This window comes from Hydra vulgaris, chromosome 06, assembly GCF_038396675.1.
Source record: "Hydra vulgaris chromosome 06, alternate assembly HydraT2T_AEP".
NCBI lineage: Eukaryota > Metazoa > Cnidaria > Hydrozoa > Anthoathecata > Hydridae > Hydra > Hydra vulgaris.
This window is the reverse complement of record NC_088925.1, coordinates 44,491,096-44,563,184: the sequence shown is the minus strand read 5'-3', so window position 1 is coordinate 44,563,184 and position 72,089 is coordinate 44,491,096. Positions and strand designations below refer to the sequence as shown.

Genomic DNA, 72,089 nt, shown 5'->3' with positions numbered 1-72,089 from the left:
GAAATATAAATGAGTCATAAACTGATGTATTTATTGCGCATATATAATTTTAGTAATATTTTAACAATAATAATAACAATGTTTAATGGTAACGATTAACATTAGATTATTTAAAAGCATAACATTTCTAGATTTCTTTCTATTTTCAAATAACATTAACATAAAATATCCGGTATATAAAAGCCAGATAAAGTTATCATCCGGCCAGATATCAGATGCCAAATAATATTCCTTTTTCCGGTCCGGATATACAACCCGGATATCCGGCCGAATAGCTTATCCGAGACCAGGAAAAAAATATTACAAGAAGTTACTTGGTACGGGCATTTTTTGCAAGATTAAACAAGCACCTTCTCAAACTGGAACCAAATAACGTACAGTTTAGAAATTTTCAGAGTGTGATGATATTGACCGCTTCAATGTCATCAAACTCCAAAATGACAATTTTGTTGTTAATGTGTTTTAATATGCTGAAATAAAGTTAATAATAATAGTACTATAAATAAAACTAAATGTCGTTTCTGTAACATGATCTTATCTATATCATACCTATAGCATTGCCATCGTTTCTGTAGCGCTCCAATCTTGAAGGGTAAAGTATTGTTTTACAACTTTAATTTTTAAGAATGCGCTGAATTCTGTTTTTTGCTGAATATCATATCAATCATTCGGGGATAATATTTTGAAGAACCACCGAATGGTTTGGCGAGCGAGCTATTGCTTATTTTAAATAGAAAAATTAGTTTTTAAATTCGATTTGAAAGCCATAAACATTTAATGTATTTTTCGAAAAAGAGAGAACCAATAAAATTTGTTTGAAATAATAGAAAGAAAAGTCAAAATGTCTATTGTTTTATTTTAATTAATAACTGTTCGTGGTTTAAATATTTATATTTAAGTTAAAAAATCTCATAGTACTAAACACTTTCCAATTTATTTCTATAAACCACAAATACCTAACTAAATACTCAATTAACAACTTTGTCATACCTAAAAATTTATTAAAAAAAGCTGACTTCTCATTATCTTGCCTAGGCCACGATTGCTGAACTCGATTCCATAAACATTTAATCTGCTTTTCGAAAAGGAGAGAACCAATAAAATTTTGTAATATAAAGACTTTAATTTTTAATTAAGTTCTTTATATTACTTGTTATTATTATTATTAAACTACTACGTCATAATCATACTACTACGTCATAGTCATAATCACATGTATGTTATGATTATGCTTTAACTTCCATTCTAGATTTTAAACATGCAAAAAAAATACACATTCGATTTTGATTATAAACAATTACCAACTTACTTTAAAAAAATTTATTTAACGTTAGTTATTTAATATCTAATATATTGACGCTATATCTTTTTATTTCTTTTTTCAGTATGTATTTTTCTTCAATATGTAGGGGAGAGTTTCAAAACTTATTCTCTTTGTGGATGATCCTAATATTTTCTTTGATGGTATCAACTTAAAGTTCTTTTTTTTTTCTGTCAACACTGAAATCTCAACGATTGACTTAAAGCGAATACACTTTTCTTAAACAATGAACGAAGTACATTTTGTTCAAAAAAACCCTCAAAATTTGATATCTTACCCTTTAAACTTTCGGATTTATTTATAAACAGTATTAAAATAAAAACAGTCCAATTAATGAAAATTTTAGGCTTATTGTTTGATGAACATTTAAATTGGAAAACTCATATTAAGTTAATAGAAAATAAAATCTCTTCAATTTTGTTCAAAATATATTCAAAATTCAAATATTATTCAAAAGGTACCTCACCTATTTTATAATATGTGGCTAAAAAGTTCAAATTTTTCATTTATCCGTATCTATTAGTTATTGTAATGTAGCTTGGCCAAGTAATCAGCCGTCTTCATAATAAAAAATTTATAGCAAATAAAAGCAAGTGACTCGGTTAATTTTTAATGCAAGCATATATGCAGCCATCAACAGATTGCAATTGTCAGATTTTAAAGAATATATTTTATTTTTTTACAAGTACATTGTAAAATTATTTAACTATATATACAAAATACAATTACAAGACTGGCTGATAGAGACAAAAATGATAGATACTATTACAAACTGGCTGATAGAGACACTAGCTTAGATAATTAGATAGATAAAAACAGAAAATGTCTACATCACTGAAAACATATGGATCGTACGGGAAAATACCAGCTGCTTTAAAACCATATTGAATATCTTGGGAAGTAATAATTTGCATTGCATAAGCTAATCCTAAATTTTCAGAAATGTCATATATTGCTATATTTAAATGTGCCTTTAACAACGATTCACAGGCTGAACTGTAAAATCTCTTTAATGGCCCAAATACTGATTTGTCAAGTGGTTGGAGTTGCCAATGTTAAGAACAACACAATACTTTCTCTAGCTTTATCCATCAATTCAATCGATATATGACTTTAGTGGTTGCTCATTATTAAAGGTAATGGGTGCTCCTTGCTAGGATGTCCATACTCCATAAAATAATCAAACTATTTCAAACTAGGATTCCCTATTCAGCAGAAGTTACTTATCCTACTTGTTTTACTTCTTTTCTACATTTGTGCGATTAAAACTATTTGTTCGACTGAGGCTGGTAACTTCTGGCATACGAATAAATAATTTTGTACATTTAAGTCCGTAATGCATATCAGATGCTTGACGAAGATAAATTAAAAATTCATCTTCTTGTGCATTAGAAAAAATATATTTATGTTGTTCATCAAAATTTAAACTATTGTAAGAAGTTTCTTTGTCAACTTTTTTTTCTTATGTAAACTTGATTTTGAAATTTTATACTCTTGCGCAGCTGCTCGTGGTGATCAGCTCCCAGATTCAACAGTCATCACAGCGGCTTTTATTATATAAGCATCAGGTTTTTACAAGTTTATCACTTGTTTGCACTTTCTTGGCATCTGAAAAAATGTTACACATATTATACTTCATGATTAAAAAATTATGCTTTTTATAATTGCATTAATCAAAATCCAGATTATTATAAAATTAAACAGTACCACAATGAAACTTATAATGAGATTAAATTTAAAAAGGGCTATAGTGAAGACCTAAACAAAAATAGTTTAAACTGAATTTAAATTATGCTAAAAAATATTTGTCAATAAAACATCACATGAATATTTAATAATAATAATGTCTTCAAAATCCAGGAAAGTTATTAGATTTTTACATATTCACACTAAAAAACCTTCTAAAACTCAAAAACCACAATAATTTAAAGTAGTTATTATAAACTTATCGCAGATTTTGCGTTATTAAATTTTCTGTTGAGATATTGCCATGCCCCATTTCACCCCGTTCTCCTCTATGGATTACAAAGTTATGTCATTATGGATTACAAAGTTATGCTAATACGCTAACTCTTTAATAAATACCACTTTTAAAAATAACATTTATATTCAATATTAATAAATCAAAGAATCCTATCAAAATCAAAAAAATATATGTTTTAGTTTAAACATTTTGTTAGCTGATATAGACTGGACATAAATTCTTTTGGAGTTGTATGAAAGTACTACACACGTAATAGATCGTGTATGTTTTTTTGTAAAAATTACTCACAAATTTGTATATAAAAAACTCACTGAATCTTGAGTGAATAGTTTATCCTGCCTGTTTGCAGCAAATTCAAAATAGTATAAGCAGTTTGGTACTCTTTGTTTTGATTTCTAAAGTAATAAAAATATCATGAAAATCATCTATCGCTTTTTCAAAATTCATATTGAGTATCTTGCTAAAACACGAGTCAGCCACAGTATCAAATGCATCAAAGGCATCACAAAATCCCCTAAGATCTTTAAGAAGAGCATCTCCAAGCTTATTTGTTAGTCTTATCAATCTCTTACACTGGTATCCTTCAAACTCTCCACGGTGAAGTTTTTGTCTGACAAGGGAATTCCATCTAGTAATAATAATCTATAGCAGGTGTTGCATATTCTAGTCGCAAAGAATGGATTACCAATCTTATAGTTAAGTAAAACCAATCTTTTTATGAGCAACAATGTTGTTACTGAAAGTGTTCTGTCTGCTTTTTGATAAACATCAGTATCTATGACGAGCATCAAAGTGTGTTACTGCAAAATTAGGCATTATATGCCTAATTTTGCAAATGTGATGTATTATATATTATATTATATATCACATTTAATGTTATCTATTAAACGTTTAGCTAGATTAAGAATCATACTTATATAATACATTTATATTACATTTAGTTATATATTATATATGATTATGTAACACACAATTACAAGTTTTTATATATTGTGAAGCTATACATTGGAACGCATAAAAATCTGCGTTTTGCGTTTGCGGTCCAAAATGAAAACTCACACACAAACTCATACGCATTTGATACAGTTTATTGCGTTTACTTAGGTAAACGTAAACGCAATTTACGCAAATAACTGCGTTTACGCATGCATTTAAGATGCAACTTACGCATATAAAATACGTTTATAAACGTAACTCAAATACAACTTACGCATACAAATGCGCTTGCGAACTTGACACAAACGCGACTTACCTGATCTATTTTAAAAAATGCATTTTTTCAAGAAAACGCAAATTATTAAGTAATTACTTCTTTTTTTTAATCTAAAGATATGATGAAACTTTTTATTTAAATCGTTGTGTTGTTATTAAAATTATTGTTATTATTGAAATTATTGCATTATATATTTATTTTTATACTTTATTTATTCATTTTATTTTCATACTTTTCAAGTTTAAAAGATGAATTATTTTTATATTATAAGTTCACATTTCACTATCTAAGTCATCGTCGTCCGAAAAATCGTTTAAACTTTAAAGAAGTTTTAGGTTTACTTTTAACAATGAGCGACTGATAATCAGATCAGCATTCATGTTGACTCGACTCTTTTCACATACAAAACCAAAATTACTAAAATATCTCTCTATAAAAGCTGCTGTTGATGGAATATTTAGTAAGATGACAAATAGCTTTCGTAACATTGGCATTTTAGAATTTTCGATCTAAAAATCATAATAAGGATACACAGATATAGCAAGTCATTTTTCTTCGATTTGCTTAAAAAAATAAAGTTTTTCTTTTTTGATTTCAAGTAAATAAAGTTGTAAAATAGGCTGCCGAGCTTCAGGGCAATAGTTATCATCTAGCATAAATCCGCTGAGCGAATCAGTATGATGATCATTTTAACTCAATCGTTCTTTTGTTTGTATAAGTTCATACCCATCATTTGGTTTGTGTAAGCTCATATATGCGATTCTGAAGCACTTCGATAATTATTATTTGGCGTAATGAATTTCTAGACTTTGTATAGCTTTTCTGTTGTTCCTAAACAATTTTGGGTTGTAATACAAACTTTAATATAATAAATACAAACTTTAATATAATAAATTAATATATAAAAGTAGTTAAATTTATAAATTAGGTTTTGAAAAACTATTTTTTAAACTAAATTAAAAATTTAAATAATATAACTTAAATAATATAACTTAATTACTAAATACCTTTCACAATCAGTTCTAAAGATCCGCAATTTAAGCTTTGAGATATTCAACAGTGATGCTACTTTATAAATTCCTGAGTGAAGTTCGTACTGAAACTTTAATTTATTGAAGAAATTAACAAGTTAGCCAATTCTTTTCCATTTCCTTGTAATTCCATTCTACTCCATTTTTTAATCTTAAAAGTCAATCAGGCAAAACATCAGCAATCGATGAAAGGTTCTTTTGTACAACTAAGTTGAACTGATATACGGGAAGAAGGATTTGTAGGTATAGTTGAATCTTATTTAATTCGATTGGACATTGATTTTCCGGACCGAATACATTTCTTTTATAAGCATTTTGAAAACTCTGTAACATTAGGAAAGCAGCTGACCAACGAACTCCATCACAACTTGTTTGTGATTAGCTTTATTTTTTATGTGGTATTGAACGCTGTTTATAGATTGATTTGTGCTTCTTGCTTACTTTGAAAGCGTTGCAAGTAAACGACACATATTTTTGTTTCTTAATAGCTATTCGGCATCTAGCACGTTTCGCATTTTATTTGATTTTTTTAGTGTGTTGTACGAGTCTTGTTGTCTGCATAGTAGATTTCGTCTTTTTTGTAAGATTTACAGATCTTGTTCTCTTTGAAATTGTTTATCCAGATTTAGATGCAGTCAAACTTTGAGATAAGGTTGTAATTGTAATTGTCGTGATTCCAACATTTCTTCTTCGTGGCGGTTTTTTGGACTAGGCTTTATGGTATCCTAATAGTAGAACTTACTCTTGCAAGATTGATGAGCCATATTGATTAGATATTTATGAAACGATTAAGTAAAACTTGGTTTGTTTTCTAAACTAATTTTTTTTTATACTATGTATGTATATGCAGTATGTCCTTACATCATAAGAAAATGCCTAATGGAACTACCTTATACTATAAGGAAATGCCATTAGACATATCACTTTAAACAAATTATTACGTAATTTAATATGCTTTTTAGGTCATTTTATGACGAATTTAAAAAATAATTATCGATTAAATTTGTTAAACATTGAGTTTAAATTGAGTGAATATAGTCAGATTTTTATAATAGTTGAAATGAGCTTACTAATTAAAGGTATTAAGTTAAACTTTTTTCTAAAAATAGTTTTGGTTAAAGGGATAGTACCGTATACAACTGAGTGTTATTGTGTTAAATTTGTGAGCGGAAGTAAGTTTTTCCTTTGTTTTAAGCATTTTTTAAAGTGTGCGTGTGCGCTGACCAATCACATTATGTTTTTGTGGTTGATTGCTCGTTTTCATCTATCCTTTTTATAAGTAAAATGTTCGCTTAAAAAAGTCAACGCTCAATCAAACTTTATGCATAAAGTGCGTTCACTGCTCCTTAAATTAATTTTTAAACCGTTAAAATATGAGTTCGTTCTCAAGTTACGTGAGGCAATAAATTTGTGACATTTGGAGGAAGTGGTGGGAAATTTGTGACGTCACAGCTGATTTGATCAAGTTCCTAAACTATTTATAGCTCTAAATTATGGCAGGCTTAATTTTACGTATTTATTGTTGAAGTAGTGGCATTGGATTGCATTGCAAGTTTTTGAAAAAATAAACAAATAAATAATTAACGGATAAAAAAAAAAAAGAAAACATAGAAAATTTTTTAAAAGCGGAAAAAAAACACGGAAAGACAAATGAACAATTTTAATTAAAATGTAGGGTATTGTTGGAATGATGCCCATCTTCCTTAAAAGACTTTAATGCGCATAACAAATAATTTTCCTATTTAAATGTTTTTTTTTTAATCTCAACGTTTACTTATAAGAGAAACATTGAATAAAAAACTACCTTGTTATTTGTTATAAATTAAAAAAACGAAAAAACATACATTGGTATAATTATACAGAGGAATTAATTGCCCATGGCTACAAAAAAAAAAATATAATCTCAAAAAAAACAAAAAACAAAACCCTTTTATGTGTCGGGTAAAACCCTGTAAATATTTAATTTTAATATCTATGTTTTGTTTCAAAAGAAATAAACTTACCTAAAAGTTTTTAAAACTAAATAATCACAGGACTTTTCACACCACGCATAAAAGGGCATTTCCCTTCACCCAAAACTAGTTAATTGCAAATAAACTAGTTTTATTGATTGAGCTTTAGAATTTTTATACATTGAATATTGTGGAATAAATTACCCACAAAACAAACATTTCTTTATCATAATCACACAAATAATACAACTGATTTTTTTTTAATTTTTAGTGGAGCAAGATGTTCATAAAGTCAAGTCCTTTGTACATTTGTGAGACAGAGGTCGACTAATATTGTTTAATTCTTTAAATACTATTGTTTTAAATATTTATGTATAAAGTTTTAACTTTTCTTGTAATTTACTAACAAAATCCTTTAAAAAGTTATTACTTGATTAAAACCAAAACAGTAGTATATGAAAGGAATTAAACAATATTAATTAACCTAGTTCTCACAAATGCCCAGGGGACTTGACCTTATTGACATCTTGCCTCCCCCCTCCCCATATCCTAAACTTGAAAAAATAAAAAAGTAAAAGAAGAGAATGAAAACAATTGTTAAAAAAAAATGAAATGAAAAAATTAAACTGCAAAGTGCGAATAACGAGGGGAGATATGACTGGATCAAAGTATGTAATTTTAGTACCTATCGTACATATATATGCAATATATATACGATCTTTCGTACATATATCGCATATATATTATATATATATATATATATATATATATATATATATATATATATATATATATATATATATATATATATATATATATATATATATATATATATATATATATATATATATATTATTTAATTTAAAAATGAAAAAACCGCTATTAATTGACGGGACATGTTTTTCAAATTTTGTAAAATACTTTTTTCTGTAAACTATAATCATACTTTGCTAGAAAAACTTAATTTGGGCGTGTGCACTTTTTTAAAACATAAACACACTTATTTAGTTGATATTTATACATTCTAACTTAAGAACAACAAGTGATAATTGAGTTTCACTTATGTTTTTGATATTTTTTCTTTTCTTTAAACGATTATTTACTTTTGCGAAAAGACTGAAACTATAGATTTTTTTATTCATAGTTTGATTATTTAATAATAACTTCGTAATAAATTGGAGCAATATTATGAAACTCCGTAAAAAGTTTCCATAGAGTTCCGCATCGAGATATAAAGAATCGCAAACAAAAATAAAGAAACTTTCTCTGTAGAGAAGTTTATTTGCTTCACCACAGCAACAATGGACATCTCTTTAAACAGACTTAAGTTCAATAAAATTACTTTTTTATTTAAATTTTTATTTGATATTTTAAGAATAACAAATAGTGATATATTTAAAATTTAACTCATTTGTGTTAATAAAAATTTGTACCGTAGCTACCAGCTATGGTACAGATAAATTAAATTTGAAATAATAATAATATTTAGAAAAATGTATGACTTTTTCAAAACTTGCATTTTTTTGCATGTTTGGCTGATTTGCCAAAGTTTGGTCCCAGACTTTCGGTTTAAATTTTTAGACGCACTTTACTTATTTGTATGTTCTTTATTTTTACATTTATGCCCATATTTTACGTCGTCATTAGTTGGATAATGTTTCTATTTGTCAATGTGGTAGTTACCATAGCTACCTTTTTTTTTTAGTGTTTTATGTTAAAGGTTTAAAGCCTGCTTAACTCAGAGCAATAACTAATTTCTGGTGTTGGTTGCTTGTTTGGTCTTGCTATCTCTTTGTTTAATCAGTTCAAGCATTAGAAACTGCGGTTAGTCAAACTGCTAATCCAGTGCATTTGCGCTAACAAATAAAAACTGTTGTAGGACAAGCCAAATTAAAAATCAAATTTAAAAGTTGTGCATACTTAGAGAAAGGATTTTTTTTCTTGAAACAGAGAATAAGAAACCAGTAGACATGTAAAAAATAAAAATATTGCTAAAACTATTGCAGAGCAAAACAATAGCAAGCAGATCATAATAATTGCAAGCAGTAACATAAAAAGTTTATAAATTATAAAAATTATAAAACGACAAAAAAGTGCAGTTGGATGATAATTATAATGTTGAATTTAAAACCGATTTAAGTATTAAATCATTAAATCTAATTTCCAAAGAATTAATATGTAACACTTTAATTGGTAATTTATTATATATGTATGAAACGCGCTTGCCTGAATAAACAAAAAAGTTAAACTCTAAAAACTGGATTTGGGGATTCATACTTGATCTTGCGACAAATAAATGAATTGATACGTAAGAAGATGCTCAAGCCAATCATGCACTATTGAAATCTTTGCAAGTCAAATGATGATTGCGGCTGAAAAGATTGATTCTTATGATGATTTTTTTTTGTTTAACAGTTTTAGGTACTTTAATAATGTTTTTAATTAATAAAGAACACGACTCAATCAATAGTTCCTAACACCCAATGCAAAAAGCTATACAATTGCCTTTCTTATGCCGTTTCTGCTTATTTGCCCATATTCGTAAGAAAAGGCTCCTTATGTTTTCTTGAAGGTACACGGAAAAAACACAAATAAAGACGTCTTTCGTACGCAATATGACACTTTTAAAATCATGATATTTTGCAGCCGATGGACTAAGCCTTTCTGAGAGCTACCACAGAGTTAAGAAATCTAAACTACCAGTTTTTGCCGAGAAAAGTGAATCCTACATTAATGTTGTTGGTTGCAGGGTGATAATGATCCGATCTTGTTGTGCTTTTTGAATTTAAAAAAAAAAATCTTGTATTTGTTTGTATTGTTATTATTTTTTATATTTATGTTGTTATTGTTATTGTATGTATTGTTATTGTTTGTATTGTTATTTTCCATATTTAAACAAATCTAAAACAAATTTCAAATTGGAACGCATAACTAATACGGTAACACTGAATCTCCTAATATTAAATAGTTTATCTTTCAATCTAGGTCTACAAACATTTTGTTACATTAAAGATTTTAGCTGTTTTATTTTTATTTAACAAGCGCTTGACTTCAAACAGATATAGTTTATGTGCAGTTTAACAGTTTTAAGCAGTTTTTTCTAATACAATTTATACAAATCATTTAATTGATAATATTAACATAATTTATTAATATTATTTTATAGAGCATTTTATTTTGTGTAACACACACAAGAATTTTAAACTTAGTATAAAAGAGATCTTTGCCAACTATAAAATGATAACACTTTTGATCCTTAAAATTAAAATTCAGGTCATCATCATCAAAATTAATCAGGTCAGGTCAGACGAACATATCATAATCACACTACTAATTGTAACATGTAATTTGTACAGCCTGATGTCAGATCATGTTCAGAATTATCACAACTACCTTGCTACTGATACCATGAAATCCAGTACTACCAGCCTCATGTCATGTTGCCTTGTAAGATTTGCTTTTATAGGCAAATGCTAGGTAAAAAAAACTCTGACTTAAAATTAACCATTTTAATTGGAGTTTTTGATTAAGTAAAGGCTAGAAATCGTGTCTCAAAAAACGTTCTCACTATGGACATATATTAACTATAGCCAGTGTCTTCTAGAAAGCCTCATTTAACCTGTGTTACAATGTTTTCTGCCTAAGATGACGAATACTAGATCTTCCTGATTCTATTCATAGATTTTTTTTCGTACGTTCTTTACAGTGGCTATGCAACTCTTTCTATTATCATTATTAGGTTTCCATCTCTTCATCAAAATCTACAAATCTTTTATTCGTCCCTAAATAAAATACTGATGACATATTTGGGGTGGTTCTGGAAGTTAGCTGTGTCAAACATCAAATGCTTGATCCACACCAAATTTTTTGTTTTCTACCTTTAATGTTCTTATTTTTTCCCGAATAATTTGTTCTTTGCGAAAGATTTTATGAAATGCTAATGCAGATTGAAAAGGTTTCTTATCTTCAATGCTCCTCTGATATTGATGCATCTGGGTGTTTACATGTATTTCTGTTTCAACCACGTAAACTTTGGAACAATTGCATTTTGTAATATATCTTCTAGGGTGACTTTTACAAGATAGTTTTGGTTTTTTTTTTAATGTTAAAAAAGATCTTAAATCTGGGTTTGATTTAAATTTTGGTCTGTATCCTGCATTTGGTTTATATTTTTTGAAGTTTTGGTTAAAGACCTGGTTCTAATGATAAAGACACTACAGGAGAATTATTGCACTCTGATCATCTAAGTAAAAACAATGTTTTCTACCATTGGCACAATGGTAGAAATAGTTATTACAGTTTTTAACATCAAACAAGCAAAATAAATTCCAAGATTAAGACTTTAAATCAACAACATCCTGCTTTACGATATACAATCGAAGTCTTTCTTTATTACGATATATCATCGCAATAAAGACCTAAACCATTAACATTTATTAATTTACTTAACAAATCTAAAATATATAATTCACTAATTACACAATTTTCTGCTCAATCATAACTGCCGATTGTTATGTCAAAAGTAATCATTTTTCTTTTCCCACTATTTTTTATAAATAAAGTAAGGTCTTCTGAATGTTTAATTATACGAATTAACTCTTCTGGAAAAACTGTTTGGATTTAATCAAATTCAATTTTTATTATCTATAATATCTGCAGTTATTGAGAAGTAAAAGTTCATGTCAAAAATCAATGTTAAATTGAAAATATACACGCTTTTTTTTCGATTACTAAGAACCAATTTATAACATCAGCAGCATTTTTCTACTGTTGTAAATTTAATTTATTTTAAAGAATATTATTAATTTTATCCAATTTAATTATGCCCAATCTCACTTTTTTCAGGAAACCAATAACCTACCAGGAAGTTTGTTTTAAAAATTTTGTTTATGAACATTAAGTGTTACAAAAACTTGATCAGGGGGCAGCTAATTCATTTCTGATTTCAAGTTTTGCTTTTTAAACAATACTTTGGGTCTCTAAACTATTTTATTTTTTAAGAATTAGTAATAATGTCGGGTAAAATGTTTTTATAGTTTTCTGTTGTGAGTTGGTAAAAGTTTTTGTTTTATCAGCGAAAAAATAAAATATTTGGGTTTGGTTTTGACATGTAACTTAATTAAAGTTTTTAAAATTTGTTACTTAGATGTCGAAACTTTATTGTTTTAATTTAGTGCAATAGGTCAAATTTTCAAATAAGGTTTAATAGGTGGGATTTTTTTGTGGTGGTGGTGGGGTCCTTTTTCTTTTAAGTTTATAAATGTCATTATCTTTGTTATTACTAATAATATACTCTGTGTTTGTTTTTGGTTTTGGCGAACCAAGAAAGTTTATTAAATGATAAATTAAAATTGATTTCTAAATGCTGATAAAAAATATGTTTCTCCTAAAAAGCTATAAAAATAAGTTAACACAAAAAACAATTATAAGTTCCCCTTTAAAAATATTTTTAAAAATAAAGCAAAAGTAAGTAACTTAAAAGCAATTTTTTTATAATAGTGTTAACATATAAAAGTGTCCACACATGTGTAAAATATAACAGTACCGTAAAAGGAGTTACTTAGGACAGTGGTGTTATTTGAGACAAAATGAGTAATTTTGTTAGGTTGGCATTACCTCACATACCATATTTCTAAGCTGATTCAAGCTGGAGCTTTTACAAACATTATTCTGAGATAGTATGAGTTCGATGAAAGTTTATTAGCAGCCTTTTTACTTCAGTTTTTACTTGGTACACAAAGAACAACAAAGAACCCGGGTCAGTTTTTTTCTGGTTTTACTCTTTAAACTCTGCAGCCCTAACGGGAAAATTTTTTGTAAATATTAAAGCGCAGTCTTAAAATCTATCAATTTAGGTAAAATTTTCAACTTGAATTCATTTTAAAAAAATTTCTTGGGGTCCTTATGGGGCCTCAAAAAATAAAAAGTTTGCCAGTTTTACCCCATCCCGGGTTAAGAGGTGTTTAAACTATTAAAATGATTATTAATATACTATTAAGTGTAAATTTTATAGAAATTGTTTTACTATTTATTTTTGCAACAATTTTAAGCCAAAATTCAATATTACTTTTAGATGGAACCAAATATAAGTTCGTATAATCTCACTTTTTATCTGCCAAAAAAATCAAAAAAATTTATTTTTAATAATTGCGTAAAAAAAAAAGATTTTCAATGCAGTTAAAAAATAAAAATAAAAATAAAAATTAATTTTATACAATTTTTTTTTTCTGTAATAAATGCTATGAGCAAACCAGCTTCGTGAAAATTCTTCCAACTTACCCCAAAGGCCTTTTTTTATAATAAACAGTCTATACCCAGTAAAAAAAAATCTGTGGATTCCTATGGATTTGTGGATCTGTGGATTTTTTTTCCCTGGGATATTATGTTTGTTTTATCATGTTTCATCCGTCCTATTTCATTCTTAGCATATGATTATGTATCCAACACGGAACCCACATGGAACCCTTTTGGTAAAAGCTTTTTTTTTCATTGGATAGATCCTGAACTACTATTGAGAAAAATTCTAACTAGAAATAGTAAACCAATTATGACTGGAATTTTTCCACTAAACTGTTATTCATAAAAAAAAGGGATTGAAGATAAACGCAGTTAGTCAACTTGCCCCTGTTGCCAACTAGTCCCGGTTTTCCCTCTTTAAAGTGATTCCAAAATTATGTTTATTACCTATCCCAGTAAAAACAAACGCTTGTCCTACATGGGTGCTTATGTTAGTTCTGTGTGGGATTCATGGAAACCCACATGAAACCCATGGAAACAAGTATTTTTTTTCACTGGGATATTATGTTTGTTTTATCATGTTTCATCCGTCCTATTTCATTCTTAGCATATGATTATGTGCTTTAGACATACTATTAATAAAACAGCCAGTACTTTCATTTGTTTTAGCTTTATTTAAAAAAAATTGATTGCAAATACAAACGAAAACTTGGAAGTCGTTCGTATGCTGGATACACTGATAAATTTAAAATTCATTGAAACATGAATAAAATCAATCTAAAAGACTTTGAATTCCATATCATTCCAATTCAACTACTTGATAAACTCTAATTTCCATTGAAATATATTAAGTTTTATAATATTATTGTTTTTTTCAATGAATAATCATCGAAATAGTTCTTTCCATTGTATTTTGAGTCAATATATTGACATTCATAGTTTTTTTTTAAACAGAATCATGTAAATCCATAAGAGGAGTTACTTAAACTTAGTTACTTGAACAGGAACCAAGTATCCCAAATAATATTTTGTAGTAAGGTTACCTGGGCCAAAACATTTTATTATTATTTTAAGTAATCTAAACCACAAGAATGGGAGCTCAGTGGTTATATACCCACGCAGATCCATGTTTTGACATTTTTTGTTCGAAATAATAACTTTTTCACCTTACCCTACATTTTTCAAAGTTTAAAATCATATCAATTTTTACGTTAGTTTTAGACATTTATGACTTCCTGTAGTTTAATTTTTGATATAAATATAAGTTTTATAAATTTAATACCTCTTTTTCTGATGAGTTTATATAAAAAAATTTGATAAGTGATTAGGCTGGGTGAACAAAAAAAAAGCATTTGCTTTTACTCAGTAACTGGTCAGCTTTATAAAAACTTAAGCAACTTTGATCAAATTTTTATCGACGTAAAACTGAACAATTACTTCAAAAACGCTGAGTAAAAGCAACATTTTCTACTATCTTATTATTACTCTATTCTTTTAAAAACATTGAGCACTCTATTTTTTAGATTACATTTAAATGTATTCCAATATATATATATATATATATATATATATATATATATATATATATATATATATATATATATATATATATATATATATATATATATATATATATATATATATATATATATACTATATATATATATATATATATATATATATATATATATATATATATATATATATATATATATATATAAATATATGTATATATATATATATGTATATATATATATATATATACATACATATATATATATATATATATATATATACATATATATATATATATATATATATATATATATATATATATATATATATATATATATATATAAATATATGTATATATATATGTATATATATATATATATACATACATATATATATATATATATATATATATATATATATATATATATATATATATATATATATATATATATATATATATTTAAAGTTGAAAATTAGTCTTTATAAAAATGAAAACATTTTATATTTTCTTTGCGCAAAGCATTACCTCAGAGAATGATAGATAAACTCGTTATATTATTACCGATAAAAAAAGCTATGTAAGACTAATTTATAAAAATGTTTATAAAAAAAATTTTGATAAAAAAATTTAATAGAAATAAGCAATATTAATTTTTTTTTTAATTTACATATTCGGAACAAAAAAACATAAACAGTTTAAAACATAGATTCGATGGATTCAGGATTTGAAACTACTTAACAGCTCTGTTGAATCTGCAATAGGAGGAATATGGCATTTATTGTTATTTTCACCTGTAAAAAAAATTTACATTGATTATTTAATAACAGTGGTCATTATTTACAATATTATTTCATTATGAAAAATAATAAAAACAAGTTTTTTTGGGGCTATTTTTAAGATTTTGATAAAACTAGAAAACTTTTTATAACTTTGGCATTAGTTTATGTAATTCGATTTACAGATAACGTCTGTTTACTATAATACTCTTATTATGATTTGAAACATCAAGTTTTTGCTTCTTGATGTCTGATTATAGCCTTAACTCAGCTTTATATCTTATTATTTCAAATCATTAGCCATTATTTAGATTGTAAAAATGGGTTTATGAAAGTTACAATTTCACAATTTATAATACTGCTAAATAACCAAAAACAAAGGCTGCTTGGATAGTTATAGCTATAAATACTGATAAAACGTCAACAAAATATAATTTAAAAAAAACAAAAAAAAAACAATAAAATAATATTGTCAGAATCTTTTAATATTCCTAAAAAAAAATTATAAATTAGTTTTCCTTAAAAAAAGTTCACATGCTTTTCACTTTAATTTTTGATAAACCTAATTTCAATAAAATAATATTGTCAGAATCTTTTAATATTCCTAAAAAAAAAATTATAAATTAGTTTTCCTTAAAAAAAGTTCACATGCTTTTCACTTTAATTTTTGATAAACCTAATTTCAAATTCACCTTGATTGATGAATCAACAGACAAAACTATTCTGCGTTTATGCTTTCTACCATTGATGTCAACAGAAATTAGTTACCTGTAACTTTATAGGGTAAACTGCTACGGTATCAAATCTTTTTGCTCCTTTGAAAACAAAATTAAAGTTTGTTAGTTTTTCATTAAATAGTTTAATTAGATATAGCTCAGGTTAAGAATAAAACGTGTGTCGATTTTCAAAATGTTTGTTTGACGAAGTGTATTCAAAATGTTTTTTTAGACCTCGGATCCAAACTATGAAATGATAGTCATTCCATGTCATTCTAAAATTATTCAGCTACTTGGTTAACTAACCTTTGGCTACTTGGTTAACTAACCTTTATCGGAGCTGTTTAAAAGTTTTTATATACTAAAAGCTACAACTAAGTTAGAGACCTCAGTTCGCAATTACAAATATGCATCAGGAGATACACCTTTTAAAAAAATTGCAGACTATTGCCTCACCTGTATTATTTTCTCAATATTGAACGTATTTGTCGGACAAAAAAAAAAAAGAGTTTCTTTTTCTTTTTAAGCATTAGACTTATTCTACCATTACATTATTATTTTCTTTCTAAATATTACACTTATATTACTATAACATTAATATTTTTTTTCTTAGCATAAGGCTTATAACATTATTAGTAGTCTTACCTATATATGTTAAACTTCTAAGTTTATTTTAAAATTCATAACTAAATAATTTTCTATTAATAAAAACTAGGGGTGTCCCGGATAATATTTTTCAATTATCCGACCGGGTATCGAATACCTGGATACTTAAAAGTTATCAGACCGGTTAATGTAATTCAAATCCTAAAATAGATACTTAATTATGACAAAGTATTACCGTGATAAACCTTTGAAATGGTGATTTTTGTTAGGAAGCTTTTCAAAATTAATGATAGCTGTGATTTCACAGCAATATGCATTCCATGAGGAAAGCAGATTAGTAGGGGATGCAGTAAATCTGGTCAGAAGTCATTTACCACAACTCGACTGCATAATCATGCAAAAAAAGTTTCATTTTGAATTGTATGAAGAGGAAAAAAAAAAGTTGAATCTTTTTCAGCTACACATGGAAATTCAAAATGTACTGAATTCTGATCAAGTCCCTTTTGTAAAAGTTGCTCATGGAGTTGATGTTTTATTTCATCACTCAATTAAGAAAACAAATAATGACGTTTTAAATTATTGGAAACATAAAGAGATGTTTCAAAAGCTAAAAGAATTAGCACTTATGTTACTTGCACCATCTGCATCTACTGTATATTTGGAAGATTGTTTTCATTATTAATGAGAAAAAGCAATTAAGGCTACCTCAACGCGGAGAAATGTTAATTTATTCACGTTGAGATAAAGGAAATCTAAATAATGATAAACTGATGTATTTATTACGCACATATAATTTTAATAGTATTTTAATAATAATAATAACAACAATAATAATAACAATAATAACAATAATAGTAATGATAATAGTAAAAATAACAATAACAACAACATTGATTAGAAACCATTAACATTAGATTATTTAAAATTATAACATTTCTACACCTTTTCAAGATGTAATTGAGAACCTGAAAGTTGTAATTAAGAAAAGTAAGATGTAATTGAGAAGTACAACATGTAATTTAGAAGTCGCAATATGTAATTAAGAAACACAACATGTAATTAAAAAATTTTAAAATGTAATTGAGAAACCCAACATGTAAATAAGAAGTCGCAATATGTAATTTAAAAAACAAAAGTTGTAATTAAGAAATTGTTATATGTAAATGAGAATACATTATTTGCAATTGCGAATTCAATGTAAGTTTAAAGGTCATTATAAAAGATCTTCTTAGATATGCATTTAATAAGTTAATAATATCAAATTTAGCATTTGTATGCACCACCAATGCAGTACTACAGTAATGGAATTGAAAGATCGTTGTGTTATTTGTCAATACACTATGAATAGAAAGTCTGTTATTAAATTGAATCCGTGCAAGCATTTATTTCACCAAAATTGTTTACAACTACTTCTGGAACAACCAGAACCGCCTTGTCTAATTTGAAGGCATGAAATAGATACAACTGAACAAGTTGAAAGAAAACATGTTTTATCTTCATCGAATGATAGAAGAAGAGTAATTGAATGTGCTGAGCGAAACAACGAATGGTTGACTCTGGCGCAAACTTTAGGTGTCAATTGTAAGACAGTATACAATTGGGTCCGTTTTAAACCAAAAAAATTAACCGATGATCAAATCGAAGAAACACTAACATGGATTGAAAGTGACTGTCAGTTGACATTGGTGGCCATTAAAACAAGGAAATATTAAGATAATTTAATATTAGCATCAGCACAACCACAATTGCCAATTACCTCGAAGGCAGACTATTTTCATTTAAAAAAGTGCAAAAGGAGCCTACTACAATAAATAGTAATGAAAATAAACAAAAAAGAGCATAATATGTTGAGAATATTGACGAACACATCACAAATGGTCATCAGATAGTTTGGTTGAATGAAAAAAATTTTAATCTTTTTTGTAGAAAAACGCAAGGACGTGCCAAACAGGGAAAAAGAGCAATAATGAAAATACCTTCTTCAAAAGGTGCAAACATACATTTGATTGCAGCTATATTAAATGTCGTCATGATGGAAACTCGCAGAGAATTATTTAAAGCAGATTTTTGTAACGAGTAGATATTGGCTTTGTTTAACCAGTGGGTTACACCCGGGAATCGTTTAGAGGATTTGGTCGTAGTAACAGACAATGCTCTATGTCACACTCGTTTGGAAAGGGTATTTGAAAACTCACCGTCTCAGTTGTTATAATTAGGACCCTACAGCCCAATGTTAAAACCAGTGGAAGCTATCTGGTCCAAAAATAATTCGCATTCCACCTGTATTCGGTGGCAGGGTTATGGAACGACGAATGCAGTATTTAGAAAGAATTGTTACTGCGGCAAAAAATACAATAATGGGAGGTGATTGTATACGCGCTGTACAACATACGACCACGCATTACGCAACGATTTTAAATATGGAAGACGTCCAAGTTGGCGCTTAACTGAATATTGCAATGACTTTTAAAGACGTTGTTTAAATTTAAATTTTAAATTTGTATGTAAATAAATTATTTGTTTTTTATTTATTATTCATCTGAAATCTCAATTAAATTTTTCACAAACAAAATAAAAGAAAGTTTTAATTGACACTCAATAGGATTTTGCCAGTTACCGCCCAAACCTCAAATGCCTTTTTCATTACTTTTTATGTTTTATTGATATTATATAATTATTTCCGGCCTTAAATTACAAAGTATATTAGGACTACAAAATTCAAAATACAAAGAACTTTGTAATCTTTATACTTTTCTCAATTACAATTTTTATCTTCTCAATTACATCTTACGATTTGTTATTTACAACTTACATGTTCTAAATTACATCTTACGTTTCTCAATTACAACTTTTATCTTTTAATTTACATCTTACGTTTCTTAATTACATCTTTCATGTTTTAAATTACATCTTAAGTTTCTTAATTACAACTTTCAAGTTCCCAATTACATTTTGAAAAGGTGTAGATTTCTTTCGATTTTTAAATGACATGAACATATCCGGTGTCAAAAACCAGATAAAATTATTATCTGGCCAGATACCAATTGCTATTATTTTTAGGGGTGTCCCGAGTATCCGACCAAATAGCTTATCCGGGACACCCCTAAAAAAAACGCATCAGGTTTCGACTCTAAAAAAAATTGAAAAGATCGTTTTTCTTTATTATAAAATGCTTCTAACCATGCATTGTTTAATAGAACATTGACTGTAGAAACAGATGTTAAATTATTTAAAATTACAGTTAAACTAGTCGATAACTTTTTAATTCTTAAATTTTTTTAAATCAGATCGTGAATCTATTGATTACACACATAACTTTACAAGGAGATTTATATTTTATTGATATCAAAGTTGCAAGATCTTTTGGGTTACATGAGCAATCTAAAATATAATCACCTAATTTGTAGTTAAAACCTAAAATATAATCGCCTAATTTGTAGTTAAATTTGTAGTTAAATACTCTGATGCATTAGAGCAAGTGCTAACCTATGTGCAAAACACTTCTTGCTGGCAATTGCCAATTGCCAAGTTTCTGACCAAAGTATAGCTTTACGAAGAGCATTAATTATATTGCGGCAATAGTTCATATTAAGATATGAGCTGTATAACTTTAAGTCATTACCATAAAGCTTTATTTTACATTCAAGATTGTTTACAACAGATAAGTTAGTAATAAATAATAGTTATACAATAAATTAAGAAGATTAATAATAATTAATAAATAGTATGTAATAATAGGTAGCATGGAGATAAGCCTGTAATTTAAGACACCGGTTTTATCTCCAGATTTTAGAACTAGTGTTTAATAATTTGGAGGTAGGTGTTGTCTTTACAAAATAGTTCGCCTCACTAAATTTAAATACACCCTGAAATGCCCTTGTTTACAATTACCTCTGTTCAAAGCTGCCTCCCTTCTCCTGTTTCCTTTTGAAAATGTGAGAATGGAGGCAAATAAATGTTTATGATAATAGACGATTTATTATAGTTCAATATTAGCTCTTTTGATCCTAGCGGCAGTTGAACATCTTTGTGTACATCTTTTGGTTATAAAAAAATTCTCTTTGTATTGCGTAAAACTTTGTAAAGCATTACTTCGCAAAGCTAGACTTTGTTTTATCTCCACCTTTGTTTTATCTCCGCATTTTTGATTTTTAAGATAAAACAATTTTAAAACTCTTTATGAGATAAAAATATTTTAATCACTTTTGCTTTTTATGCAACTTTTGGACCTATGGCAGTGATTTAAATACAATTGAAAAACATTATTCAGAAGAATATTATAACGCAATCAATAACTAAAAATTTTCCTAAAGTTGAGATCGAACAAGATAATTTTAACCTCGCTATTATAAATCTGACTAGAAGTTGCAGGTTGTAGCACTAAATTGTTAAAAGAGTATAAAAAATTGTTATAATAATCATAAAAATTGGCAAATGTTGACATATTTGTAGTTCATAACTTAAAATTACTTTTAAACTCAAAGTATATGTAGACCTGGACATCATTAGAAACAATGCTAAAAAGTGTCTGATGATAACCACAATGATGGCTAAAAAGTGTAATTAGATTTCAATGTTCTACTCTATTTAAATTAATGTATTTTAAATTGTTGGTGTTCTCTTTTACAGGTGAAGGTTATTTGACTGAAAAATATTTATAAAAAGAAATTGACTTTATTTCCTAAAATAGGTAAAGTGAAAGATTTAACTACGAGAAAGGTTTCAGCAGTGAAAACACTGGTTAAGGAACAGCACTACAGTTGGAGGGAGATTGCTGAGAAATGATTTTCTACAACTTCAAAGAAGAATAAGCAAAGAGCAGGAAGAAAGGAAAAAGAACAAGAAATGTAACGGATAAAATTGTGATTTTCTTCATGACGGTCTTTGGAATAATGTTTTTTCCCTCTCCGCTGAAAAATGATCCTCCTGATGCTAAGCTCCATTATTCTTAGTTTACTAAATCTCTTTTCTTATCTCAGAAGTTTAGCTTTAGAGACTTTTAGAAAATAATCAAAAGCGTTATTAACAAGGGCAAGTCTAACATCTCATCTCTAATTCAAAGGGCTGATCTTATTACATCTTCCAAAGATAAGACAGAACTGTGACCACAATCTTCCTATTATTCCAGTTAAACAGGTTAACTTAATGTTTGACATTCAAATCATTTGTTGCTAAAGTCATATTTCAATAAAACTCTCCCCTCGGCTTGTGATTGAGACAACATTTCTTTCATAGTCTTACAAAAACGGTCTCGAAAACTCTCTTCGATTCTCTTTAAACTTTTTATTAATTACTTGACTGAATATTATTTTCCTGCCTGCTGGAAAATGGCAAAGTTAACATCTGATAAGCTTGCATCTCTTTATTGAGCTTGCCATTATCTTAATCATGATTCTAATCTCAACCCTTTTAGATCTTTTATTTATCCCTAATATATGGTAATTTATTTTTATTTATCCCAATATTGAGTAATGTTGTCATATTCGAACTAGTTTTCTGAATAATGCTCTTTCTCTTTTATACAAGGTCCAAAAACATATTTTAAACGTAGCTGGACCTGCTAAAAATACACTTACCCAATGATTAGAGGTTTTTCATTATAAGCTTGACGATCTTAGAAAGGATCTGGTCACTTGTTATTGCTTCAATTCTTCTTTTATAAAAACATATGTTTATAGGAACTTTTCAGATATTTCAAGGTATATGCTGGTTCAAAAGGAAAGCATCAGGATTATGCGTATTTGTCTGCATACTTTTTAATATTTTTTCCTATTAAAAGATTTAAACGAGGAAAAATATTACAAGTTTTGGTAATATTGTTATCCTCAAATTGCAATAATATCACCTGTTTTGGGGCAACGAATAAAATAAATGTTGTCTTACATTCATCCCATGTTTGCAAATTAAGTCATGGGTGGCAGAACAACTGTTGTCTTTGATTTGTCTTAAAAAATAACTTCAAACGCGTCACGCGAGTTTACAACGGAAAATTGCATCCCTGGTCCGCGAATATGTAAAAAATAAATAATTTGCCCAAAAATTAGGCCGTTTTTTTCTGAAGTTCTTCGAACTTTCTATGACCAATAACAAGCACAACCAGAAAAAACTTTTTTTCTATACAAACAGAAAACACACTGTGACAAATCAGATATCATTTATGTGAGTCACCAGTTTTAGTGAGACAATTAGCTCTGAAAAAATCACAAAATCAACTCACTTAACGATCAATTTCAAGCAGTTTTTAGTAAAAAAAAATTATATGAAGACAATTTTCTCCTCTTTGATCATCAAACCAACTCAACCTTCAATAGCCTAACTTTCGACTTTCATGTTACTCTTCTGGTACACTTATTTCTTGTTACATCCAAATCACATGGTGTAAACAGCAGTCCTTACACCTTACGCTCTTGTTCTACTTCCGCGACGACTCCTCTTACTCTCATTATTCCAAAATTGTGCTCCAAAGCAAGTGTGAACTAAAAAAACTAAGCTAGGAGTCCAGATGTATACACCTCAACCTCACATATCTAGCTTACATGCGTAAAAGATGGTTATCTCATTCAAAAGTGTAAAGTTGAAAGAACCATTGACATGACTGATGACTAGCTGGTATTCTTTTATTACAATTCCACCAAAAGCTAATCACAGAGAGAGACTTTAATTCAAGAGCAGAGAGAGACTTCAATTTAAGAGCTAATCACAGAGAGAGACTTCAATTTAAGACCTAATCACAGAGAGAGGCTTTACTCTAAAAGCTAATCACAAAGAGAGACCTCAATCTAAGAGCTAATCACAGAGAGAGACTTCAATTCAAGAGCTAAAAACTGAGAGAGACTTCAATGGAAAAATAATGCAATAATTTAGGTTGTTTTAATTTTTTTAACTACTGCAGTTCCAACGCATAAAACAGCTTTTTAGAAGGCGTAGTCTCTGCATCTGAACAAAGCTTCAAAACAAGCTTTGACAGGTTTCAACGTTACAGCAGTTCAAACCTTTTCTATGTAGAAACTGCTTTATTATAAGCTTCACAATTGCTAATACTTAACAATGTACACTACTTGCATGCTACCAGGCACTTTAATTAAACGAAGCAAAAATTTAAATATAACCACATTTTGTTATCAAAATTCGCTACTGCGCAAACCCTAATATGTTTCGTATAAAACTTAGTTTTTTTAATTTTTACGTCATTTTAAATTTGTCGTTTTATTAAATAATTCATTTTATTAAATTATAAGATTTAACGAACTTGTTTAAAAAACTGAAAGTAAAATTTTTGAAAAATATTTAAAAACAGGCGCGAATCAGAAGATCATCCGAAGATAATTAAAACCATTCATGCAAAGATAACAAAAAAGTAATCTATCAAGGTTAAATACTAATAACTTTTTACATAAAATGTCTATGAATGACATAATACTAATGAAGCATGCAATGTCTTTTTGAATGAATCTCTAAATATATATAATGAAGAAGTTTAATATAAAATAATAAAAACGAAAACACTAGCAAACCCTTGGATGAACAAAACTTTATAGTAAAAAAATTACTAGTAGTTCATCACTTTATTTTAATATTACTATTAATGAAATTTATATTTACAGCACAACTGGTGTTTTAATTTCCAATGACATAAAGCAAAATTACCAAACTTCTATTGCTGCAGCCAAGGCTAACAAAATGCTTGGTATCCTAAAACATTGCTTCATAAGTAGAGATGTACAACTCTGGAAAAAGCTATATACAGCTTATATCCGTCCACTTCTAGAATTTTCCATTACGACTCGGTGTCCTTATTTAGAAAAGGACATTTCTATAATTGAAAGCATTCAACGGCATGTTACAAAAGTACTACAAGAAATAAAGCCTTTTGACTATCAATCAATGTGTACCATACTTGGTCTCACTTCACTTCTGCAAACGAAGAAAACGATTGGATCTTATTCAAAAATTTTAATTAAGGAATAATATTGAGTTAGTTAACTGGTGTATTATTCCAATTAACATTCCCCCAGCTATAGACATTGCATCCGGTACCTTCGTGAAATCGACAAAAACTGTCAGGTCCGATTTAACTTTTTTAACAACCGTGTACCCACGCATGAAATGCCTTGCCAGACAATGTCGTAAATATTACTTCAGTGAAAAAGTTTAAAACTAATTTAGACCGGCATCTAAAACAGTTACCATAATACATCATTTTCCGTGGTTGCTTTAATGCTGCTATACGAACTAGCTTTTCTAGTTAATGATGAACTTACGGTTCATGTATCGTCCGTGTAACTTGTTAATAATAATAAAATAATGGAAATCTCAAAAGACTTAAACAGTTACTTTACTAACGTTACTCTAAAATTAGCCAGTAAAATCGTACTTCTAACTGATTCATTTAAAATCTAATTAAATTCTTCTAATAATAATTTATTATTTGACAGTGAATTAACCGTAAAAGAAATTGAGGATGCTTTCTCATCTTTAAAAATGAATCTCCGGGTTTTTGATTGAATATCAACTTATATTGTAGTTTCAAACAAACAAAAAACATTAGCGAACCTTTTTTTATATTCTTAAACTTTCAACAAATAAAGGAATATTTTCTGATACATTACAAGTAGCTAAATCTTGCCGACTTTATCAAGGCAATGATAGTTCCGATATTTCAAATGAAAGACCTAAATCCGTATTATACTTTTTCTCAAAAATATTTGAACGCGTTATGTATGACAGAATTTATGTCTATTTTGCAAAAAATAAACTCTTTTACCTCAAACAGTTTAATTTCCTAAAGAATTCTTCAACAGAGCATGAAATTATTGAGGTAGTTGACCAAATAACCAACGGATTTAAAAAAAGTTTACACAAGGAATACCTATAGATCTGTCAAAAGCATTTGACACAGTACAACCCATACTTTTAGAAAAGATAAATTATTATAGTGTAACAAATAAACACATTTATTTGGGTTAAAAGTAACCTTACTGACTAAAAACAGTGCGAAATCAATTCGGATTCTGGTACATTAAAAACTTTGTGTGGAGTTCCGCAGGTTCAATCCTCGGTTCTTTCACTCTGTTCTTTTATTTCTTAATCTCTGGCATTTTCATATATACCAGCTACTTCGCTAACAAGGATCTGCAAGAGTAAACTTAATTATGTATGCTTATGATGTCAATTTATTTATGTTTAATATTTATATTAATCAGCAATCATATGAATATTAAACTGATGAAGTAAGTAAAGGTTCAGAGCTAATAAGTAAAGGTTCAGAGTTCTCAAAAAACGTAGATAAAACTCAATATGCATTGTTTTATAAAAAAAACACAAGAAAAAAACCTTTTTAAATTGCTAGCTTTCTATATAAATGATAAGCAAATTAAAAGTAAAAAATTCAAAGTCTTCAATTATCATACTAGCCTATATCATAGCTACGTTAATTATAGTAATATTGCATAGGCAAGCACACTATCTGCTAAATTTCAAAGGATGTTTAGTAAGCTAAAACATGCTTGCAGAACTATAAACCAAAAAAAAAGATTTGAGCATGCAAAGCCATTAATAAGGGAAATAAAAATGAATATGAGATAAATAGATTTCAACACATAATCTTCATGTATAATAATTAAAAAAATCTCACACCAAACAACTTCAAAACAAAGTTTAAAATAAATCATGATCATTTTCATTTCCCTTATTAATGGCTTTGCATGCTTATATCTTCTTTTTTGGTTTATAGTTCTGCTAGCATGTTTCTGCGCACTAAATATCCTTTGAATCTAGATAGATATATTTTCTGAAACAGTTATAAAAATAACCATTTCAATATGGCAAAATAATTTAATTAATTTAAGTTTCATATAAAAAAAATAAATTTTGAAATCAAACAAAAGCTTTGAAATTTAATGAACTTTTTAATTTAACTTTTAATTTAACTTCTTATATATTTAAAGGAATTTATTTTATTCATTGTTTTTTACTCTACCTATATAACGGAGATTTTTTTTTTTACCTATATAACGGAGATTTTCATATTTTAATGGAGTTTGATATAATTTTTAAACCAATTAAAATTTACTTTACAACATTAGCTTTACACTTAAAGGCCCGCATTGGGGTTAAAGGCCCGCATTGGGGTTTATCCGTATCTTTCTTGAGCCCCTGTCTGTTTATATAGACCCTTTTTTTTATTTGATGAAAACGTTTTTGTTTTAAAACTTTGTATTTTTTTTTTTTTCATTGAATGAACAGCGAAATATGTTGAAAAAAAAAATCTTAAAAACGAACACTGAAGTAAAATTTAAAATTTAGTGTTCAAATATTCAAGAGTAATCAAAATTAATTTTTTTGCTAAAAATGACTGTTGATTTTTGCTTTTTAACAGTTTTCTTTTTTTTCAAAGTTGCAATAAAATTTTTTTATAAAAATTGTATAAAACGATTTTGTTTCATAGTTTTATTATAATATTATATTACATAGGTTGTTTCTCTTTACCATCTAGTTTATTATAATATTATATTACATAGGTTGTTTCTCTTTACCATCTAGTTTATTATAATATTATATTACATAGGTTGTTTCTCTTTACCATCTAGTTTATTATAATATTATATTACATAGGTTGTTTCTCTTTACCATCTTTCATCTTTACCATCTAGTTAAATGAAATTACAGATAAAATAAGCAGTGTATAAAAAGCTATATTAAAAAAATCACGACCAGTAAAACATCACGGTTCTCAAAGTTGCTATCCTTAAATACTAACTACTATCTCCATCAAAAATTTCAAAATTGTTCTTTGTTCTTTTAAGTTTCACAGCTGGAACGAACTGGAACGGTTCTTTACTTTTGTTATAACTTTGTAACAATATTAAAAGAATTTTAAACCGCTCGCAGTTCTTCCGAAGGTTGTGTAATTTTTTTTTCTCCTTCTTTCACACTCTGGAAGTAGTTTAAGGCTCTCGACGGACAACCGGATACCCGCCCGCTGGTTTCTGCCCGGGTATCATTATCAAATGACGGTCACCTGTCATTTGCTAAGTTTAAAATTAATTTCATTCGTTTTTAAAGTTTAAAACGATTAATCTTAATATAACAATTTAAGAATATAAACTTGGCGTGTGAAAGAAGTTCTTGAAAATCTCATTGTTGAAAATTTTAATAGCTACGATTTCCTTATCAGCAACAAAATTTCTAAAAACGTTAGAAAAATTGTTTGAGTTTCTGACTCAGATACATGGCCCTAGAGAAGTGGGGGCTTAGAGCGGAGGGGAGGAGGGGAGGGGGAAGGCTACACGATCTTCCCCCCTCCCCCTCACTTTTCGATTTGTCGCGCCTCTGATAATGTTTTATAAGCAATTTGAAAACATTTATAAAACCTTCGTTTTTTAAATATCTATAACTAATTTCTTTAATCGCGAAACAGCTAAATAAAAATATTTCGCAATTAAACGAGTAATAAAATTGAAAATGCCGCAAATATATAAACTTTAGTAAATAACAGTAAATTTAACGTTACCTTTCGATTAAAAAAAAAGAACTCTTTGTATAGAACTTGTTGCAACATGGTATTGAACTTGCTACAACTAATAAAAAGTTGCTTTGTTCATGTAAGGCATTTTTCTTATTGAATTTGTATTTTCCTTTATTTATTTAGAGTTTTATGTTTCATGAATTTAATAATTAAGTTTAGATATTCTTAGATATTATTTATTATCTAATAATTACAGTTTTCAAATTAGATTTAAATAAGTTTGTATTAATTATAGTAAAATTACGAAACAATCTATCATATGATTTACTTCAGTGCTTTGTCTTTAAAACTAAAATTGTCTGGTGCAAAAGAGAAGCGTCGTAAACGACTAAAGGAAATGTTGGAAGGGGCAGATACCAACCGCACTATTACTTCTTCCTATGCAAGAAGAACTGTCGTCTCATCAATTTCTCCTAGCTCTGCCTCTACCTCTAGCCTTGCAACTACAGCTACTAAATCATTTTTTTTAGATAATACTTCGAATTCTAATGGTTTTAACAGTACTTTACTACTGCATCTCTGGCGAACAAAGTCATTGCTGCAACTACTTCTTCTTATGTTGGCTCTTTATCCACTGTTACTTTGGCATCATCTTCCAACTCTGTCTTTAATTTTTTTCTTCGTTTACTAATTCAGCCAACAATAATGTTAACTCTGCCTCCACTGTTACAGTCTACCGAAAAAAAGCATCTAAGTAATTGTCCGCATCAACCTGTGTTAGTTTTTCTAAAACTTACATGTAGTAGTCAGAAGCGATCATTTTGTCAGCAATGGTACAAACTGTTTCCGTGGTTGCATTACAATGAATGTAAAACTACAGTTTTATGCTACTATTGAATTTTAATGGAAATGCATAATTTATCATCTTCAAAATGCAGCGAGGATATTTTCACAAAAACAGGATTTTCTAATTGGAAAAAGGGTTTACAAAAAATCCAAAAATACCAAAATACTCATTATCGAGAAGCCATTGAGAAAGTTATAACTATTCCTTCAACAACTAAAATTATTGGCGAATTTCTCAACAAAACTCATGCAGAGGAAAATAAGGAAAATAGAGCAATGTTGATAATAATAAACACGAATATTCAAGTTCTCGCCAGACAAGGTATTGCTCTGCGTGGTGATTACAATACAGACAAAGACTATAAAGAATTTAATTCGAACTTTTCTCAGTTACTTAATCTCAGAAGCAAAGATAACCCCGCTTTAACTAAATGGATGAGAAAGTCGCAAGATAAATTTACAAGTGCAGCTATTCAAAATGAAATTTTGCGAATAATGGATCTCACTATAGGGGAGATGGGGCGCATTGATCGCCGGGGCAGTATGATCTTTTGGCTTTTACTCGTTCATTTTTGCCTTACTAGAAGTGAGATTGCAATTTAATTAACCATTATGCTTCCCTAATTGATTATTCGTAATATTTTTTCATAAAGTTATCAGCGTCAAAAAAAATAAAGAAAATATTGTTTTTCGTCATGAAAAGTGATTTTTTTAAATCGTACTATAATTCAAATATATTTTTATTTAGATGTCTGTATGGGTTAACAACAATTTTATTTTAAATTTGTAAGTGTTAGGTGTATAATATAATATATAATTTTTATTTGGCTGCAATTTATACAGTAGATAATGCTATCAATATGTTACCTATACCTATTGGGGTACATTGATCTTTGACTATGCGGGGCCCATTGATCGGAGGATCAAAGTGCCCCATAGAAGACGAAGTGCCCCATGTTTTTGTTTATAAGCAATACAGTTAAAAGAATGGAATTGTATTTATAATTTTAAAAAAAACTATATATAAACAAACAATAGCTTTTAGCATTTTATTTTTTAAATCTACTTATGTTATAAGCTAGTAATAATAATACTATTATTTTATAATATCAAAAGAATAATATTTAACATAATAATTAAAAAATATTTAACATAATATTATTATGTTCTATATTAGCATTTATTAAAAACATATGTTTTTATTGATATATTTTTTTACAGATCTTAAAATGGTTAGAAATAGAATTAAAAAAACAAATAAAGTTGCTATACCAAGTGAAACAATGAAAGTAGCTGTTAATAAAGTTTTAGAAGGAACACAACTGAATGTTGTAGCACGTCAGTTTAACATAGATAGAATGACTATAAAAAGATATTGTCGTAAAAAGAGGCTTAATCCAAATGAAGCTTTCAAGCCTAACTACAACAATAGACAAGTTTTTACAGCAGAAGATGAAAAAAGTTTATCAAGTTATTTACTAATTGCATCAAAAATGAACTATGGCCTTTCAACTAGGTCAACGCGATTATTGGCATATGAATTTGCTTTAAAAAACAATTAGGTGTGCCCATCATCATGGATCAAAAATAAAATTGCAGGCATTGATTGGTTGCAAGGTTTTATGAAAAGACAACCAGAGTTGTCTCTACGAACACCTGAAGCAACGAGCTTCGCACGATCAACAGCTTTTAACAAACACACTGTAAGAGAGTTTTTTCAAAATCTTAAAACGGTAAGAAATCGATATAAATATAATCCTAACTGTATATATATTGATGAAACTGGTTTAACAACCGTTCAAAAGCCGGTAAAGATTTTAGCTGGTAGAGGAAGCAAACAAGTTGGAAGAATCACATCTGCAGAACGAGGAACATTGGTAACTGCATGTTGTGCCTCTAATGCTATTGGAAATTCCATTCCTCCATTATTTATTTTTCCTAGGGTAAAGTTTCATGATTACATGATTAAGGAAGGACCTCCTGGATGTGTGGGATTTGCAAATCCTTCTGGTTGGATGAACTCAGAAATTTTCATAGAATGGATTAAACATTTTGTTAAATATTCAAACTGTTCTCAGGAATCTCCAGTTTTGTTACTTCTCGACAGTCATGAAAGTCATATTTCTGTTAAAGGCTTGGAGCTTGCAATTCAACACGGAATTACAATGATAAGTTTTCCTCCCCATTGCAGCCATAAATTGCAGCCATTAGATAGAACTGTTTTTGGACCATTGAAAAGGTTTTACAATTCTGCATGTGATAATTGGATGGTTTCAAACCCAAGACCAATGACCATTTATGATATTGTTTTAATAGTTCGAGAACCGTATACAAAAGCTTTCTCACCATCTAATATACAGACATGATTTAGAGTAGCTGGCATTGAGCCATTCAATTCTGAAATTTTCAAAGATGACGAATATACTATATATTACCATCATCAGTTAATATAACGAATATAATATTACCATCATCAGTTACAGATAGAGCTGCTCCAGATACAGTTACTATCACTCCTGTCAACAACATGGAATCTGAAATGATACCAGCACATGTTAATCACATAGAGTCTGAAATAACTATAGTAAATATTGAAACAAGTATTTTAAACAAAGTGTCAACAAGTGTTGCTTCTATAATCTCACCTGAGGTTTTAAAACCTTACCCAAAAGCATCTGCCAGAAAAAAAAATGTTAAAAGTAGGCAGTTAAAAACAAGGATCTTGACTGATATTCCTGTCAGAAATGAAATTCGTTTGTCAAAAGAAAAGAAAATTTTGAAGCAAACCAAAAACCAACAAAAAGTCTCCACAAAAGATAAGAAAGAAACTAAGAATTACTTGCTTAGGAATAAAAAACAATGTAAACCAAAAGCTGCTTCACAACTTGACTTTCACAAATGATGAAATATTCTTAATCAAAATATTGTACTTTTAACAAGTTTTGTAAACTTAAAAGTTGTATTCTTATTTCAGTCTTTATATTTCAGTTCTCATAAATTTCAGGTTGTTGTAAAGTTTTAAACGTTTATAAAGCGGGTAGCTTATAGCTGCTGTGATTTATACATTTTTTAATTAAAAATTAGACTAGTGGCTTTAACTGCTATATTTAAAAAATAATTAAAAAATTTAGATGTATTATATGTTATACAATATTACCCTTTGACTAAATTATTTACAAGATTTAGTTATAGAAGTGTTAAACGTTTAGATAATATTACGCATATAAGATCAATGTGCTCCAAGTCGGAGATCATAATACCCCATAGTTTGGGGTACATTGATCTTTTGAGAGGGTTGTTTAAAAGTTAAAATTATTCATGTTTATCATTTTTTTAAATCAAAATATTTATATATTCCAAAAGCCAGATAGTTCTACATGTGTTTCGTAGTTAATAAGTTTTTACATCTCTTTCAGGTTCTGCGCAATTTTCAAAACACTGCTACGGCGATCAATGCGCCCCCATCTCCCCTACATAGAAAAATTACATCCAACCTTTCTTGAAAATGGTTTACTATTACGGTAGATGAAACCACAGATCATTCCAACACTGAGCAAATGGTGATTTCCTTGCAATATGTAGATGAAGATGACTTGGAAGTGCATGAAGCGTTTGTCGGACAGTATGGAAAACAGATCTGTTTAGATCTATTACAGTATGGAAAACAGATCTGTTGAAAGTATTACTGCAACTTTCAAAGATATTCTTACGCGGATGAATCTTTCAATTAATAATTGACGTGGTCAACTTTATAATGGTGCCAGAATTTCAAGTCTGGAGTTGTAAAGAGAATAAATGACCTCGAACCCAAAGGACTATGTTCCTATGGTTACGATCACGCTTTGAACTTAGCAGTACAAGATAAGCTTTAAGCTATTAGCATCATGAAAAATCCTCTGTACACTGTTTATGAAATTACAAATTTGATACAAAAATCTCCCAAACATGAACGCCTTTTTAAAAAGGTAAAAAAAAAAATTCTCGCTAGGACACCCGGTATTCTTATACTCTGCCCTAAACGCTGTACGGTAAGAGCAAAATCTCTTTATTTCATATCTGAAAATTCATTTGAGTTATTCTGAAACCGTATTGAAATCAAAAGAAAATTGCTTCAACTAGAAAAATCTGCTTTGCCCCACCATCACAAAGTACCTAGTTGTTTTGAAATAGGAGCATCTGCATCAGTGTCATCTGAAAATTCAAGTTTTGACTTTTTCAAGAAGATATATTTCAAGGCTATAGAAATGACAATTGGCAGTATTTAATCTAGATTTGAACAACAAGAATACTTAATGCTTCAAAAGATAGAATCAGCACTTATAAATGTTTCATCTGAAGGTAGTTTAATAAATAACATAGCTCTTGCTTTCTATGCTTTTTAAATGCTTCAAGACTGCACAAATTACAAGTTATCCACGAATCCACAACAGAACCATTAGACACTCTACAAAAAGTCCTTAATTTTGTCAGGTAAGATATGAACGGATTTCTAATAAACCTTATTGCAATTTATTTAAAAATTACAACTGCAGTGTATCTCACATTGACTAACATATGCACTAAAATACGTATTTGTATTCTAATATAACACATAATTTTTAGTGTTTTACAGAGAAGCAAATGAATTTGAACAGGAATCATTATCAGAAATCAGAAAGTTGATAAAACTTATCCTTCTTTTTTATTTAATTTTTTTTATTTTGTTATTTAGGTGCTCCAAGAAGACCTAACGGTCTTGTCACAGAGTACCGTGGAAGTGCGTCTTCCAAGATACTAACTTTAACTAGGAAGTTCACGCCTCCTTCCTTACCGTGACGCGAAAATATGTCCAGAATTTGATTTGAACTTGGATCACTGGCTTCTAAAGCAAGCGCTCTGACCACTGCGCCACGGCCACACGTCAAGCATCAGTCATGTACTATATCAAAAAGAAACAAAAAAAGTTAATAAAATTACAAAATACAGTGAAGTTTGTAGCTGGTATCCTACTGATACCAGCCACAAATGCTACTAGCGAGAGGGCTTTCAGCACACTAAGAAGAATCAAAACTTGGTTACCATGAACCAAGCACGGTTAAACTGTTGTATGCTGTTAAATATACACACACAAAAAACTGATGAACTTAAAATCATAGATATAGCCAATGATTTTTGTAGCCTAAGTGAAGGTAGAAAAACTGTATTTGGACAATTTTGAAATAAAATCTTGAAACTGCTGTAATATTTTATAAAATTCTTATACTATATAAAACTTGAAGTTTGTAAAAATAGCCAAAATTGTTTTTCCGTTACTGATCTATATATTAATTTCCTAATCACATACGCGTTCGAAAATATTGTACTTTAAAGCCAAATTTTACATCATATTATTGAAGATATTTTTTTTAATAATATAAAGTTAAGTTTAAGTAATAAATTACCTCAAAAACCTACAAGATACCACAAAAATTTAGTGTAATACATGCAGTATAAGTATTACTACATAATTCCGAAGAGTTTTATTGCTAAAAGACATATTTGCGCGCCTACTCTTTTAAAAACCTTTCAAAATCTGGAAGGTGGAAGATATTGTTGTGAATTACGTCTTCCAAGATACTAGCAAACAATTAGCATCTGTATCTTAATATTAACATTAATGTATTTGTAATGATGTGATCATCGTGATGGTATTGGAAAATTATTACAACGTAATTACATGTATTTATGGTTATTTATAATATGTATAATATTTTGTGGTTCTGAATTTTATATAAAAAGGATGATATTTGTAAATAATATATTTGCAGTCATATGATAATAAAACAACTATAAACAAACGAGTGAATTCATTAGCGTCACTGGAAAATATTTAATATTTTCCCACTATATAATTATGCTGTTTTAGCACGCAAGAACATATGAGTACCTGCAACTTCAGTGTCATTAGAATACGCTTTCTTGATTGCTTGGCATGTGGTCAGTTAACGGCATGCATCTTTGGCACCCAAAACAGTGAACATGCTAGAAGTTTTTATTGACTGCTAATAACAACAACTTTTCTATTAAAAATATATATTTTTAACAGGTACCTGTTTGTTCGAAGGGTACCTAGACAGGCATTTTAACAGTTTTGACAGCCTAAGATTGTTAAATGTAGCTATCAAATTTTTTATTATAAGTTGCTAGTAATTGTTTTAATATGTGATTAGCAAGTTTGATTTTTGCAACAGCCTGATAACTAAATTTACTTTGTTTTAAAGGAGAATAGATGTAAAATCCTCTATTTTAAAAAACGAATACAAATAGTTTTTTTTTTTTTTTGAAATACAAAAGTTGCCAAAATTTCTAATGACGTATGCCATAATGACTGCAACTTATGCTAGAAATCATTGTTATAGTAGTAGACTTAAAAACACTCTATATGGAACTATCGCAAAGACTAAGCCAAACCTTTCCAAATTACATATCTTCGGAACAATATACTAGCCCTATGAAAATGATAGTAAAAAGTTGGATCCACGTATTAAAATTGGATATTTTATCGGATATGACAGAGAAAGCACTTTATATTTTGTATACCACCCTGAAACAAACTCTGTTCTAAAGCATAGATTAGTAAAAATTACTGAAATTTTTAGACCTATAACACCTAATAATAGTGATGAAGATGAAATCAAAAACTCATACCAAAAATATCAGCATCAACCTACCAAGCTACAACCTACTGAAAACCGTAGGAACCCAGAGAGAACTAGAACACCACCAAAGTATTTAAATGATTACATTATTGACAATTCTGAAAGCAATGGTTACATTAAATATATTGACTACAGCTATTGTGTAAAAGTACCCACTTCAATATGATGACATGTCAATAGGTAGCATATCTTACTCAATTCCTGAAGGATTTATCTGTAAAAATAACTGAACCAGTAAATGTTAAAAGCGATAACCAAGATTCAATTTCTTTATCGTAAAAATCCAGTGAAACATTCACGTTCAAAACATTTCGATTTACAATACCATTTTATAAGAGAGTATATTCAATGGTAATAATCCCAAATGGTATATTTATCCAATATAATATCGAGTGGTATAAAATATCCAATGGTAATAATTCAAAATAATAATGGAAAGATAACCTTGGAATATGTACCATCAAACGAAAACGAGCGGATATTTTTACGAAATCATTTAAAAAGGACTCTATGAAAATATTTAGAGACGTTATATTTACAAAATAACTTTTTCGTAAATTTAGATTTTGACATCATGTGGGGGTGTTAGAGTGATGTCATCTACCCGGCCGTTTTATTTATTATTGTAACTACAGACCATTAAGTAGTTAATCTGAGTTGTAATAGCACGCTTGTCCAAGTGACAAAAAGAAAAACAAAAGACAAAGGGTTAAAAATTTTCCTTCGCAGAGTCTTTAATTAAACCAAGTATATAAATATAACCTAGAAAAAACCTTGAACCTTGAAAATATAAACTTGCAAGTCCAGCGAAAACCACGGCGCAAAAAAGCGAAATGATGTCATATTTTTTAAATAAGTTTTGCGTTGCGTAATTTATAGACGATCCCTAACGTTACATTATAACTTTTTATTTATTTATTTTATTTTTTATTATTTTGCATTTACTAATTTTTTTATTATTAAAAGTTCTAATAAACATTTTGTTATTTTTATTATTAAAATAAAGTTTTAATTATATTTCATTGGTATTTAAACAAGTAAAATTAAAAACGAATTTTTAAAAGCCAATGCTTTTATATGTTATTAAAGCACAAAATTTGCAATCAATTTTTTGTAACTACTATTTTATTACTTTTTTACATTTTTGGAATTTCGTAACTTTTGAATTACTTTTTTTTATTACTATTATACTTTATTAACAAGGCTGCATTTGTGTGTGAAAAAAGCAAAAAAAATTTAAGCCAAGGCGGGTCTCGAATCATTAACAACTGATTGGTAGAACCAAATATATTTAATTTTAAAGTTATTATTCTTTTTTTAATATAAAAATTAACCTAAAAAACAACTTAATTAACTATTAAATTAACTAATTAATTGACTTATTACAAAATTAATTATTGAATATTGTATTGTCATCAAGCAAGAGTATGTATGCAAAAGATTTGAAGAAAATCTATCATCAGGAAGTGACTCAAAAATTGATAGCAAGATTTGATGTTAACAGAGAGGGCCGATAACACGGGTTTCGAAGCAGGGAGGGGGGCACAATCGTCAATTTAAGGTGCTTCTATACAGTTAGACAACTTTTTTTTTAAAACACATTAATTGCAAATATAGTTAACATAAATTACAAATATAGGTCGAATAAAGACCAGTTTTTTTTCAATCCTAATAAAAACTTTTTTTTTTTTTCAATCCTAATAAAAAGTTGGTTTTAGTCCCAAAAAGGGCCTAAACCGTTTACACGATTATTTATCATAGGGTGACTGTTAAACTTTGAAATTTGCATAGTTGTTTTATAACAATGTAAACTACAATCTGTGCCACTTTCACGTTAAAACTATTAAAACTTGCAGAAATATAGACATTTTCATAAGAATTACTGATTTTCATAGTTTTACTCGCCTATTCAATATTTCATAAGTACAAATCTGAATAAGCGAGACTCTTCAATGAGGGTCATTTTGTAGCTATATTAGTAATGAACATTTGTGTAAAATTTCAAGAAGTTTCATAAATCGTTAGTAAAGATATTATGTAAACGGTATAACTAAAACAACAAAAAATACGTTCTGTGAAAAAACAGTTTTAACAATCAGATTATATTTATTAACATAAAGCAAAATAGAACTAACTCAAGGTCCAGAACTAAAGGGATCGCATTCTTTAATGTCTTCTTTTTTAATATAAACTCTTTTCTTAGACTTTTACTTTTTCATGTGCTTTTAAAATATTAGATGACTATTTACAATGAATTAAAGCTCTATTATGGCCACTTTTTAATGCATTTTTTTCAAAAGAAATTTCACGTGGAATACTAAAACAATCAAAACATTTTCAATACAATAAATACCATCATTGGTACTTATGATGGCAGAACACACACTAATTGTAAGTACTTTCCTGCTATAATAAGTAGATTTGGGACAGCGTGTTCAAATAATTCCATTTAAACACTCATTTATATTTTGCGTTTGGTCATGGAGGCATTATTCTAGCAAGAGTCTTGACTTAATTCCTGAAAAAAAAATTATTTTCAGTTATGTTAAGTGCATTAAGAATACTTGAAAACAAATTGAGATAGAATTGCACAAGAAATAACTTGTAATAGAGGTGTTATAATTTCATAACATGGTTGCTAAGGACGTTGCTAAGAGTAAAAATCTATACCAACATTAAGATAAATTGAAATAACCTCTATTTCTTTTTTTTTTTTAATTTTGATGACAAATTAAGATTCTATGATAAGTTTTGATCTTAAAGCAATTATAATTAAAAAAAAAAAATTTTAAGATATTCCCCTTTTTAATGGTATAGAAGTACCTTTAAAAAAAAGTCTTCTATATCTAGAATTTTCTTTTAAAAAAACGGTCCTTTTGAAAAAATGTGAGGAGGGAGGGGGGACGGGACGGAGGGGTGTGTAAACCCCCCTAACCTTCTTCCCGTGTTGTCAACTCTGACACAGCAGACAGAGACGAGGAGTTGATAAAAGGATTGGGAACAAAATCGGATGATTTAATAGTTGAACGTTTGGAAATTTTTACACCCATACCTATGACGTAGCTTTGAGTTTTTACATACTTATGACGTAACGATGAATTTTACATTTCTATGAATTTTTAAGGTGTGATTACTAGTTTACAAGACTTAAATAGAAAAGAAAAAAAAATAATTTTAGACTTACCATTATTTTGTCTTACTCTACAATAAGGTATTGCTTCATATGCGCAAAATATTAGTGGTAAAACTGCTAAGACAAGGTAGATATAGTGTACAAATATTCCTGTTGAGTTATTGTAAATTGAAAATTCAAACTGAATACTGTTGTTGATCGAGGCTATCATTGATAAACTTGTAAAACATAGGATATGAAATATGTTTTCTTCAATTTTCTCGTAAGGTTTTACCATTAATAGAAACCATAATAGTACCAAACATGTTACCGCTTTCCACATTTCCAATAAAGGTACGTCTGCGCATGCTCCAAGACCTATTAAAGCTGTCATGAGAAGTTTTGCAAAAAAATAAAAACAGCATATCCAGCGTTTGTTTTTTTCCGATCCTTCTGCAAAATATGTAATGAACAGTTTAATGTAATATGTAATGAACAATTTAAGTTTTAAGAAATTATAATAACGAATGGTATTATTAATCTTGTCTTCATCTTTATAAAAAATTGAAAAAATAAAAGTAAGTACAAGAAACATCAGACAAATTACAAAAAAAACTACAGCAAATATGAGAATCCATTTGTGTGGACCTTTGAAGTAATGTTGACTTGGTGCAATAAACAATCTTCTTTCTTCACCATCAATATCGATATATAGCATTAATTGAATCGAAACTTCTATTATGATACAATAAAAAATAAAACTGATAATAGCCAATGAGCGTTTAATAACGTCTTTGTTTAAATGAAAGCGGTAATGTGTTAACGTTGCAATAATCACAAAACTAAGAAGCCATATAACTAAAACAGCAACGCGAAGTAATACTTTGTTTAAATCATTCATAAGTTCAATACAGCCAAAAGTTTGAGGTATTAAATCAAAAGTTATATTCATTCCAAGTAAACTAACAATATTAGTCATTAAGACTATCCAAGGTGGAATATTGACCATAGCTGTACATATCTGGCTGATCGAAGCGTAAAAATAAACCGTCGGTATCAAGTACCAAGCAAATGAGTTATAATTTGCGATTATAATTATTAAGTTATAACAACTGACTACGCCCAATGTAATTACTAATACAAATACAATATTTTTGTTCCCTGAACATTTAATACAAGAACTATTATATAACAAAACAGAGTAATTTGGCAAGCAATCACTGCAAAGTACAGATGACGAGTCTCTTCCGCTTATACACTGATTAGTTTCATTGAACCAGTAGTCGTCTTCACTATTGTTTGCAGAACTAACTCTGCATAAATTTATTGGACATGGGTAAATTTTATTACGAATCCATTTATTTGGTTGAAATTTGATAAAGTCATCGGTGCAAACGTCATATGGTGTACTATTTGAACATGTACATCTTTTATTTGTTTTATTGTATAAATAACCGCACTCACAATTTGGTAATGCTATATCGACTTTTTTTGAAATAGACCCGGCTATAATTATTATAGAAACTTTAGTGTTGGCCTCTCCATAAAATGCGACTTCAACTACGCTATTATTGACTTTAAATTTTCTTACGTCATTTCCGAATCCCTTAATAGTTACCAATTCATCAACATATTGTTGTCGCTCATCCCATAATTGCACTGTTATTTTAGACTTTTTTCCAGGTTGCTTAATCTGTTGAATTTGAACAGTAATATTAACAGCATCTGTGACAATGCTGTTTTCGTAGTTGTTCTTAAAATTAAAACCTTTCCACAACGTAATTATGCTAGACGCATTTTCTTCAAAATTTGATCTGCATGTGTTTAATGCGGAGATAAATATATCATGGCCTTTTAAGTCATTTGCAGTATTTTTTTCGAAATTAACTAAAACACTAGATGTCTTATCCATTTGAAAAAAGCAGTATTTTCTGTTTGGTGAAGGAAGCCAAGGTCTAAAACGCGGTCCGGGTACCAAAACATAAATTGCACCTCCGCTTTTTAAGGCGTTATTTTCTTTAAAACTCAATTTTGAGTGATTTTTCAAAAAAATTTGAGATTGGCCAAATAATGCAAGTGCACCCCCGTTTTGACCAGTATTTTTATAAAAAATCAAAGTGCCGTTAATGATTATTTTTGAAAAATATAAGATAACAGCAGAAAAATTGTTTTCTTTGATAATATTTTTGCCATAAAAAATTAGTATACTGTTCACAGCATATATGGAGCCCTGGGAAATAAATTGAATTCCTTTATTGGTACAGTTATAAATATCAACATTTTCAAATTTAAATAATGCAGAATAGATCATCATGCCAGAGCCTATGTTAGCTTGATTCGAATATACTTTACTATTAATTAAGTAGAGTGAGTTGCTTTCACTTTTTTTTAATGAACTAACATGTATTCCTCCACTATTTTGGTCTGCTTTATTTTGATATATATAACTTTGATTTATTATTACAGTGTTATTTTTACCTGCATCTTCTATAAACACACCTCCACCGGTTGAGTTAGCTTTGTTGGATTGTATGTTTGCTTTGTTAAGAGTAATTGTGCTATTTATTGAACAGCTTGTCAGATTAACACATAATCCCCCGCCATTTTGTGCAACATTTAAATCAATATTTGAGTTATCATCTATGAGCAATGAATTGTTAATGCCCATATTGGTTATTTGAATGCCTCCACCGGATTTGTTGGCTTTATTTCTTACAATGAATGTTTGATGAAACTGAACAATGTTATTTTGAGAATTTTTTTCCAATAATATATATAATCCCCCTCCTGATGATGTACCCTCATTATCCTGAACTTGAGTATAACTTATAAACATTATCATCTTGTACCTAATGTTATGCCTTAAAAATAATGATATTCCACCACCGTTTAAAATTGGAGTATCGTACCCTAACGACATGTTGCAGTTGCTTTTATTATTTTTATTTTCCCGGACGTAGGTATATTGAAATAAAATTTTTTCATTGTAGTCAACCTTACTATTTTCATAGTAGTCGATATATAAACCCCCTGCATATTGACAAACTCCTGATCCTCCAAACAAGTCAAGCTGTACTGCTTTGCTGAAGCTAAAATCGCAACCTGAAAAATTTCCCGATCCGGGGTTTAGCATTATTAAACTGTATCCTAAACTTGACTCAGTAGTTACCCCATCGAAGAAAAAATTGTTTACATTTTCAAAGCATATTGCAGCTGAAATCAAAGGATAATGGTTCTCTATCAAATGTGATTTAATTAAGAACTTTTTACCACAACCATTTAAGTAAACTGAAGAAAAAGTTATATCACTTGAATTAATAACATGAATACCAACACTAGAATTGCATTCTAACCTTGCATTATTTAGGCCCAATAATGTGAAGCCAGTGACACCAACAATCGAGATATTTGTTTTTAGCTGAATATTTTGAGATATTGCGTAACATGTACTGCTTAAAATTAATTTTCCGAAAGCTGTTTCTAGTGATGAACAGATCCGAAAAGTATCATTGACTATTTTACAATTATCATTCATTTGCAAATTTTCTTTTGGGAAACTATTATAATACTTTGATGAATTAAAGTAGTCTAGACTTGATACTGCAACAGTATCAAGAGACAATAAATCATCCTGAAACCCAAAAGTTGGAACATCATAATTAATTAGCACATAATTTTGTCTATTATTACAATAAAGAGCCCAACTTCTGTTAAATACCAAAAATATCACAAGCATGTAAATATGCATTTTAATTGCTCTAAAAATAGAATAAAATTTTTTTACTATGTTAATATTTATACATAATATCTATATTTTTAATTTATTTTATTCATCATATTTATAATTGTATATGTACATATATACATACATATATATATATATATATATATATATATATATATATATATATATATATATATATATATATATATATATATATATATATATATATATATATATATATATATATATATATATATATATATATATATATATATATATATATATATATATAAGGTCTATATGAAAAAGATGAACCAAAAAACACAAATTCGAATTTACCATATATGCTTATGGATAAAATTTCTTTTAATTTTTTTAATTCGAGAGTTATTATGTAGTTTTTAAGCATTTAACAGTTTATTGTTATATTATAACACCCTATTTTACAAATAAATTACAACTAAAATAGCAATTCTAAAAGTAAGAAAAGCTATTACATATATCGTACATATGTTGTGAAGTTTTCAGTTTAATTAAACCTTAATATACAATTCTTACGCATTGTTAGACAAAATAGGTTTAAGCTGGAGGTTCTCCTTTTTTTTTACAGATGTCAAAAACGTTTCGAAGACTTTTGGTTGCTTGTTCCGCTCACTGGTTTGTTTTGGGAATTTCCAAACTCGATGGTTTCTGATTTCAAAACTTTGTCACTGAGTTTAACGCATTTTTCGTAACAGTGCAAGCTGCTACATAGCTTTCAATAGCTATATGCATTGCACAGTAAATCAATGGTCCGCCATTATGTAAAAGATGAATCTACAAATGTTGAGTAGTGATTCGCTTCTCTCCGGTAGACGAATTAATACCAAAAGAGCTAGTATGCGATCCCATGCGACATTATATAATTTACTTATTTTCTGAAACTTCACTTTAAAAAATACTACAGATTCTTCAGAATAACCTAGTATCCGAGTCAAATGAAATAGAAATTTCATATCATAATCCTTTTTTTACCTTTTTTCTGGAAATTCTTCCTAAACTACTTGTAGTTCTTTACAAGTTCCGGACTGATTTCAAAATTATTTTTTATTTTTTTTATTTTTAAGTTTACAATGTTAGTCGTGTTACATAATTCATAAGCCGTAATACATAAACTTAAGTATAATAAAGAGCTTGCAAAACTTAGTGAATGGTTTATAGCAAATAAATTATCCATAAACATAAAAAAAACAAAATATACTTTATTCCATAGTCTTCATGAAAAGAGACTCATCCCATTAAATCTTCCAATTTTAGTTGTAAATAATAACTCTTGTAAAATAAGAGAGCGTTCATTGTTATTTCTTAGTGTTGTTATTGATGAAAATGTGAGTTGGAAGGAGCACATAAATATAATTCAAAATAAAATTTCGAAAAATATTGGTCTACTTTACAAAGCTAAGCAGTTATTAAATCAAACCTGTTTAAAATATATTTATTTTTCATTTATTCATAGCTACCTAAGTTATGCAAACGATGCCTGGTGTAGCACTAACGTAACTAAAATAAATAAACTATTAATTAAACAAAAGCATGCTTTAAGAATTATTGGAAATGTAGATCGTTTCTCACACACTAAACCTCTATTCATTAAATTTAATATTCTCAACGTATTTCAACTAAATCTTTATCAAATTCTTATTTTTATGTTCAAAGTTAATAAAAAAATAGCACCTATTTTATTTAACTCTTTTTTGGAAAAAATATAACATCTATACCCAACACGATTTTCAGAAAACAATTATGTTCAACCTAAAACCTATTACTCTGTTACTAAGTTCTCAATTGCTAACAGAGGTCCTAAACTATGGAACATGCTATTAAATAATGAGTTAAAAACTATTTCTTCTATTAAACAATTTAAAAACAAACTTAAGCAAAAGCTTTTAATAAATGACAACGAATTAAAATTTTTCTGAAGCCTTTGATTAGGAGTAATCACGTTTGTCTATTTCTTTATAAATATGGTTTAAATATATATTCTATATACAGTTCAATTTGTACATTATGACGTTGTTTTTTATCTGATATAATAAACTTTACATATATAAAAGACACATTATGATACCAAAAATGTTTTTAAAAAATGTTTTTTTTGTTTTGTTTGTTTGTTTGTTTGTTGTTCGTGTATTATCTGTTATTATATGATTTAAATTGAAAAGGTTTATAAATCTAAAACCAGTTAGGAAAAAAATAATTCCATTAAAATAATTAATTAAAAAATCTTCGTATACTTTTTAATATATTACACTGTAATATAGCGTAAAATGTTTTTTAGTTTTTATTTATCGTTATTTTATTTTAACGCAACGTTTTGTTTAACGTTTATTTTACGAGTTACTTTGTTTTGTATTTTTATTATTGACATTTTATTTAAAGGGGCTTGGTGATAAGACAGAACTTGTCTTCTTCTTGCCCCAGCCATGTATATGCATATATTTGTATTGCATAAACTTGTAAACTTTTCTTATCGGCGAAATACATAATAATAATAATAATAAGTCGTAATACAATTACGCAAATAATACAATTCAGCGTACTAACAATATAAAGCTAGGTTTCCAAAAGAAGATCATAAGGATCTTATCATCGGAACCTTAAAACTTAATATTTATAACGTATATATATAAAATAATATATATATATATATATATATATATATATATGTAAAACATATATATATGTATATATATATATATATATATATATATATATATATATATATATATATATATATATATATATATATATATATATGTAAAACATATGTATATATATATATATATATATATATATATATATATATATATATATATATATATATATGTAAAACATATGTATATATATATATATATATATATGTAAAACATATGTATATATATATATATATATATATATATGTAAAACATATGTATATATATATATATATATATATATATATATATATATATATATATATATATATATATATATATATATATATATATAAGATTTAACGTATTTACATTATGCAAAGATACAACACATTTTAATACCAAAAGAGCTAGCATTACTCGAGAATCCCATGCGACATTATATAATTTACTGTCAGATCAGGTTATCCTGCTACTGGTAACATGTAACCCAGTACAATCTGCTTCATGTCCTGCTGCCTTGTAGGATACGCCTTTTTAGGCAAAGGGTAGGAGATGCCAACTCCGATTTAAAAAACCCCCTCCCTTTGGGCTCTTAGTTGAGTAAAGGCTAGAAATGGTGTCTCGATAAAAATACTCATCTTGGGCAGATGTTAAATGCACCCGGCTACTGTCTTGTAGAAGGCCTCCTAGGCAAAGACTTAAGGGGTAAACAGATTCTATCTGTTGACCAGCCTCGCACCCCTTCTTCATCTATTAGGCTGGCGCAGATGTATTTTTAATACATTGATTCCAGTTTAGGATGTTGAATGCTGGATCTTCTTGACTCAATGCATGGGTTTTGCTTGTGTCTCTGTTTTTATGACTAGGCAACTCATTCTATTATCTCCTAATGAGGGTACAGCTCTAAAACTCAGTTTTATGGTTCTGAGGCCGGCTGGTAGTCAGGTTTCCCGAACTCTGTGGTAGCTCTCAGAGAGGCTGATTCCATCAACAGCTGATAATTATCAAAGTATTAACAGTGCCATGTTGCGCATGGATGGTGTCCCTGTTTGTACTTTTGGTGTGCATTGCGGAGGCCACATTTGGAGCCCTTTGTTACGGCTTAGGGTTTATTAGTAGTATTGTGACAATTGCTTGGTCTATTAAACAGTGTTCTGAGTACTATCTATGCTTTGAGTCAAGTTCTTCAATCTAATTTAAAAATGAATAAAGTACCAAAAACTGTAAAACACAAAAAACCATCATCATCACCAAGTTCTCTAAACCTATCATTCACTAATATTTGTGGTCTTCGAAGTAACTTTTCTTCTGTTGAGTCTTATCTCTTGCAAAGTTCACCAGACCTACTTGCACTTTGTGAGACTAATTTGAGTTCGGCTGTCTCATCTTGTGATCTTAGTGTTGATGGTTATCTTCCTCTAATTCGTAAAGACTCTAATAGTCACATGCTTGGCCTTGGCATTTACATTCGTAAGAATTCACCCATTTGTCATGAAACTAGGTTTGAATCCACAGACTATTCTTTTATGTGCTTTCAATTTGCACCACTTCACTCTATTGCCTTTCTCTTTGTTCTATATCGTTTTCCTTCATCTCAAGACTGCACACTTTTTGACGTTATTTCTTATCATATTGACCAAGCCCTCTCTTTTTATCCATCAGCTAATATATTTGTTGTCGGTGACTTTAATGCTCACCACTCTGAATGGCTTGGCTCTAGTGTCAGTGATTCGGCAGGCATTAAAGCCGACAACTTTTGCCTTTCTCAATCCCTAACTCAAATAGTCAACTTTCCAACTCGCTTTCCAGACAACCCGAATCATTAACCTTCTCTACTCGACTTATGTCTTGTTTCTGATCCTAGTCAGTGCTCAGTTTCTCCACACTCACATTCACCCTTAGGTGCTTCTGATCACAGTTTGATCTCTCTAAAACTATTATCTCATTCTTCTTCATCACCAGAATCCCCCTATTATCGAACCTCTTACAACTACAGTAAAGCTGACTGGGATTCTGTCCATGATTTTCTTCAAGATGGCCCTTGGTTAGAAATCTTTCGTCTTCCTGTCGACAAATGTGCTTCTTACATAACTTCGTCGATTCAGGCTGGCATGGAATCTTTTATTCCCTCTCGACGATTCCAGGTGAAGCCTCACTCTCCTCCATGGTTTCCTTCACACTGTGCTGCTGCGATTGCCAATCAAAACCGTTACTTCCATATTTATCAGCAAAACAATTCCCCAGAAAACGGGCGTCTGTTTATTACTGCTAGAAATAATTGTAAAAAGGTTTTGTCTAACGCCAAAACCCGCTATTCTCAGGTCATGAAATCTCGTATCTCATCTCAAAAATTAGGCTCTCGTGACTTCTGGAGATTCTTTAATAATATCAATAATAAGGGCAAATCTATAATTCCACCTCTCTTGAATGGTTCAGACTTTGTCACCTCACCTAAAGACAAAGCTGAATTGTTTTCTAAAAACTTTTCGTCAATATCATCTCTTGATTCCACTAGTTGCTTTCTTCCTGTTATTGCCAACAAACAGGTTGATCCATCGCTTGACATTCATATCACTCCAGCATCTGTATCTAAAATGATTTCCTGCCTCGACTCTTCTACAGCTTGTGGCTCAGACAACATACCTGTTATTGTCTTGCAGAAGTGTTCTCCGGAGCTGTCGTCTATACTCTCAAAACTAATCAACAAGTGCTTATCAGAGTCTTGCTTTCCAGCCTGCTGGAAAGCGGCATCTGTTATCCCTATCTTCAAAAATTCTGGAGAGCGATCTGATTTGTCTAACTACCGTCCCATAAGTCTTCTTCCTATCATAAGCAAGGTTTTTAAATCTTTAACTAACAAACACTTAATTTCTCATCTTGAATCTAATCACTTACTTTCCGATCATCAATATGGATTTCGATCTTCTCGCTCTGCAGCTGATTTGTTAAGGCCATCGCTCTTGACATTTCAAAAGCTTTTGATAAAGTTTGGCATGCTGGTCTTCTCCATAAGCTTTCTTCTTATGGTGTATCCGGCAATATCTTTAAGATCATCGAATCTTTCCTTTCCATTCGTAGCATAAAAGTTGTCCTCGATGGTCAACACTCTTTTTCTTATTCTGTAACTTCAGGGATTCCTCGAGGTTCTATCCTTGGCCCTATACTCTTTTTAGTTTACATTAACGATCTTCCAGATATTCTCTCATCTCAAGGTGGCATTGTTTGCTGATGACACTACCATTTATTCTTGTCGTGATAAAAAACCAACACCCTCTGATTGCTTGGAGGGGGCATTTGAGCTTGAAAAGGATCTTACTTCTGCTACAGCATGGGGCTCTCAATGGCTGGTGAACTTTAATACAGATAAAACTCAGTTTTTTTCAGCCAATCGTTGTCGCAATAATTTAGATCTTCCTATACTTATGAACGGTGATGTACTCGATGAGTCACCTACTCTTCATCTTCTAGGATTAACTCTTACTTCCAATCTTTCTTGGAAACCATATATCAAATCAGTTGCAAAATTAGCATCTGCTAAGGTTGCATCTCTTTATCGAGCTCGTCACTTTCTTACTTCAGATTCTATTCTCTATCTCTATAAATCTCAAATCCGGCCTTGTATGGAATATTGTTGCCATATCTGGGGCGGATCTTCTAATGATGCCCTTTCTTTTTTAGACAAGTTGCAAAAACGCGTTGTAAACATAGTTGGACCTGCTCTTGCAGCCAACCTCCAACCATTATCACATCGTCCTAATGTTGCTTCTCTTTCTCTTTTCTACAAATACTATAATGGGCACTACTCTAAAGAGCTAGCGTCTCTTGTGCCATCTACTATAATTCATTCTCGTGTTACTCGTCATTCAATAAAGTGTCATCCTTTTTCTGTGACTGTTCCTAAGTGCTCCAAAAACGCTAATTCGTCTAGTTTTTTTCCTCGATCATCAGCTCTTTGGAATTCGCTTCCTTCATCTTGCTTTCCTGACTCATATAATTTGCAATCTTTTAAGTCGTCTGTCAATCGTTATCTTGCTCTACGATCATCATCTTTTCTCTTTCAGTAACTTCCAACTTTAATTAGTGGCTACTTGCAGCCTTGTTGGAAGCGAAGATGTTTAAAAAAAAAATATATACTAAGCTGAAGATTTAACAAATACATTTTACATACATTTTTAGTAGAATTTTAGAATGTTGTCCATAGAGAGAATTAATTTTTTTAACTTAATTTTAAAAACAGGAAGAGTAATAGAAGGATCAAAGTTCGGTTATACTATTTTATTCCAAAGATGGTGCACGATATGAAATGCACGATATGAAATACAAAATTAATTGAACTTAGTTCTACAAAAAGGTTCATTTAAAAAACTATAACTTCTTAATGTGTATTTATTTAATGGTTTTTAAAAAAAAAGGTCGTTATTAATCAAATAAAGTTAAATCGTTTTTCCATATAAAAGTAAAACATAAGACATTAAATACGTTCAGTTTATAAACATCTTGAACCTTCATATAATCAAAAAAATATTTTGAATGTAAAAAGCGATCCGCATAATTAACTACGCGGATTGCATGTTTCTGACGGCGATAAAGATGTTGTAATTTACTTTTATCCGTACTTCCCCAGGCGATGATTGCATAATTTATATAATTGTGTATTAATGAATAATAGAGTTGGGTTAGGTTTTTTTTGTTTAGATTTTAGAAATTTTTGTGCTTACATGATCAATATGTTTTCTCCAAGTAATATTCTCATCAAGATAAACACCTAAGAATTTTATAACAGTATCTCTTTTTATTATCGTTTCATAAATACAAATTTGAGGCATATTACTTGGGAAAAAACGTTTTTTTGCACAAGAGTGAAAGATAATCCATTTTGTTTTGTTAATATTTAAAGTTAATTTATTAGCTTTGAACCAATTAGAAATAAGATTGAGTTCTTTGTTTGTAGTTGAAAAGAGTTTATAAACAGTTTGGGATAAGAAAAGATTAGTATCATCAGCGAACATTATACTTTTCAATTTGGAAGCATTGTTTAAGTCGTTTACATAGATTAAAAATAGTAGTGGTCTGAGAATAGAACCTTGTGGAACTCCAAAGGTTATACTCAGGGGTTCACTTTGCTGACCATCATTACTATACACAAGTTGTTTTCGATTTGTTAAATAGCTTTTAAACCATTTTAAGATTTTATTGTTTAAACCACAATGTTTAATTTTTTTGATTAAAATTCGGTGATCGACCGTATCAAAAGCTTTTGATAGGTCAATAAAAACACCTTGTGTGTATTGAGATTTTTAAAAAAATTCAGAGATGTTATGTATAAATTGAATAATGGCATGTTCAGTTAAACTCCCTTTTCTGAAACCATACTGATTGTCATGAAATAAGTTGTTGTAATTAAAATAATTGTATACTCTGTTGAAGATAATTCTTTCTAAAATTTTAGAAAATATAGAAAGAATAGAGATAGGACGATAATTACTGATATTGAATCTGTCGCCTTCTTTATGGATAGGGGTAACCCTAGCAAGTTTTAAACGTTCAGGAAAAATACCTTGATGAATAGATGCTATGAAAATTTTAAAAAGAATATTTTGTAATTGTTCGTAGCAATCTATAAAAATATTCCCGTTTATTTCATCTGCACCAGGTGCTTTATTTTTTTTTAAGGATTTGAAAGCTTTTTCAAACTCATCAAATGATAGTTCGGCAGATAATTCTTCAAAGCAAATATCTTTGTCAATAGGTACCAAAAAATCATAAAATGAGGTTTGGGTATTTGGTATTTTTCTTGACAGAGTTGATCCAATTTCAGTGAAATATTTATTGAATTCATTAGCTATTATTTGTTCATACAAGCTATTGTTATCGACTTTCAGCATTTGTGGCAAAGAACTTGAGCATGTTTTTTGTTTTCCAGTAATTTTTTTAAATACTTTCCAAGTGCTTTTTAAGTCATTTTTAACTTTATTAATTAATTTTGAATAGTAAGTTTTTTTTTAATTTTTTCGACTTTTTTCGAAAAGATTTTTGTAATCCTTGTAAATTTTTTCGCTAGCTGGTGTTTTTGTTCTCAGATATTTTATGTATAGCTTTTGTTTTGTTTTGGATGATTTTTTGAATCCTTTGGTAACCAGGGATTATTAAAGTGTTTAGTTTTTAATGTAATTGTAACAATTGGGAAATTAGATTCGTAAATAGAGGTGAATGTTTCAAAGAACTTTTCATAGAGGTTGTTTGCGTTTTCATTAGAATTTAAGTGTTTCCAATGTAATAATGAGAGCTGATTTTTGAAAGACTCAATATTTGATGGTTTAAAAAAACGTTTTTTTATAACTTTATTTAATTTTTGTTGCGGTTGGTCAGTGTTTATGGTTAGAAAAATAGGAAAGTGGTCTGAATTATCTGTTTTTAAGATGCCCAATTTTATATCACTGTTGAACAAGTCTGTGGAAATAATATTATCCAGCAAGGTTGCTGAATTTTTTGTTATTCTAGTTGGACGATTTATTAAAGAAATTGCTCCAGATTCAAAAATTGCATCATAAAAGTTTCTAACTTTGTTATCGTCATTGTAGTCAAAACAATTCATGTTAAAATCACCAATTAAAAAGTTTTTTTTCTTTTCGTTGTTACCTTTCGCAATAACTTTTTGCTGTAAAAATATGCTCAAGTTCTCGCTCACGCCATCTGGCGGTCGATAACCACAGCTAATTAAAATGTTTTTTGTTCGTTCATTAATAATCTCAATTGTTAATATGTCTCCATCGCCGTTAGAAACGCAAAGATCATTTCTACAGTAACGCCTAATATTTTCATGTACGTAAATTAGAACTCCACCACCACGCATATTTATTTGCCTTTCAAGAGAAATCATTTCAAAATGAGAAAGATAAAAATTAGAATTTTTATTAGTGTCGTTTGAGGTAGCCCATATTTTAGTTAAGCAAATAATATTAAAAAAGTATTTAGTTTACAATTAATGCTTCTGATTTTTACGTGTAGAATTCTAATTTGAACGTTGCTTTCCTTGTTGACATTCTTATTTCTTGAAAGTTAAGACTTTCTGTAAAATTGCGTAGGTCTTTTTCTATGCTCAAGACTTTCGATTTGTTAGTGTCTACTTCTTTTTCAATTTTGTCTAATCGATTAGTGAGTATTTTTAAATTGGCACTAATTATACCAGTAAAATTTTTTTCTTGATCTTTTAACAGGCGCTCCGTTTCTTTTAAAATACTCTATTTTTGTTCTTCGAGTTTGTTTGTAATTAATTTCTCTATATTTTTCAATGTAATTTCCATTATTTCTTCTTTTACTTTATTATAATCAGGTTCTTTTTCTTTTATTAAATTCAAATCAGAAACAATTCTGTTCAAATTTACCAAAAAAACAAAACAAAAAAATTTGTCAGAAAACAACAACAATCAGAAAGCGAAAACTTTCAACAGCTGAATTTCTTGAACAACTTTACAACCAGAAAACAACAACTTTCAAACAACTTCAACAACTTAATATATATTGAATTATGAATATATTCATTATGTTCTTCATTCTTTTGTCTTTGGTGATTGCTTTGATAACCACGGATTAAAAGAAAAGTAAATTGATGCCCAATTTAAGCCGCCATCTTCGCTCGCCGTAAATAAAGCTTATATATAAGTTCCGGACTGCTTTCAATATAAGTTTCGGACTGATTTCAATATAAGTTCCGCACTGATTTCAATATAAGTTTCGGACTGATATTCAATATAAGTTTTTCATCCATTACTACGCAAAAGACTCTGTCAAAACCAATGAATTTTAGTTCTTCCAATTTCTTTTAAATAAAACTTCTTTAAAACTGACTGATAATCCTTTTTTTTTCTCCAGTGTTTACATTTGTGTTATCCGTTACAATCCTTTTTAAACTCTTCCATAAATTTTATTCATCGAGAATAGGTGTTATACCTTTAACAACAGTATCTATTTTTCTGTCTTGTAGATCTAGTGCTTGTTAATAAACTTTTCTTTGTTTATTATTCAACACTAAAACTTAATACTCTTGGTGACTAATGCATTTACAATCGACGTGCAGTGACCTTATTTCTGAATATTTTTTCTTCATTTCTGAATGTTTTTTCTTCATTTCTGAATATAGTTTTTTCTTCATTTCTGAATATAGTTTTTTCTTCATTTCTGAATATAGTTTTTTCTTCATTTAATCTAGAACGTAAATGTAGTGTTTTCTTCATTTCTTCTTTAAGTTTAAGCTTCTTTATTAGTTGCTTTTAGCTTCTTTTAATTTCTTATTAAATAATCTTAAAAATATATATTAAGATTTAAGACACCTATTTTGAATATCCTATCCAAAATAAAATATATTTGGGTTCATAACAATCTAATAATAAATACAAATATACACAGATATAAGTCTTATTGATTTTATATGGTCACAGAAAAATTTCTTGAACTATCATTTTTTTTCTCACTAAAGATATTATTCACATCTACTTTACACCTTCTTGTGGTAGCATACATACCACATGAGGGTGGTATTATACAATCATTGGATGTGTTCTGATTATCAGCCTGAAGTAAATGTCATGTATATTTATTTATAATGACAGATGTCTTAACTTACGACTTTTTACTGATTTATAAGCCCTAATGTATTCATTCCAACTTTTGCCTGACAGTTCAAAGTACTTGACAATAGGTGAACCACCTGTAATCTTAAGCAGTTTCTAGGCATGTGCGCACATTCAATAAAAGCTGGGGCTAAGCAAAGCCCATGAAAATGTTTTTTTATGCAATATCATCAAATCAAAACCAACTTCTTAAACTTTATAAAGATCAACTTTTTTGCTAACATTAACATGCTGATTAATGCTAAGAAGTTTATAAAAATAAAAATAAATAAATAAATTGAACTTAGATAACCAAGCCGATTAGCTATTTTGGACTTCTGCTTTAAGAATCACTGAATAGATTAACTCTTTTTATTTTGGATCAAAAAAACAATCTGCTATTGGTCCATTGTTAGTGTTACCGCTACTAGAAGTAGAAGAATAAAGGGGCGTTCCTGTTCTCTCAGGTACATTTTGAATAACTTTTTTTTTTGCTGTCTGAAGAGCAGTTTTTACCCTTATGCCTTGTTCAGACCATGTATGGGTTTATTCAGACCATGTATGGGTTTGTTCAGACCACATTGTGATATAATAACTTCAAATAGTAGTTAATTGCACGTAGCATTTGATGTATAATGACAAAAAATCTTACATTTGATTCAACAATAAGTTCATGGCATTGCCTATGTTTTTCAGCATCTTTGTAGGAGATATCACCATTTTCTAGTTTTCTCCTAATACTAAGCACATCATTATATTACTTTGGTTTCCGTCCTTTTTAGCCTGTAGAGCTTCCTCTTCTTCCATACTACCCCTGGACCCCTGGATGATGATGATGCTGCAGATAGATTTTCAGGCAGTTTTGTCCCAACTTTGTTTCTCCAAGTTTCCAATTCGGTCACATATTTATTTTGTTTCAACTTTGAATATTTTTGTAGATGTCTTTCAATTTACATTAAAATGTTAATGATGTTATCTTTTTTATCTTCTAAAGTTAGATTACATCTCAATTTAATCATTTTTAGAATCAGCTTTATTTTTTTCAATGAACTTAATTTGATGTTCAAAGTTAGTAGAATTCCTTCCAATTCTCCTCTTTTTATCAATATCATTTTGTCACAAGTTATTAATAGGTGTTCCTGAATCGTCCGTCAAAATTTCTTTCTGCACTGACATATGTTCTACACAATATAAATTTACTATTTAAAATTAAAAAATAAAAAGTCAAAATAATAAATTTTTTCATGTCCTGGGCACACTGTGCTTTGCTATTGTATTGTAATATTATATTTATGCTTATATAATTTCTTTAAAAGTATAAGTGTTATTGAAAACTTACCTTTTAAAAATTTGTTTTTGGTAATACGTTTTTTATTTATGTGTTTTTTTTTGTTTAAGACTTTAAGAATTTTGCATTTTAGAGGTTTAATTGTATCTACAATTGTAGATACAATGCAAGCTTTAATTTTAAAGTTGTAACAAAAAATATATTATTTTAACAAATCTTAGGATATAAATATTTAAATTGTAGTCTTGCTATATCATTGTTGTTTTTAATTCTATTCTTGTCTATTCTCAGTCTTTTTATGTGTAGCCAACATGAAACATTAACCGTAGAGTAACATTTTTTTTTTGATTTCCTGCAGACTACCTGTCAGAATTGCGACTGCAACTGATGATAGCTGCTGAAGATGTTGAAACAGCATCATAAATTGTGTCATCTTGAGGCTTCAGTTCTCCAATATTTAATGTTGTAGTCTACTTTTTGTTATGTTATTTTTTAACATTTGTAATAAATTAATTATTTAAGAGGCTTAATAATATTAGTATTTTGTTTTTAGGTGATTAATGGGTAGCAAGAAGCTATAGTAATAAATAAATAAAATTATTTTATAAAAATAAAGTTAAAATGGATGAAAGCACTAAATAAGAAAAGCAATACAAGTTAAAGCAGAATTTTGTCACGCTTTCATGGTGACGTAATGAGAGAACTACTAAGGCAGAACTATTGTCGAACACTTTTAAATCAAATCATTATACAATAAAGATTTTTTGTTGCTTAAAAAATGAGTTTCAACTCTGTTTTTCAAACTAATTTATACAACTTATACGTCAGACTAGATATTTATGCGTCCTATAGAACTTATTGACTTTACAACGAATTTAATATAACTAGTACCTTAACTATTTTATGTTCAGTAAAAAATGTGACTCACGCGTAAAGCAAAAATAAAATAATAAAAAAAACGCGGGCAAAACGGAAAAAGTATATTGGTTCAATATTGAATTTCCTGTCAAAAACCCCTTATTCCGCATTTGTGACCCAGTCGGGTCCCACTGACAAAGTTAAGAAGTGACCCGTTTGGAATACCCAGATGGTTTCCAGCATTTTCAACAGTTGGGTCCCAGCTGCACTGTTTAATTCGGTAGTTTCATATGCTGTTCGTATACATTTACTTAAAATAAAAAATAAAAACCTTTTTTCGTTGAATGAACTGGTTATGCTCGTGTTTTTTTACTAATCATTTTATTAATTTATTTAACGTAAAAAAAAAAAAGCTGTTTACAAGAGATCCAGAAAAATGTGGAAAGTGGTAGTTTGCTATTCTAAAATTAACATTTTTATAGCGAATATTTTTTAGTGTGTTTTGAACATCGTCTTAAAATTTTAAAATAAATAAATTATTACAGTAAAAAATATTTCTTTTCTCCGCCCCTCTGTATTTCATTGTGCTTAATCAAGCCTTGCACCAACTTCTACAACTTTCAGCAACTTCCAATTTAAGAAATGTACAAGCTGATTAATTTTAAATTTATCTTTCAATAGTACTATAATGATGCGCTTAGTATTTTGTGACGTTAGAATTATAGGGTTCTATCTCCCTTTTGTACAGTTGAGAGAATTTAACAAAACTTGTTATACTCTCTTAAAATTTTAAAATTAAAAATAAAAATTTGTTAAAATTCGTTAAATTAAAAGATCAAAATATCAAACTTGTTAAATTGATTACTTAGAATAGTGTGGATAAACGCCGTAAATATTCTCACCTTCACTTTTCTTCCGCAGCAGACGGCGGCTACCTCCCAATTCATTTTTAGCGACAAAAATTTTTTTATTCCAACTGCAGTGGCTTCCGCCTTTCTATTGGCGGCCGCAGTCTGGTGAAGTAGATGGGCGTTCTAGGAGCAAAATGTTCTTCGTTGCAAACCATTCCAGAGTTTTTTTTACTTTGTGACATAAAATAACATCATAAAATAAAATCTTTAGCTTCAGAATCAAAAAGAGTGTCCATATAGTCAGGTAATTCACAAATAACTTCTAAATAACGATAACCATTCAAACGGCCTTCGTCACTAAATATTACATGATTCCATTGATTTCGAGTCCAGTCAACATTTTTACACCAAGTGAGTCTCTTCTTTTTCTGAGCCTTATTTTTTTAACAACGTCATTTCTGTGTGTAACTTTTCAACCCTTTTTTTAACAAACAACGACAAATTGTTCTTGCGCTAATGGTTTTTTCATTTGCAGCATTCACTCCATAACAAGTTTTCTACTTGAATCAGTATGATTTTTTTTTTGCAAGTGTCACTATATAGCGGACTTCTGTAGAATTAGTACATCTATGACGCCTTTGATCGCGTCAATTTTTCATTGGTAAATTCAATTTAATTTTATCAGCAATATTTTAGACAAATTTTCTGGAAGTTTTAGCACGTTTAGCAATATCAGCAATATTAAATTGCTGTTGAAGTTTTTTACAAGTTGTCGCGGCTCAGAGCTCACACCTTTGTGACCCATTACACAAATTATGTTTTAATTTTTAAATTACTGAAAAAACTTTGAAAAATTATAAGATTTGCTATTTTAGATAGTTAACTATGACGCTAGTAGATAAATAAAATACCATACACAACAATGCGTCAATGCATTTAATCATACACACTGTCAAAATTACGTATGAATGTGAGTGTGCTATAAATTTGACCAACATTTTTTGTATGTGTTTGTAAAATTGCTCATTTCTAAGATGAATAATGAACAAAATTTTTAATTTTATTAGCGCATTTTGAATGAATAATGTAAACGCCTTTCAACAATACAGTACCTCTCAACAATATGATTAATGTATACAAAAATTTTACGTGACAATATTATTTTAAGAGGTTGTGCTATAATTTTGATCAGTACTTAGTAATTTTATTTGTAAATAAATTTTATAATTTTATAGCCGTTGGCAGGCTTCCCCGCACATCATACCCATAAAGGGGGAATAAATATAAGAAACCGTTTTCCAATAAAAGAAACTTTTTTTTTTTCAAATAATGACAGATGTTTTTTTTTTTTGGGTAGAGGGTGAGGGGTCACTTCGCTTTATATAAAGTACAAACTTTACAAAACTATACACTTCTATAACAAACCCCATAGTTTTTTCAAATTTTCGTTGGACATATCCTCTCGTCTCCTTTATTTGTTCTTAGTGTCTACTGCTGAATGCCTTCCGCTAAGTAACCACGAACAAACGTGGTGGTCCCACTAATTTAATGAATAGCAACGTTGAAACTGTTTTTGCCATTAATGAAGCCCTTGTTGGTGTGATGATCAGATTCATTAATAAAAACCCTCGTTCTCATTTACTTGAGGAAATGGGGATAGTATGTAGAGCGTGTACCAAACGAACTAAATTTTCAGGATACGTTTTTTCTGCCAGGTATTCACTGAATTCACGAATTATTTCTCTTTCATTTAACTGTAGTCTTAGTGACAGATTTCTGATTTCAGTTCCTCCAAATGTCAACTGAGTGTTAATATTTTCAGGCCAATGATTTTGGTTTAATATGCGAGCCCATTGAAATTGGCTTGCAAATTAGACCAAAATCAACATCTAATTCAACATCTTTGTCAGCAAGCAACCTTTTCTCAATTGACTCTTTTAGTTTCATGTAAAAAGCGTTGGATCCATAGTTGAATCATTTTTGGAATTTTTATTGTGAAGTGAAACTCCATGAAAACGGAGATTCTGTGCTGAAACTATAGCAAGTTTGTAATTGGGACCACTATTATTTCTTCTTTCTTCGAATACTTAAGCAAGTGCTTTAATTTTTTGACTTGCTTTGTATAGATCAATATTGCGCTCTTGTAGGTAAGCATCGCACATTAATACTAGATCCATTAAAAACTCTGTAGATGTAATTTTTTTTTTAAACCTGCATAAGTGGATTTTTCATTTTTGTTCCTTGCAGAATCAACTATCGCTTCCTCAAAATGTTTCATCAGCGCTATCTAATTTTCCCATATAGCAAAAACTGAACAGAAACTAGATGACACCCAACGTGTATTTAAAATTCGACCAGTTTTTAGCAGCTGAATATTAAGTAATTCTGCGCATGAACGTAACTTTCTGCTATTTTTTGGGGAAGCATGATAGATGATGTAAAGCTTATTTAGGAATGATTTGAACCTGCTTATACTTGAGATTTCCCTAATAGTATTGCCTACTGATAATTCCAGTCTATGATTAACACAATGCCAAACTATAACAGAAGGAAACTTTTCAGTGATTAATTTGAAAAAGCCAATTTTGCATCCTAACATCACTGCTGCGCCATCACATGCTACAGAAACTAAATAATTTTTCAAATATTCATCTTTCATCCCATAAAAATGAAGACATTCAAGTAAAGCATCAAATAGTCCTTTAGCCGTTGCACTTTCAAGCTCCACTAAATCCAAAAATAAACTGATTGGTGAATTCATTCCGCTGCCTTTTACACAGCACCGAATGTACACTATCAGTGTCAGTTTTTGGCTTATAGCGATTGACTTACCAATTATTATCGAAATCTTACTTTTTGACTTTATGACTTTTGCTATAAGTTTTTTCCTCATTTCGTTACCTATATGATTGACAATATTAAGGCATGCGTTTGTAGAATGAAGAATATGACCCATTCCAACTCAATTTCTTGAAGATCAATTTCCATTTCAAAGTTTTTAAAAGACTGGTTTCCTTTTGCAACTTTATATGCAGTTCGAAAAATGATTGCTGACACAATTTTCTCACGCATTAAAGATTTTAAAATATTTTTTGACAGAGTCTTTTTTTTTAGCTTCTTCTACAATCTTTAATGTAGCTTGATGTCCATCAGATTCTTTGTGATCAAATATTTTCTTGCATAACGAACTTAACTGTTGCTTTCTATCTTCACCATAATAAGAAACTTCATAAATGAACCATTTTTTAGGTATTTTCACTCCCATCTTAGCTTTTACGCCAAGTGTTTTCTTTTTTTGGCAGTGCAACCGAGCTTTTTTTGTCAAAAACAAAGCCACTCGTTTTTAGAACAAAACTCAGTTTTTTGCTCTTAAGTCCAGCAACTTGGTTAGCTATAATTGGTGTATTTGTCTGCAGAAGGTAAATCTGACGTAATTTTAATTTCTTCTGTTTCTTTTGCATTTGATTTGATTTTTTTCTTAAGAGGGGAGTCCACCGAGAAAAAACTGGTAATTTTTTCCATTATTCGTTTTGCATTATTTTATTTTATTGATATTTTTATATCACTATTTAAATATATAAATTGGGTTATAACTTTGAATTTAAAACGCTAATAACAGGAAATTCATTAACGATATAATAAAAAACTACTGTTGCAAATAGCGTAAAGTTAGTGTTATAAAAATAGATTTTTTTAAGTAGCGTAAGGCATTGTGAGATTAATATTTGGACAAAATTGCACAGAACCAATAGAATTTCGTAAAAAATTTCTTAAAAACGCGTATAATTGTGAGATTAATAATCGGAAAAACAAACAATTTGGCGTCATAAAAACGAATGCTATTAAGTAAAGAAGAAAATAAATTAAATTCTTCTCGAGCAAATTGTGTGCGTGTGAGTGTGTATGCGTGTGTTTATGTGGTGTGTGTGCGTGTGTGCGTGTGTGTGTGTGTGTGTGTGTGTGTGTGTGTGTGTGTGTGTGTGTGTGTGTGTGTGTGTGTGTGTGTGTGTGTGTGTGTGTGTGTGTGTGTGTGTGTGTGTGTGTGTGTGTGTGTGTGTGTAATACTATATATCACATTAAACATACATTTTTTTATATTAACGTGTAACAAAATGTCGCACTAAGTACAGGATGCCTAACACTGGATGCATAAGGTATACCAGAAACAAAACTCATAAAATATAAAAAATCATAAAGGTTTTAAAAAAACTCCTAAAACTCACTAAATTAAAACTTAATCTTACCTTATTTGTTGTCTACATTTTATTTTTAATAAAACTGCTTGTTTCTACAAAACAACTTGAAAGTGAAAGCTAATTATTTATGTAGACCGGAAATAAAAACTCAAACAAAAACAAACACTGTGTTTAAAACAGTTTTTAATAAAAATAATAAATAAAAATAAAAATAATAGATAAAAATAAAAACAATAATAGAAAAAAAAAAAGAAAGAAAATCTTAAATGCTTTGTGCTAAAACTCTAACTTAAAAGCTTAAAGCTGAAACTTAAAAAGCAAAATAAATGATTTTGATCAGATATATAACACTTGCAAATAATGATTTAGTGTGGCTGATTAAACTGAATTTTCGTAGAACTTTCCAAGCCTTTTATTGAAGCATTATACACATCCAATGCAAAAAAAATGTTTTAAGAATTAGTTCATTTGTTATATTAGTAAAAAATAAAAATAAAAAGTAAACTTTAACCAAATTATTTTCAGATAATTTAACTTTTTTTAAAAAATAGTCTGTGAGCTACATAGTACAAAAAGCATATTTTTAAAAAATTTTTAGTTCATAGATAATTTTTTGAAAAGTTAAATCATTTGAATATAATTTTCTTAAAGTTTACTCTTTATTTGTACTTTTTTACTTATTTAGCAAACGAACTAGTTAGTTTAAAAATTTTTTTTGTATTAGATGTGTTTAATTCATGCTTCAATATATAAAAGGCTAATATAATACCTAAGCGACAAAATGGCTTCTTTTGAACGTTCAAAAACGTCCATAACGTTGAAAAGAAATTTAAAAGGCGTTTAAAAGACGTCTTTATTACATCTTGTGTCCACTGGGTATGAAAGGCTTAGAAAGGTACGTAGGAAGTTTTTAAAAACTCTTACTTAAATTTAAACTACTGGTAAATAAAAAGGAAAGTATAAAATAAAGTTAAATTAAAAAAAAAATTTGCGTTTACGTGATAAACCTTTAGATTATTTTCCGATATGTAATTATTTATTTTGTTATGTAACTTAAAAAAAAATATCTGTTATTTTTATTATAAAACTATTTATTTTATATAAATAAAAACAGCGGGAAAGAAATTCTCAAATTACAATTCTTATGTATTTATTTACAGCAAAAGTAATAGAAAAATATTATGATAAAAAAATTATATAGTTAAAAATATATTTTTTTACACATCTAAAGATGTGTAAGAATTTCTACCTATAGATTTAAATACGTTCGTACCAAATTCAATATCGGGGACCTTTAGTTTGGAAAAAATTTCTTCCAATCTTTAGTAAAAAACAAAACTTTCTTTTTAAACTGCACTTTGCAAAGTTTTAAGGATGATTCAAAATGGTATTTACTGAACATGGAATTCGATATATTAGATTTCAAATACCTTTTTTGAAAACAATTTAAAGGTTTGGACTGAATCGCTTGAAAATAAATTAAATCTTTATCACTTTCTTTAGCTTTTATTAAAATGGTTTCAAACCATTAGTATAAAAGATAACGAAAATAAAATTGTCTTTTTCGTTCATATTTTTGATGATATTAAATAATCAGCCCAAATACTTATGTTTACATATATTGCTTTTTTTTTTTTTTTTTTAATTAAACAACGCATTTTTTTTTTTGTGTGTTTTTATAACTTTCATGATTTTCTGTCGTTTTTAATTTTTAAAATTATTCTGCTGGAAGATTGTTAGCAACAAATTATTTTATTGCTGAAGTATTTGATTTGTTTTTGTTTTTGTATTTATACTGTCTTTTTGTCTTTTATCATTTATTGTGCATGTAAATTTTTGTATGACGGGGCTCGGTGATAAGACAACCTGTCTTCTTCTTGCTCCGGCCAGGATTTTTCTTTTATTGTAATTTCTTTTTTGTAATATTTATCAACGGCAAAATAAATAAATAATAAAAAAAAAATACTTGATATTCGCAAACTTGAAGTACATAATGAAGCTCTCACTAAAATAAACATTAAATTTATAAAACCTTTAGACTATTTAATCGACTAAATAAAATTATTCACTTTTTTATTTCAAAAGTGAAAAAAAAAAACAAAATACATCACAACTGCTTAGGCAGTATCAAGTTTGAAACTAATAATAGTTCGGAAGCAATCTCAAAAAAGCATAAAAAATGTTCAGATGCAGTTTATAAATGAGATGAGGTTGAGCCTTTTAAAAATAAAAATCACATACTAAACCTGGATCAGATATAACTGGTTGGCAACGTAAAATTTGATTTTAGATAATATTGATTTAAGTGTTTTTAGTTCAAGATGAATAAAGTTTTGTATGCAAGAACAGGATTTGGTAGTATCTTGGCTCAAAGTATTTATAAACACAAAGTTGATACCCATGAGAGAAAAATGAATAAAAAAAAAATTCAGTTTAACCAAATAACTGTGAATATTTCTATAAGGTAGAAAACATTGCCTCATGGAAAAAATCCAATTGTTTCAGTTGCCACCTATATTGACCTTTTCACCTATTGTTTAAAAATATGACTTTAGAAATTTAGAAAAAAACTGATTTTCAAATTTGTATTAAAACTTGTCAAAACTTAAGGACTGTTAGTACAATATGAAAACTACTTTAAAAATGGATATTAAATTTTTTGATGGGAAAGTTGTTCATTCAATGTCTGATAAAAAATAACTTTTATCTTATGATGTTTGTATTTTAGGACCAAAAAGTTAATGATTTAAATTTTGTAAAAAACGTATTTTGTAAAAAATGTCTTTGAACAACTAAAGTTTACACACTAGAAAAAACAAAAGATTGTACTCTAGCCAAATAAAATGTTGTACGTCACAACTGTATTAATCCATTTATTTAACCTGAAAATCCATTTATTTAACCTTAAAATCCATTTATTTAACCTTAAAATCCATTTATTTAACCATAAAATCAAAAAAAACGAGTTAAATTATAGTTTTATAAAAATCACGTGAGATGTCAGTTGTTAAGTTAAAAACTAGTCAATGGAATGACATCTAAATAAAACAAACAAAAAAAAATCAAATACTATAACAATATTATTAATATATTTACTAATATACTGATACTGTGGTAGTGGTGTAGTTGTAGAGGTCTCGCTTCTTAAGCGAGAAGTTTGGAGTTCAATCCTAATCACGTCCCTGGCAAAGGATCCATTCGGAACTCCGTCTCGTCGGATTTTTCTCGGTTTTTCGGAGTTTCGGAGTTCGAGAGAAATCGAGAAACCTCGACGGAACTTCAACGAGGTTTTTAGAAAATGTCAATTTTTACTTGTAAAATAATTAAATTCTTATTTTATTTCTACGCTGCTGTTACAATAGTTCATGTTGTTTTCAAAATATAAGTGTTCTCTTTGTTCAATACCAACACTAGTTTACATCACAAAGCAATTAGTATTGCACAGTGGGCCTAGTGGTGGTGGTTGAAAAAACCTCAAAAAAAAAAGCTTATTCTATTTAAAACCATATAATAAAACATTCTCGTACTTTTCCATTGTACTATTTCCAAAACTCTTTTGAGTATAATAGTATCTTTTTAATAATAGAAGTTTTTAAATCCACAATAATCAGTTGTGGTATAATAAAATGTAATGCATAATAAAATATCTTTTTTTATCAAAAAAGCAAGAATTTTTTAATTTTTAAACAAAGATTGTAAACAGTAACTTTTAAAATATTATGCGTGTGTGATATTAGTTAATGTATTTTAACTATTTAATAGTTTACCTTAACAAAAAAAATTTTTTAGTCAAGATCATTATTTATAATATATACAAAAACTGGTCGAGGAAACAACGAGGTAAGTTTTAAACATACAATACATTTTTTTTTTTACAATAATGTCGTATATCGTATGATCAAAATAACTTTGTCCATCATAAGTCTAATATTCGGCCCACTGTGCATTGTGGCGAAATTATGTAATAATATCTTATCACTGATAACAAATAATAATAATTAATGTTTCATTATACTTACCTATTGGAATAAGTAACTTAATTAATAACTTAAAATGTGATAACTTATCACAATTAAAATAAAATTAAGAACAAATATCTATCACAGTCAAATTGATAATTTTTCTTTTATAGAGAAAAATGGTTTCGGAAGCGAGGAAATATTTTGATAAAGTTGTGGTAAATGATAAGAAATACGGAGATTGCAAAAAACGCCATAAAAGAATCGCTTGTTCAGGAAGCAGTACAAACGGCCTAATTGGTCACGTTAAAAGCTACGAGAAAATAGATTTAAAACCATCCAGTTCCAGACCAGTTTTGACTGAGATGTCGTTAAACTATCTTCTTGCCAAGTTGACAGCTCTTGATGGATATTCGATTAGGTCCATAACTCAATCTGAAACACTTAGAATGCTTTTTGAAAACTATGGGCATAGTTTGCCCAAGTCAGCGTTCACAATTTCAGAAAAAATTAAAATGTTTCATGCTGAAGCCAAATTTTTAATGATAGCTGAATTGGCTACATTGAAAGCAAAAGGACAAAAATTTGGACTAACAGGTGACGAATGGTGTAACAATAGAGGTAGAAGATACTACAATTTAAATGTTCATCACAAGCGAACATATTGTTTTGGAATGGTAAGATTGCCAACTCCTTGTTCTGCCGAAACATTAAACATTTTGATAACGCAAAAATTAAAAGAATTCGGTATAGATGACGAAGATGCTGCAGGTAAAACTACGGATGGCCATAGCTGGATGGTGAAATTGGGTACTATATTTAAATTTCCACATCAAATCTGCCAGAATCATTCAATTCATTTGAGCGTTTGTGATTTGATATACGCTAAAAAAGATTGTCGCAAAACTGTGAACAAAGAAACTGAATCGGATATTGAAACAGAATCGGAAACTGATGGAGAGACTGAAGGAGAGTTTTTTATTGAATATTTGAGAATGAGATTGAATATGAAGAAAATATCGAAAAAAATCTACAGAAACTTTGAATACTAATTAAGTTTTTAAAATATTCATCGTTTCGATATGAAGTTCTTAAAAGAATAATACACAAAATTTACGGATCTTCGCATAACAAAGGACTGTTGCTCGACAACCGCACTAGATAAAACAGTGTTTTTCAGATGATCAAAAGATTTTTGGATTGCTTAGAAGCTGTAAAAAAAACACTCGAAGAACTAAACTGCTTATACATGTTAGATGAAAATGACTTGGATTTCTTAAAATCGCTGTCTGACTTATTGGAAGTCATTGTTGACGCTGCAGTTCGCTTGGAAAAACCAAATACAACAATTTTGGAGTGTGACATCGTTATGGAAACGTTAGTAAAGAAATTGAAGGAACTAGAAACTAACATCAGTTCTAATTTTGCTGAGGCGTTAATCTTAAGATACAAAAATCGTAAAAATATTATGTTGGTATCATTGAGTCGTTATTTGCACAATCCCGATCTTTTTAAAAATAAAACCACACATTTTTTTACGCTTCTAAAAAAAATATTCAAGTTTATGCTGCAAAATTATTTGATCAACTATTTGCAGCAAAAGAAAATAGTCTCCAAACAAAATCAGGTGATTGCGCTAAAAGCAAACGAGAAGAACCATCACAATCGACATCTTTTTTTGCCGAAATTCAAGAAGTTTTATATCAAAATCAGTCAACAGCTAAAAAACCAAAAAAAAGTCAAGACCTTCACCGATTAGTTAAAAGAATACGAAGTAACTGGTGTGAAATCAGAAGCAGTTTTGAAATTTGAGCAAGCCATCCACAGAATTCAAGCAACTTCCTCGGAAGCAGAAAGAGTTTTCTCCTTGTCTTCCAGATTTGTCACAAAGTTTCGTAGTTCGCTTTCTGATGAAATGTAGATGTTTTCATCTTTTTAAAATATCATTTTAAAAGATCATCAGAATAAATGCTGTTTTAAATTTTTTTTTTTAGTTTTTACTATAGGTACCCCAAGAAGTCTTTATTACAGAGCACCGCGGAAGGGCATTTAACTGAAAAGTTCACGCCTTCATCCTAACCAATGCCAGTTAGAAAGCCATTGGAAGGATATAACTTGTTGATGGAAGATATAACTTGTTCGTTAAAAGATTGTGATAAGAAAAATATCTAAGTACTAAGAAATATATAGACATAAATTTTTTAAAAGCATATTATTAATTAAAAATCGAAGTATATAAAATTAAAAAAAATAAATATAAGAACAATGTTTAATTATCAACTAGATAGTTCAATTTTTTAATTTATAACAAAGTTTTATCAAGACTCCGATTTTTTCTCGACTCCAACGGAGTTTTTTCTCGATTTTTCTCGACTCCGTTTTTTCTCGATTTTGGATCCTTTGGTCCCTAGTAGTACCGCGCTTAACTTGTTTCTCGGCGCAGGGGCCTTGTTCGTCAAGGATCGTGTTTCGGAGTTATAGAGTTGAGAGAGAGTTGTAAACGCAACTAAAAGTAGCCTTTTTGACTGTAGTGGCCTTCATGTCCTTGAGGAGGTGAATTGAAATATATATATATATATATATATATATATATATATATATATATATATATATATATATATATATATATATATATATATATATATATATATCGATGGTCAAGAGCACAAAGGGAATACGTCCACAAACCATTGTTTTAAGAAATCTGAATTTGAAAGTTTGATAATCTATAAAAATTCAAGATATTTTTAAATTGACATGATTTTTAACTCAATGCGTTCTTTAATTAATTATGTCTTGATTTAAACTATTTTATTTTCATCTGTTTTACATATTTCAATACAATATATGTTAATTTGACAACCTGTGTGGACATATTACCATTGTGCACAAATAAAGTCCTTGATATGGACATATTCCCTGTGTGTATCATACATTTTATATAACTACAAAGAAACTAATCTTCCATTTGATATCAAATTCTCTTTGATAATAGAATAAAATCAAATTGGTTGAATGAAACTAAATCCTTGAATTTTGTACAACTACATTAATTTATAGTTTATACAATAGATCACCAAACATATTATTATTACATTTTAGATTTAGAATTGTACTGTTCCTAGTACCTACTGGTTCATTTATTGTTTTAGTTATTTTAGTTTAAGAGTGCATAGATATAGGGACATCTTTTTTGACATCTTACTATAGTTTGGTTTAATTATTTAAATAAAATCTACTCAATGACATGTCTCACAACTTATTAGATTGGCACATTCGAGAAAAGGAATATTCAGCGTATTCTACAATCCTATCTAACAGTTACCCCCAATTACCTTCTCAACAAATCTTATAGTATGTATTGTAGCTATAACAATGGGCACAACGGTTACATCGGTGTTCCACATTCTGGAAACTTCTAATTTTAGTGGATGGTATTTAGTAAATTTTTCTACTTGTTCCACATTCTGGCACCTTCTAATTTTAGTGGATGAGGGCAATTCATATGAAAATATAATTATCTATGTTGATTATATTTCTTTCAGTGAGAGTATTGAAATATAGCACAAGGTAACAAGGAAATTATTAATAAAGGAAAATGCATTTTTAATTTTTCAATCAATTTTTGTTTAATACAAAAAATAATCATTAGTTATAAGGTAAATTTTTAATATAATCGCTGTAATCAGTAGGAATAACCCCTTTCGCCAGCAAGTCTAACAAATTTTTCTTTTTCGCTGCACTAAGCGGAATCCTTGAGTCGTATTTTCTGGGTACTAGATTATTCCAGGAACGACTTCTTCCACTCCTCCAATTTGATAAAACATTAATTATTTTGAAATCTTCATCCCAAAGGTCATTTTTATAAAAAATCAAGTTGGGATCTGATTTTTGAAACTGAAGCCACTTGATATTCAGCCACTGTACTGGTTCCCCAGTATTATCAATATTCACATTAAAAACGTTATTTTTATAGACCTCTTTTACATCATAAAAATCATTATGATGCATGACATTTGTCATGTATGGCCCTGGATTTCGCCTGGCTAGTTCCATCAACAGTCTCTATTCATTCACGCTGTAGATTTTTTTATGCTTTTCTGCACGTTCTGTTGTTGAATGAATGGAGTCTACCTCTAAATAAGAGTGCCCAGGCTCCATAAACTTTAAATTGATTTTCTCCACAGCAAAATTGTTGACAGCATAAAGCATTGCTGTGGCTACGTATTTGTTTCTATTCTGCCCACCGCATGTATCAGAAAAACTTGATACATGCTTAACAGTATCAGGCAAGGATGACAAATATTTGAGAAGGCAAGTACTCACTTGGCAAGACCTCCATTTGTTTCATCCCACAAAAAGCAATGCCCATCCGAATTATGCGCCTCAAATATTGTAAAATTATAAACATTCAATTTGCATTTATAGAATATTTGAGCATCACCGGCATGTGGGATTGATAATATGCTCTGCATATCAAATGTTATGGCCCGAAAGCCTTTATCTGTTTTGGCTTTCTTCTTATCGGCCATTTTTGATTGCAGAGCCTTTAATTTTTTCCTTTTATGAAGGGCATGAAGGGCATGCTCCTCTTTGTGGGATGATTTGTCAAGCAAATTATTATAAATATTGCACTTAGTGCATTGGTCCTTTTTTGAGCAGTAAAATGCCGATGGAGGATTATAATTATTGAACACTTGCCTATTTTTATCATAGCTTGCTCCCTGTATGCTGTTTTTAGGACAGAATTTTTCTTTATAGAGTCTGAACATGATGGAAATATTTAGGCTGGAATCCAAATAACGTTTTTTAGTGTCCCGTTGACAGTAATGTGACTCAATTCTTGGGGAGCTATCGATATGCTCTTTGATTCCCAAAATAATACTCTCAGGTGTACCGTTTGGTTCTGGTTTCCCTTTTCTCCAATCTTTCCCTACATACATACCATTCATTTTTTATTTCAAAGCGTTAAATACAGTTTTGGTACTAAATTTGAAGGTGTCACATAAAAATTTTGGACACATATATTCATATCCTTTACTTGAAAAAAGGAAGACCTCGCAATAGAATGTGTTTTTTCTGCCTCTTCACTTCTTTGCCTCCGTTTTGAATTTGTATTGCTCTCCACAACTAGAGAACAGATATAGAATTTTTGAGCACTTGCATCAGCCAATGCATAATATTGAGGGCATAAAAGTCTTCTCAAATCGCATGATATATTTGCTACCCATTGAAATTTGCATTTACAGTCTGTATCTGCGGGTATTTTCTCAACTATTAAAATTCATTTTTTATTCACGTAAGGCTTTCCAGCTACTCTATTATCTCTTCTGACATTTCTTTTCCACTTGGAAGAATCTGGACGTCTGTTGCTTATGTACACTGGAAAAACACGCATAGTTATTTATGTTTGCTAATTTCAACAAAGTTGTTTCACTTTTATTTGCTTTTCTAATAATTGAAGTACCTGAAGTGTTAGATGAATCATAGTTTGACACAGGCAAACATTTTGATGACGTAGATGTAGATACATTTTCTGGTGTACACATGAGTATATCATCGTTTACAGTGCCTATAAATAAATAAAAAAGTTATATTCGACTTGAAAATGTGCTGCATTGATTTTTTTTGATAATTATAAAGTAGTGTATAAATTACCTGAGATTGCATGGGCATTAATATCCTCATTCGACAGAGATATATTTGTTGTCGTGGTTGTAAGATATTCATCAATAACAGAGGCTAAAAATAAAATAAAAAGTTAGATTTGCCATGATAGTGAGTTGTATTGAATATTTGAAACAAATTGTGAAGTGTTATAGTATATCATAAATACCTAAGCCTGCATCGACTGGAATTCTATCAGAGACGCTCTTACTTGTAACGCTGAAATCGCCCTCAATTGGTATTTCTTAGTTGTCAACATTATTCTCAATTTTCCATACCATTTTATTAGGTATCACATTCACAAATTCTGAAGGAAACATTTCTTTCATCTCATGATCCAAATACTGAATTTCAACATTAGGAAGGAAACTAAAAAACAAGAGTTTTATAATTTAAAAATGTCATGATGATACTGCATAATATAAAGTTAGAAACTATTAAGAATATTCTTACTTGTTTCCGAACTTGTACCAACACGTGGTTGTACAATGGTGGCATCTTTTGGTTTGTTTAACATTTCAAAAATTAACTTGCTTCTTGTACTTTGATACGGAAACATTGTTGAGTTTTTGCACTTATACTAATATAACACTAATATAACACAAAATATACTATATATACTAATATAACAATATACTAATATAACACAAAATACTAATATAACAATAATATAATATACTTATATTACAATATAATATAATAATACTTATATTGCAATAATAAAACTAATATACTTATACTAATATAACACAAAATAGTAAAACTAAACTATACTGCACTAAAATAAACTATGATAAAATAAAATAAT

At 29.0% G+C, this 72,089-nt stretch overlaps 1 protein-coding gene across 2 annotated transcripts; it reads right to left on the bottom strand.

Annotated features, from left to right (window-relative positions):
* Positions 1-15,788: 15,788 nt before the first annotated feature.
* LOC136081890 (uncharacterized) lies at positions 15,789-61,954 on the bottom strand. Of its 2 annotated transcripts, none has more exons than XM_065800239.1 (3): positions 61,704-61,954; positions 39,527-43,212; positions 15,789-16,045 (listed from the first exon to the last, which is right to left on the bottom strand). In XM_065800239.1, the coding sequence occupies exons 2-3, from the start codon at positions 43,200-43,202 to the stop codon at positions 15,972-15,974; spliced, it is 3,750 nt and encodes a 1,249-aa protein (XP_065656311.1). In that variant the 5' UTR covers positions 43,203-43,212; positions 61,704-61,954; the 3' UTR covers positions 15,789-15,971. The 2 variants fall into 2 exon arrangements, with proteins under 2 accessions (XP_065656311.1, XP_065656312.1); XM_065800240.1 differs by lacking the exon at positions 61,704-61,954 and adding an exon at positions 44,419-44,717.
* Between the last annotated feature and the right edge of the window lie 10,135 nt (positions 61,955-72,089).

Excerpts from the sequence above, each read along its gene's own strand:
- LOC136081890 (XM_065800239.1), bottom strand. The coding sequence starts at position 43,202 with ATGCATATTTACATGCTTGTGATATTTTTGGTATTTAACAGAAGTTGG. Across the intron at positions 16,046-39,526 it reads TAGAGTAAGACAAAATAATG|GTGAAAATAACAATAAATGC; the intron begins GTAAGTCTAAAA and ends TTTTTTTTACAG.